At 38.7% G+C, this 72,089-nt stretch overlaps 1 protein-coding gene and 1 non-coding gene across 2 annotated transcripts; both read left to right on the top strand.

The window, feature by feature from the left end:
* The first annotated feature begins 26,451 nt into the window (after nucleotides 1-26,451).
* LOC130949618 (uncharacterized) lies at nucleotides 26,452-47,990 on the top strand. Its single transcript, XM_057878287.1, has 5 exons — nucleotides 26,452-26,494; nucleotides 26,574-26,761; nucleotides 26,809-27,141; nucleotides 27,238-27,416; nucleotides 47,849-47,990. The coding sequence occupies exons 1-5, from the start codon at nucleotides 26,452-26,454 to the stop codon at nucleotides 47,988-47,990; spliced, it is 885 nt and encodes a 294-aa protein (XP_057734270.1).
* On the top strand, nucleotides 44,078-44,185 carry LOC130953520 (small nucleolar RNA R71). Its single transcript, XR_009075689.1, has one exon. It is a non-coding gene; the product is annotated as a small nucleolar RNA R71 (small nucleolar RNA).
* Nucleotides 47,991-72,089: the final 24,099 nt, after the last annotated feature.

Here is a 72,089-nt window from a genome sequence, read left to right on the forward strand (position 1 = left end):
AGGTTCTCAACTTGATTTTGGAGTTAGATTAATTTTTGGAGACCCTTGAGTTAGAAGACTCAAGAGTTAAATAATAATTGGAAATTGTTGGCTAGCTCTCTAGTTGCTAACGCTAATTCTTCCCAAGGGAGAGGATTAGGACTTGTGAATAGAAGTTGGCTCAACTACTTGACTTTCCTTCAATCGTTGGAGGTTAACTAAGTAGAAACAACAACCTATTATCATTAATCTTTGGAAATCCAACAAGGATAGAACTTCCGATTAATTTTCTCCTGTTCAAGGCTTTTTAATTTAATTACATATAACCTCTCGTTTATTTTCATTTCTCTAATTTATAATCATTTATTTGCCCATTCCCCAAACTCCAAATTTCTCAGAAAATCTCATAACCAATAATAAATACAACTCCCTGCAATTCTTTGAGAGATGACCAGAGGTTTGAATACTTCGGTTATTATTTTTAAAGTTTGTTACTTGTGACAACTAAATTTTTGTATGAAAAGATTATTGTTGGTGTAGAAGTTATGCTTGCAACGAGAACTTATTTGTGAATTCTAAACCACACAAAAATCCGTTCATCAACCTAGTTCAGTCTCTGGTCAGTGTTGACTCTTTGACTGTAAGAGTAAGGGTCATCTCGGGAAGGTGGCAAGTGAAGTATCTCCCTCACCCTCTCTGGACCGAACTCCATAATCGCCCCTCAAACCATGATGCACTAGTTCTTCGGATCCAAATTAACACTAGTGCATGCTTGTTGGTCACCCAAGCATTGGCGTAGAACTCTCTGACCTTTAGCACTCCCACATTTGTCACGCGGTTGGTCAGAACTTTCCAACCCCTCCTCAAAATTTGTTCCTAGATCTCTAGATAGTCCTCCAGCTAAAGATCATAGCAGACCTTGGGAATCACTTTCTTTTTGCTCACTATCTCATGGAAGTGATCTTCATAGGTCTTAGAGAAAAACTGGGTGAAATCATAACGACCAAAAGAAAGAGCTTTCTATTTTCTCTTTCTTGAAGAGGATTCACCAGTTTTGGGTGCCATAGGGGTAGTGAAAAGAGAAAAAAAAGCAGAGCGCCCAACGCCAAACTTAAAATGTTTGCTCGTCCCCGAGAAAATTAAAAGAGAAATTAGAAAAGAGATAGAAAAAGAGAATGTGATAAAAAGGAAGCAAAGAGAATAAATTTTAGGAGAATGGGCTACGGTTTAGTGGGAAAAAAGAAAAGAAGGAGATAGTAAGATGGAAGATGGTAGTTGGAGGTGTGGGGATAAGAGCTGAGGAAGCGGGTAGTTATAGGGGTGGGGGTTTGGCTATAGAGGGTAAAGGTGGGAGGGAAATGAAATTTGAATGTGGTTAATGAGGAAAAGAGGTTGATAGGATTGATGAGTGGTGATTAGGTGGAGTGGCGGGTGATTTGAAAGATTAATGGGATTTGATAGATTGATAGGAGGTGATTTTGGAAAATGAGATAGATGAATGTGGATAAAAGAGTGGCTAAGGGATTGAGAGAATGAGTGGGTTGAATGATCAAAGTGGGGGGGGATAGTAATTTAACTGTTGGTTAAAACACCCTCCTTCATATTCAAAACTGACTTGCCTGGCACTAAATGAGATGAGTCATGTGTGGCACTAAACGCCCAGTAGGCGTTTAGCACCCTTGGAGGGATGAAAAATGTGCTATTCATTGGCGTTAAACGTCCACCTGATGTTTAACGCTAGCTTCTGCTTCCTCTTCTTGGTGTTAGACACCATCCCTACATTTAATGCCAGCTCTCCTTGCCCACTTCCGGGCGCTTATTGCCCAGCCTGGCATTTAGCGCCAGAGTCCTTCGAATGCTCCTTACTCCAGGGTGTTCTGTTCTTCCTTTTGAGTCCTTCTGTCCCTATTCTAAATACTGTGCATGATCACAAACAAAATTAAACAAAGAAAAAACTATGAAAAATAATGAAAAATAAAAGAAACTCAAACTAAAATAAAAACTAAAGGATACTCTTGGTTGTGTTGCTTCCCAACAAGCACTTTTTTACTGTGACTAGCTTGACGGTCAGCTCCACTAGGGAGGAAGGTCATAGGGGCTCATGTCCTCACCCCTTATTGTGAACTTCTTTCCTGTACTATCATGGATCAACTCAATATACTCAAGAGACAAGATCCTATTCACTGTATGAGGTAGGACTAGACTTCTAATGAACACCACTTTCATCCCGGGTGAGAAGTCTTCAATGAAAATCTTCTTGTTCCTCCAGCCCTTGGGTACCTTTTTCTTGGGACTTCCTCCCTCCTTGATGGGTGATGTATTCCCTACACTAAACTTAGGTTTGATGTTAGGAGAAATTGTATTGATTCCCACTAAGGGAGGAGGCTTAAGCAACGAACTCTGCATGCAAGTACCTCCTTTTCCAGAGAGTGATGAAGGTTTAAAAACCTTAAATACCAAGTAGTCCTCACGCAGTATCAAAACCAATTCACCTCTCTCGACATCAATCAGAACTCTCCCAGTTGCCAAGAATGGTCTTCCGGGTATTATAGAGTCATTTGCGTCCTCTCCCATATCAAGTACTACAAAATCTGCAGGGAGGAAAAACTCTCCAACCTTGACAGAGACATTTTCCATTAGCCCATGCGCCTGCCTCAGAGATTTATCTGTCATCTGTAGTGCTATCTTTGTAGACTGTGCCTCTTGAATTTGTAGATTTTTTATCATAGATAAGGGCATCAGATTGATACCTGAGCCAAGATCACAAAGAGCTTTGTCAAAAATGATATTCCCAATAGTACAAGGAATCTGAAAAACCCCTTGATCTGGCATCTTCTTCGGTAGCTTGCTCTGAATGAGTGCACTACATTCCTTAGTCAGGACCACTATTTCATCTCCCTTTAAGGCCTTCTTCTCAGAGAGTAATCCTTTCATGAATGTCACATAGGGAGGCATTTTGTCAAGAGTCTCAGCAAAAGGAATATCAATTTGCAACTTTTTAAAGACATCCAAGAACTGATAGAATTGCTCATCCTTGATCTCCTCTTGGAGCTCTTGAGGGTGTGATACTTCAGGCTCTTGTATAGGTGCCCTAGGTAGGGTGTCTGACAGTGTAACTTCATCCTTTTCTAGAGCTTATTTCTTTTCTCACCCGCTAGCAACTTACGTCTCCTTTGGCATGAAATCATGAGCCATTGTGAGGGCCTTACACTCTTCTCTTGGGTTAGCCACTGTGTCACTGGGGAGAGTGTTAGGAGGCCTCTTGGGTATCCCCTTACTCAACTGTCCTACTTGTTTCTCCAAGTTTTTGAGTGAAGCTCTAGACTCCTGCATAAAACTATGAGTACTCTTGGAGAGCTCAACAACTACTGAAGCCAAGTCAGAGTTATTCTGAGGTTGAGTGAATACCTGCTGTGGTTGAGAAGGTTGAAATTTACGGTTGTTGAAATTATTGAACTTATTCTGATTGAAACCGCCCTGATAGTTGTTGCTAAAATTCGGCTAGGGCTTCTGGGGTTGCTCCCTCCATCTAATGTTAGGGTGATTCCTCCATCCCTGATTGAATGTATTCGAATAAGGATCATTATAAGGATTTCTGGAGGAATTTTCAATATAATTAACTTGCTCAGGAGTGGGTTGAGCATAACCATAAATCTCTTCTTGGTTGAAGCCTTCACTCATGTCATTAGATGCATCTTAAGTATTAATAGTTGAGACTTGCATCCTACCTAAGTGCTGAGTGATCATACTGATTTATTGTGGCATGATCTTGTTCTGAGCTAAAATGGCATCCAGAGTGTGCACCTCCATAACTCCTTTCTTCATAGGATTCACAGGGTTCTTCTCAGAAAAGTATAGATATTGGTTGTTAGTAACCATCTCAATAAGTCCATTAGCCTCTTCAGACGTCTTCTTTATGTGTAAGGAACCTCCTGTGGAATTGTCCAGAGACATTTTTGCCATCTTAAAGAGGTCATCATAGAAAATCTAAAATTTGGTCTAGTCTAAAAACATATCTGGGGAACACTTCCTGATCATCTGCTTGTATCTTTTTCAGGCTTTATAGAGGGATTCACCATCTCTCTGCCTGAAAATCTGAACATTCACCCTCAACTTAGTCAGCTTTTGAGGTGGGAAAATTTGGTAAAAAATTTATTGACCACATTGTCCCAAGAGTCTAAGCTCTCCTTGGGCTGAGTATCCAGCCACTGCTTTGCTTTGTCCCTCACTGCAAATTGGAAAGAGCATGAGCTTATAGACATCAGGATTCACTATATTAGTCTTTGCAGTGTCACGGATCTACATAAAGCTGGAGAAGAATAGATTTGGATCTTCCTGTGGGAGCCCATAAAACTGGCAATTTTACTGTATTAGAGTGATTAATTATGGCTTCAGCTCAAAATTGTTTGCACTAATAGGAGGTACTACAATACTACTCCCATAAAAATCAGGACTAGGAGTAGTGTAGGAACTCAGCGTCCTCCTAGCTTGTTCATTACCATTCGGATTCCCACCATTAATATTAACTGGAATATTGGGATTGTTGGGATCTATGGTTTCCTTCTCAAATGTATCTATGAGATTTTCACTGTCTCTGTAAGCTCTAGCTTATTGCAAACACTGCCTCAAGGTCCTCTCAGGTTTAAGATCAAAATCAAGAAGGTGTTCTTTATCCCTGTTCGTGCTCATAAACAACCAGAAAATGAAGAAATGGTGGGAATATATATGTCAAACTATAGAGAATACCAGTGAGATATCTTATGTAAAAAGAAATAAAATAAAACAAGTCAAGCAATTAAACAATAAATTTTTGAATACCAATAAGAAAGAAATAAACCAAAAATCTTGAAAAATCAAACAAGGAAGAATACTAATATTTTCGGAAATATTAGAAAAGAAAAATTACTAACGGGACACCAAACTTAAAATCAGAAATTAAGGGAAACAATAAAAACCTAATTTGAAAAATTAAAGAAAATTAAACAAACAAAACTAAGAAAAATACCTAATCTAAGCAATCAGATAACTAGTAGCTGTCAATCACCATCAGACCTCGACAATGGCATCAAAAACTTGGTGTGGAATTGTGGAATGTCCACAACTGAACCGGCAAGTGCACTGGGTCGTCCAAGTAAACCTCGGGTAAGTGAGGGTCGATTCCACGAGGACTGATGGACTAAACAACAATGGCTGACTGATTGGTTTAGTTTGGCAGATAGAAAAGTTGGTGTGGTGGTTTTCAAAAGTATTACATAGTAAATCAGAAAGTGAAGGAAGCAAATAGAGAAATTGGTGTGAATTCAATGAGAGAAAACAGTTAAGGTATCGGAGATGTTTACTTTTTTGGATTAAGGTTTCTTACCAACTACTTTAATGATGCAAGATTCATTTCATGGCAAACTATAATTGACTAAACCCTAATGTCTTAGTGATTTAGTCTCCTTTAACCTTCATCAATCGCCAATGTCTAGGTCACTTGATTGCAATTAGAAGGTTAGGTTCAAATCTAGTTTATGGCCACAAAAACCTTAATTACCCAAAGCTAAATGGATTATACGTCATGTATCCAGATTACTTCAAGTAATTAGCAATTTAGGAGGAATTTACTTTCAAGCTGTGTTCAAGTGAGGGACCTCTTCCAAGGGTCACAAGAATGCATCTAGAATAAGGGTTATAATTTCGTTCTACCTATATTCATAAAAATAGGTACAAAAGTAATCCTTGAAACTGAATCAATACGTTAATTAAAATAAAAAAGCAATAGTCTTAATCCATAAAAATAAATAGAACTCCTAACCTTAACCGAGGAGGTTTAGTGGTTCATGACTTACAGAGGAAACAAGGGTTCTGAAAAGTAAAATGTGTAGAAGTGAGAAGATCCACCTAAAGGGTGAATCTTTTCGCTTTTATATCTAACCTAATTTGATTTCAAAATAAAATAATAAATATTAAAACTAAAAGATATTATCTGTAAATAAAAATTACAAAAATAACATAAAAGATAGCTAATAAAAGCTAAATCCACTCGAACATGCTTCTTTGATGAGGTTTCAATTCGGATAGCTTGGCGCTAAACACCAGTTGGGCGTTTAGCACCCAAAGAGATAGGAATCTCCCTTTTGCTTGCTGGTTGCTGGTGCTAAACGCCAGCTTGGTGTTTAGACGCCAGCTTGGCATTTAGCATCCAAGAGGGTTGCCTCAAGTATTCTCCTTTTTGCTCAAAACTCTGCCAAATTGCTCTGAATTTCACCAGAAATAAATAAAAACACTAAAACACTCAAAGTGGCATCTAAAGAGGATTTTTGTACTAGAATAATATAAAACTTAATAAATTCTAACTTAAAAAGACTATAAAATAAAGGAGAAAGGTATAAGATGCTCACACATTAGTACTATATGGATGAATCAAAACCTTACTCTGGTGAGCTTCTGTTAACACATTTTGCCTTAAATCTCCCATGCTCGGCATACAGATCCTTACCTTGTCCCTCAAAACTCCTTCTCTATCTTGAGTAACATCTCATTGTTACATCTGTTTAATTACTTGTAGCATTTTTTGCAGCTCCTGATCATTCTACTGAGCCTTTTAAATCTCGGCCTTGAAATTATTAGAGATATGTAACTAATTCAAGCACATATTCCCATTTACCTCTCTAACGCCTAGGTTCAAGTTCTCGAACTCTTTCAACAACCTCTCTTCTTTAAGCATCATCCAAGAAATGTATAATGATTTCTGGCTCAAAGCATCTGCCACCGCATTAGCTTTTCCAGGACGGTAATTTAGGTCGAAATCATAGTCTTTTAGTAGCTCCATCCACCTTTTCTGGTGAATATTAAGCTCTTTCTTATCAAAGAAATATCTAAAGATCTTGCAGTTAGAAAAAACTTAAAACTTAACCCCATACAGAAAATGGCTCCATACTTTCGATGCAAACACAACTGCAGCGAGTTCCAGGTCGTGAGTCAGATAGTGTACTTCGTGCGAAAGATGCATGAGCATCTTTCTTTATTTTATTATTATTTTAGATATGAAATTATTGAGTTTGATTGGTATTTTAATGCTTGAAGCCTATTTGGATACTACTTTGAGTCGTTCTATTATTTTGATTATTTCAGGCGAAGTATGGATCAGTTTGACAGAATCTGTATAGAAGAAAAGAGAAGAATTTTGATTTTGTTGATCCGGCGCTAGACGTCGAAGCTAGACTTTAGCACCAGGTGCTTCGTAACGTGTGCAAGCTCTCTGCTTCATAGGATGCTAAACGCCAAACCTGGGATTTAGCACCAGGAAGACAGCAATATTTGCGAGCTATCTGCCACCTAGGACACTAAACGGCAATTCTGGCATTTAACGCCAATGATGCAGATCCAACTTCAACCAAAGGGGCTTCATTAGTTAGATATGGGTTTTAATTATTATATTTTATTTTGTTTTGGTTATTTTTATTTACAAACACAATCTTTTAGGCCTACAATTTATTATTCTACTTTATTTTCAAATCAAAACTAGGTTAGATATAAAAGGAAAACGATTTAGCCCTTCGTACTTCTCTCCCTTCTAGAATTGAAATCATTCCAGTTTTCAGATACTCTTGAACCTTAGTCTTTTCTCGGAGTCATGAGCAACTAAACCTCCTTCGTTAAAGTTAGGAGCTCTGTTTATTCTATGGATTGATACTATTGCCACTCTATTTTAATTAATGTATTGATTTAATTTCAAGGATTACTTTCTTTCTTCATCTTATGAGTTTGAGTCTATTGGAAAATAACTCTTATTCAACATAAATTCTTGTTGATTCTTGAAAAGATTATCTCACTTGAATACTAAATTGAATGCAAACTCCTCCTAAACCACTAATTGCTTGAACATAATGGGATACGTGACATATAATCCTCTTATATTTGGGTAATTAGAGTTTTTGTGGCTAATAAACTAGAATTGAACCTAACCCTTTAATCTATATTAAATGACTAAGGAATTGACGGTTGATTAGGTTAGAGGAGACTAAATCACTAAGAAATTAGGGTTTAGTCAATTACAGTTTGCCATGAATAAATCTTGCACGATTAAAATAGTTGTTAGGAAAGATAAGTCTAGAAAAATATACATCTCTAAAACTTTAACTATTCTCTCATACATTTTTCACACAAATTTTACTATTCGAATTTCTGAATTCCTGTTTTACTGTTTAATGCAATTTAAGCCTAAAAACACTTTTTTCGGTTTATCTGACTAAGTGAATTATTCGACTGTTGTTGCTTGGTCCATCAATTCTCGTGGGATCGACCCTCACCCAGCTGAGATATTACTTGGTATGACCCGATACACTTACCGGTTCAGCTGTAGTATTCTAATTTCGCACCAAGTTATTGGCGCCATTGCCAGAGATTGACTGTGATTGACAACTACCCATTGTTTGATCGCCTAAATTAGACGTTCTTGCTTTATTTTTTTAATTTTCTTCATTAACTGTTTGAAAAATTTAACTTTATTACATTTAAAATTTTTCTTATATTTCGAAAATTAAGTTTGCTGTCCCCGTAATTTCTTTATTTTATTTTTTCTATTTATTTTTCCTCATTACGTTTGCAATTTTTTGTTTATTTTTCTTATTTGTTTTCAAAAATTTTTTATGTTATTTATTTAGTTTATTTTTTATTTCATTCACACAAGTCACCTCACTGGTAATTTTCTGCACTCTGACGTAGAGATTCCCACTTTTTATTGTCTTCTATTTATTTATGAGCAGGAACAAAAATAGAGAACCTCTTCTTGACTTTGATCCTGAAATTGAGAGGACCTTGAGAAGGCATTTACAGCAGGCTAGAGGTTATAAAGATGCTGAGAATCTCATGGACAACTTTGAGAAGGAAATTGAAGAATCTGTTATGGAGGTTAACAACAATGAAGTTAATCCCAATGTTAATCCTCCCAATATGCCTGAGCAACCTAGGAGAACACTTGGCTCATACACTACTCCTAGCCCTGATTTCTATGGGAATAACATTGTTGTCCCCCCTGTGGCCGCTACCAACTTTGACATAAAACCTCAGTTGATTTATCTAGTGCAACAAAATTTTCAGTTTTACAGACTTCAACAAATAGACCCAAACATATTTATCTCAAATTTTCTTTAGATTTATGACACTGTAAAGACTAATAGAGTTCATTCTGATGTCTATAAATAGCTTATCTTCCCATTTGCTGTACGAAACAAAACTAAGCAGTGGCTTGACACATAGCCCAAGGAGAGCTTGGATACTCAGGATAAGATGGTCAATAGATTCATGACCAAGTTCTTTCCACCTCAAAAGCTAACTAAGCTGAGGATGGACGTTCAGACTTTTAGACAGAGAGAAGGTAAATCTCTCTATAAAGCTTGGGAGAGGTACACGTTGATGCTCAAAAAGTGTCCTCCTGATATATTTTCAGATTGGATTCAACTACAAATCTTCTATGATTGAGTCTCTGAGATTGCCAAAATATCTATAGATAATTTTACAGGCGGATCCCTTCACAAGAAGAAGACTCCAGAAGAGGCTAATAAGTTGATTGAGATGGTTGCGAACAACCAATATTTATATTCTTCTAAGAGGACCTATGTGAAGAAAGGAGTCATGGAACTGGATTCTTTGGACATAATTCTTGCTTAGAACAAGGCTATGTCTCAACAAGTAAGTGCCATTACACAAGATATGGGTGGACTAAAAGTTTCAGCTATTAATACCCAAGATACTTCATATGACATGAGTGGTGGACTCCTTCAAGGTGAGCCTTATGATTACGTTCAATTCTCCTCAAAATAGGTTAATTATCTGAGTAACTCCTCCAGACTCCCCCCAGTAATGATCCTTTCTCCAAGACATACAGTTCTAGTTTTCCCTCGCCTTTATTATTATATTTTTAAGAGGGATAGGAGTTGTATTGATATATATGTATGTATATTTATAAGTCATTTGTATAAGAATTTTTCTATATATATGTATATGCATATTAGTTTTCAAGTAAAAAGAACTTTCGGGTTCTCAAAGAAATAGCAATCCGGTATTCGAGTTAAAGGCTCCTATTTTATTAATAAGTATAGAAGTAGTCGTAATATCCTAGCTATCAGAGTGGCGCAGCCGAAAGCGTGACATTCTGGTAGTAAGGGTATTACATTATGGTATCAGAGCACTATATCCCAAGAATGTGGTGGACACTATATCCCAAGAATATGACGGGCACTATATCCCAGGAGTGTGAATGCATGTCAGAGAGACGATATTCGAGTTAGCTACTAGGTGTATCGATTTCTGGCAAAGTAACTGACACGTGAGCTCATGGCCAGTAGGATAGACATGCATCATACTGCATTTGTTTTCTATTGTTTGGGTGTGCTTAAGTGTTTTGGCTTGCCTATTTGATGAACCTTGTTTAACTATTAATTGTGTTACTTGCTATAACTGTTCTCTGATTGTGTTTGCCTTGTATTGTTTGTTCCTGTGACTGATTCTATTTTGAGACTAAATCGAGAAATGTTAATGTGATTGGGCCAGAGGCCGAGATATGTTTATGGTTGGACCGGAGACCATCATTGGAGGAATCAATGATAAGTTTTGGCTAAAATATTTTCTTAGTAAGCAGTGAAGTGTATGGAATGTTATTTTGCGTGAAAGTTTTATAAGAAAAGATATGAAGTTAGTTTTTTTGTACTATTAATTGATGTGGTTTAAAAAGGATTCATAAGACGAACGAAGATCTTTCTGTTTTCAAAATCCATTCTTCTTTTTATATGTATCCTCTTATGATAATTCTTAAAAACCATCTACTGAGAACCAGCAAGGATGATGTTCTCACCCTCTACAGTTTTCCTTTTTTAGGACGGACGAAGAGTTTAAGGGGTTTTTGAGCATCTGATTGCATTCTAGATTATTGTATATACAATTATAGTTTTTTCTTGCCTTTTATTATATTTGTGAGAGGGATTAGAATTGTAATGATATGTAATATGTATGTATATTTATAAGTTATTTTTAAAAGAATATATATATATATATATATATATATATATATATATATATTTGTTTTCAAGTAAAAAGAACATTCGGTTTCTCAAAGATATAGTAATCTGGTATTTGAGTTAAAGACTCCTATTTTATTAAGTATAGAAGTCTTGGTAATATCTTAGTTATTAGAGTGGCACAGCTAAAAACGTGACATTCAGGTAATAAAGATGTTGCACATAACTTTTGGTTAAATAACTTTCAAGACTGAATCACAAATGGTAAAAACTTTTCGTTTCACTCTTCGATTGTAAATACGAGCTATATCATCCTTTTTAACTGGTGTGATTTTTTTTAACGTTCTGTACATTATTTTTTTAAACCCTTTGAAATATTTTTTGTTTGGTTTCTTTGTTCTTATTTATTTTTTTTACTTTTGTAGTTTTGTTAGTTTCTTAATTAATCTTATAGTTGTTGAAATTTATTTATTTTCTCATGAATTGAAATTGTTTTTGTTTATTATTTTCTCTCCTTTATCTTAATTAAAAACTGTTGTACTAAATTCTATATTTTGTATCTTATAATTTATTTGTAAAATCATAAATATTTGCCAAATGATTATTTACTAATATTTGGTCAATATGTGATTTTTTTTAATGCTTAATGATATCCATTTGTTTAGGGCTTGATGTATTATTTTTTAGCTAAATACTTTTGTTTTACGATTAACTTTTTATAATTTATTCACTTTTATGGTAGCCTGTTTTTTACAATGTTATACCAAACTTACGTATCTTTAATCTACAAATATATAATTAATATTAGATTTATTTTTTAGATGAAGTTATAATTAATAGCTTTTTAATTTTTTCTCTGTATTAATATTCGCTGTCAAAATTTTTAGGGCAATTTAGCATAAAAAATAAACAGGCCTCCAAATTTACTAGAATACACATTTTACAAAATGAATACTGAAATGCATTTTTTTTATAAACTATGTAAACTGCGACAAGAGTCCCACGGTTTACGAATGCACATAATCCGCTACAGGGGTGTTGTAGTTTACGTTTGAAGCAAAGCATCACATAATCCGCGGTAGGAGTGTCGCAGTTTTTGTGTGATTTGCAAACGTGCATAAATTGCTACAGGAGTCTAGCGGTTTATGCTTTGTCAAATTTGTCTATGTATACCACTCAAGATAGAGAGTGGGGCATTTGAGGAGAGTCATTTTCACACTTTCACAAATGGATAGTGAGGAGAGCTTGTTAGTTCTAGTCTATTGCTTTGGTAAAATAAAAAAAAAAGTAATAGGCATGGTGTTAAGTTCACTGATAAAGAACCGCTGAGCATTTTTATCCGTTCGATAGATACTTTGTTAGATCTAAAGAGGAACATATTGTAGAAGGCAGGGTTGTATGTGGCCGAGCTGATGAAGAAGGTGTTCATATTCAAAACTGACTTGCCTGGCACTAAATGCTAGCCTCAGCATTTAGTGCGAAAAATGGATTTTTTTTATATCCCTGAGACGAGTCATGTGTGGCACTAAACGCCCAGCAGGCATTTAGCACCCTTGGAGGGATGAAAAATGTGCTCTTCATTGGCATTAAACGCCCACCTGACGTTTAACGCTAGCTTCTGCTTCCTCTTCTTGGTGTTAAACACCATCCCTACATTTAATGCCAGCTCTCCTTGCCCCCTTCTGGGCGCTTAATGCCCAGCCTGGCATTTAGCGCCAGAGTCCTTCGAATGCTCCTTACTCCAGGGTGTTCTGTTCTTCCTTTTGAGTCCTTCTGTCCCTATTCTAAATACTGTGCATGATCACAAACAAAATTAAACAAAGAAAAAACTATGAAAAACAATGAAAAATAAAAGAAACTCAAACTAAAATAAAAACAAAAGGATACTCTTGGTTGTGTTGCCTCCCAACAAGCACTTTTTTACCGTGACTTGCTTGACGGTCAGCTCCACTAGGGAGGAACGTCATAGGGGCTCAGGTCCTCACCCCTTATTGTGAACTTCTTTCCTGTACTATCATGGATCAACTCAATATGCTCAAGAGACAAGATCCTATTCACTGTATGAGGTAGGACTAGACTTCTAGTGAACACCACTTTCATCCCGGGTGAGAAGTCTTCAATGAAAATCTTCTTGTTCCTCCAGCCCTTGGGTACCTTTTTCTTGGGACCTCCTCCCTCCTTGATGGGTGATGTATTCCCTCCACCAAACTTAGGTTTGATGTCAGGAGAAATTGTATTGATTTCTACCAAGGGAGGAGGCTTAAGCAACGAACTCTGCATGCAAGTACCTCATTTTTCAGAGAGTGATGAAGGTTTAAAAACCATAAATACCAAGTAGTCCTCACGCAGTATCAAAACCAATTCACCTCTCTCAACATCAATCAGAACTCTCCCAGTTGCCAAGAATTGTCTTCCGGGTATTATGGAGTCATTTGCATCCTCTCCCATATCAAGTACTACAAAATCTGCAGGGAGGAAAAACTCTCTAACCTCGACAGAGACATTTTCTACTAGCCCATGCGCCTGCCTCAGAGATTTGTCTGTCATCTGTAGTGCTATCCTTGTAGGTTGTGCCTTTTGAATTTGTAGATTTTTCATCATAGATAAGGACATCAGATTGATACCTGAGCCAAGATCACAAAGAGCTTTGTCAAAAATGATATTCCTAATAGTACAAGGAATCTGAAAACCCCCTTGATCTGGCATCTTTTTCGGCAACTTGCTCTGAATGAGTGCACTACAATCCTTAGTCAGGACCACTATTTCATCTCCTTTTAAGGCCTTCTTCTCAAAGAGTAAGCCTTTCATGAATGCAACATAGGGAGGCATTTTGTCAAGAGTCTCAGCAAAAGGAATATTCACTTGCAACTTTTTAAAGACATCCAAGAATTGATAGAATTTCTCATCTTTGGTCTCCTCTTGGAGCTCCTGAGGGTGTGATACTTCAGGCTCTTGTATAGGTGCCCTAGGTGGGGTGACTGACAGTGTAACTTCATCCTTTTCTGGAGCTTATTTCTCTTCTAACCCGCTAGCAACTTGTGTCTCCTTTGGCATGAAATCATGAGCCATTGTGAGGGCCTTATACTCTTCTCTTGGGTTAGCCACTGTGTCACTGGGGAGAGTGTTAGGAGGCCTCTCGGGTATCCTCTTACTCAACTGCCCTACTTGTATCTCCAAGTTTTTGAGTGAAGCTCTAGTCTCCTGCATAAAACTATGAGTACTCTTGGAGAGCTCAACAACTACTGAAGCCAAGTCAGAGTTGTTCTGATGTTGAGTGGATGCCTGCTGTGGTTGAGAAGGTTGAAATTTATGGTTGTTAAAATTATTGAACTTATTCTGATTGAAACCGCCCAGATAGTTGTTGCTAAAATTTGGCTAGGGCTTCTGGGGTTGCTCCCTCCATCCAATGTTAGGGTGATTCCTCCATCCCTGATTGAATGTATTCGAATAAGGATCATTATAAGGATTTCTGGAGGAATTTTCAATATAATTAACTTGCTCAGGAGTGGGTTGAGCATAACCATAAATCTCTTCTTGGTTGAAGCCTTCACTCATGTCATTAGATGCGTCTTAAGTATTAATAGTTGAGACTTGCATCCCACCCAAGTGCTGAGTAATCATACTGATTTATTGTGGCATGATCTTGTTCTGAGCTAAAATGGCATCCAGAGTGTGCACCTCCATAACTCCTTTCTTCATAGGATTCACAGGGTTCTTCTCAGAAAAGTATAGATATTGGTTGTTAGTAACCATCTCAATAAGTCTATTAGCCTCTTCAGACGTCTTCTTTATGTGTAAAGAACCTCCTGTGGAATTGACCAGAGACATTTTTGCCATCTCAAAGAAGTCATCATAGAAAATCTACAATTCGGTCTAGTCTAAAAACATATCTGGGGAACACTTCCTGATCATCTGCTTGTATCTTTTTCATGCTTCATAGAGGGATTCACCATCTCTCTACCAGAAAATCTGAACATTCACCCTCAACTTAGTCAGCTTTTGAGGTGGGAAAATTTGGTAAAAAATCCATTGACCACCTTGTCCCAAGAGTCTAAGCTCTCCTTGGGCTGAGTATCCAGCCACTGCTTTACTTTGTCCCTCACTCCAAATTGGAAAGAACATGAGCTTATAGACATCAGGATTCACTCTATTAGTCTTCACAGTGTCACAGATCTACATAAAGCTGGAGAAGAATAGATTTGGATCTTCCTGTGGGAGCCCATGAAACTGGCAATTTTACTGTACTAGAGTGATTAATTATGGCTTCAACTCAAAATTGTTTGCACTAATAGGAGGTACTGCAATACTACTCCCATAAAAATCAGGACTGGGAGTAGTGTAGGAACTCAGCATCCTCCTAGCTTGTTCATTACCATTCGGATTCCCACCATTAATATTAACAGGACTATTGGGATTGTTGGGATCTATGGTTTCCTTCTCAAATGTATCTATGAGATTTTCACCGGCTCTGTAAGCTCTAGCTTATTGCAAACACTACCTCAAGATCCTCTCAGGTTTAAGATCAAAATCAAGGTGTTCTTTGTCCTTGTTTGTGCTCATAAACAACCAGAAAATGAAGAAAGGGTGGGAATCTCTATGTCAAACTATAGAGAATACCCAGTGAGATATCTTATGTAAAAAGAAATAAAATAAAACAAGTCAAGCAATTAAACAATAAATTTTTGAATACCAATAAGAAAGAAATAAATCAAAAATCTTGAAAAATCAAACAAGGAAGAATACTAATATTTTCGGAAATATTAGAAAAGAAAAATTACTAACGAGACACCAAACATAAAATCAGAAATGAAGGGAAACAATCAAAACCTAATTTGAAAAATTAAAGAAAATTAAACAAACAAAACTAAGAAAAATACCTAATCTAAGCAATCAGACAACTGGTAGCTGTCAATCACCATCAGACCTTGACAATTGCGTCAAGAACTTGGTGCGGAATTGTGGAATGTCCACAGCTGAACCGGCAAGTGCACTGGGTCGTCCAAGTAAATACCTCGGGTAAGTGAGGGTCGATCCCATGAGGACTGATGGACTAAACAACAATGGCTGACTGATTGGTTTAGTTTGGCAAACAGAAAAATTGGTTTGGTGGTTTTCAAAAGTATTACATAGTAAATCAGAGAGTGAAGGAAGCAAATAGAGAAATTGGTGTGAATTCAGTGAGAGAAAACAGTTAAGGTATCGGAGATGTTTACTTTTTTGGATTAAGGTTTCTTACCAACTACTTTAATGATGCAAGATTCATTTCATGGCAAACTATAATTGACTAAACCCTAATGTCTTAGTGATTTAGTCTCCTCTAACCTTCATCAATCGTCAATGTCTAGGTCACTTGATTGCAATTAGAAGGTTAGGTTCAAATCTAGTTTATGGCCACAAAAACCTTAATTACCCAAAGCTAAATGGATTATATGTCACGTATCCAGATTACTTCAAGTAATTAGCAATTTAGGAGGAATTTACTTTCAAGCCGTGTTCAAGTGAGGGACCTCTTCCAAGGGTCACAAGAATGCATCTAGAATAAGGGTTATACTTTCATTCTACCTAGATTCATAAAAATAGGTACAAAAGTAATCCTTGAAACTGAATCAATACGTTAATTAAAACAAAAAATAAATAGTCTTAATCCATAAAAATAAACAGAATTCCTAACCTTAACCGAGGAGGTTTAGTGGTTCATGACTTACAGAAAAAACAAGGGTTCTGAAAAGTAAAATGTGTGGAAGTGAGAAGATCCACCTAAAGGGTGAATCTTTTCTCTTTTATATATAACCTAATTTGATTTCAAAATAAAATAATAAATCTTAAAACTAAAAGATATTATTTGTAAATAAAAATTACAAAAATAACATAAAAGATAGCTAATAAAAGCTAAATCCACTCGAACATGCTTCTTTGATGAGGTTTCAATTCGGATAGCCTGGCGCTAAACACCAGTTGGGCGTTTAGCGCCCAAAGAGATAGGAATCTCCCTTTTGATTGCTGGTTGCTGGTGCTAAACGCCAGCTTGGTGTTTAGACGCCAGCTTGGCATTTAGCATCCAAGAGGGTTGCCTCAAGTATTCTCCTTTTTGCTCAAAACTCTGCCAAATTGCTCTGAATTTCACCAGAAATAAATAAAAGCACTAAAACACTCAAAGTAGCATCTAAAGAGGATTTTTGTACTAGAATAATATAAAACTTAATAAATTCTAACTTAAAAAGACTAGAAAATAAAGGGGAAAGGTATAAGATGCTCACACATTAGTACTATATGGATGAATCAAAACCTTACTGCGGTGAGCTTCTGTTAACACATTTTGCCTTAAATCTCCCATGCTTGGCATACAGATCCTTACCTTGTCCCTTAAAACTCATTCTCTTTCTTGAGTAACATCTCATTGTTTCATCTGTTTTATTACTTGCAGCATTTTCTGCAGCTCCTGATCATTCTACTGAGCCTTTTAAATCCCGGCCTTGAAATTATTAGAGATATGTAACTAATTCAAGCACATATTCCCATTTACCTCTCTAACGCCTAGGTTCAAGTTCTCGAACTCTTTCAACAACCTCTCTTCTTTAAGCATCATCCAAGAAATGTATAATGATTTCTAGCTCAAAGCATCTGCCACCACATTAGCTTTTCCAAGACGGTAATTTAGGTCGAAATCATAGTCTTTTAGTTGCTCCATCCACCTTTTCTGGTGAATATTAAGCTCTTTCTTATCAAAGAAATATCTTAAGCTCCTGTGGTTAGAAAAAACTTAAAACTTAACCCCATACAGAAAATGGCACCACACTTTCGATGCAAACACAACTGCAGCGAGTTCTAGGTCGTGAGTCAGATAGTGTACTTCGTGCGAAAGATGCATGAGCATCTTTCTTTATTTTATTATTATTTTAGATATGAAATTATTGACTTTGATTGGTATTTTAATGCTTGAATCCTGTTTGGATACTACTTTGAGTCGTTCTATTATTTTGATTATTTCAGGCGAAGTATGGATCAGTTTGACAGAATCTGTGCAGAAGAAAAGAGAAGAATTTTGATTCTGTTGATCCGGCGCTAGACGTCAAAGCTAGACTTTAGCACCAGGTGCTTCGTAACGTGTGCGAGCTCTCTGCTTCATAGGACGCTAAACGCCGAGCCTGGGATTTAGCACCAGGAAGACAACAACATTTGCGAGCTTTTTGCCACCTGGGACGCCAAACGGCAATTCTGGCATTTAGCGCCAATGATGCAGATCCAACTTCAACCAAAAGGGCTTCATTAGTTAGATATGGGTTTTAATTATTATATTTTATTTTGTTTTGGTTATTTTTATTTACAAACACAATCTTTTAGGCCTACAATTTATTATTCTACTTTATTTTCAAATCAAAACTAGTTTAGATATAAAAGGAAAACGATTTAGCCCTTCATACTTCTCTCCTTTCTAGAATTGAAATCATTCCAGTTTTCAGATACTCTTGAACCTTAGTCTTTTCTCGGAGTCATGAGCAACTAAACCTCCTTCGTTAAAGTTAGGAGCTCTGTTTATTCTATAGATTGATACTATTGCCACTCTATTTTAATTAATGTATTGATTTAATTTCAAGGATTACTTTCTTTCTTCATCTTATGAGTTTGAGTCTATTGGAAAATAGCTCTTATTCAACGTAAATTCTTGTTGATTCTTGAAAAGATTATCTCACTTGAATACTAAATTGAATGCAAATTCCTCCTAAACCACTATTGCTTGAACCTAATGGGATACGTGACATATAATCCTCTTATATTTGGGTAATTAGAGTTTTTGTGGCTAATAAACTGTAATTGAACCTAACCCTTTAATCTATATTAAGTGACTAAGGAATTGACGGTTGATTAGGTTAGAGGAGACTAAATCACTAAGAAATTAGGGTTTAGTCAATTACAGTTTGCCATGAATAAATCTTGCACGATTAAAATAGTTGTTAGGAAAGATAAGTCTAGAAAAATATACATCTCTAAAACCTTAACTATTCTCTCATACATTTTTCACACAAATTTTACTGTTCGAATTTCTGAATTCCTGTTTTACTGTTTAATGCAATTTAAGCCTAAAAATGCTCTTTTTGGTTTGTCTGACTAAGTGAATTATTCGACTGTTGTTGCTTGGTCCATCAATCCTCGTGGGATCGACCCTCACCCAGCTGAGATATTACTTGGTATGACCTGATACACTTACCGGTTCAGCTGTAGTATTCTAATTTCGCACCAAGTTATTGGCGCCGTTGCTGGAGATTGACTGTGATTGACAACTACCTAATGTTTGATCACCTAAATTAGACGTTCTTGCTTTATTTTTTTAATTTTCTTCATTAAGTGTTTGAAAAATTTAACTTTATTTCATTTAAAATTTTTCTTATATTTCGAAAATTAAGTTTGGTGTCCCCGTAATTTCTTTATTTTATTTTTTCTATTTATTTTTCCTCATTATGTTCACAATTTTTTGTTTATTTTTCTTATTTGTTTTCAAAATTTTTTTTATGTTATTTATTTAGTTTATTTTTTATTTCATTCACACAAGTCACCTCACTGGTAATTTTCTGCACTCTAACGTAGAGATTCCCACTTTTTATTGTCTTCTGTTTGTTTATGAGCAGGAACAGAGATAAAGAACCTCTTTTTGACTTTGATCCTGAAATTGAGAGGACCATGAGAAGGCATTTACAGCAGGCTAGAGATTATAAAGATGCTGAGAATCTCATGGACAACTTTGAGAAGGAAATTGAAGAATCCGCTATGGAGGTTAACAACAATGTAGTTAATCCCAATGTTAATCCTCCCAATATGCCTGAGCAACCTAGGAGAACACTTGGCTCATACACTACTCCTAGCCCTGATTTCTATGGGAATAGCATTGTTGTACCCCTGTAGCCGCTACCAACTTTGACATAAAACCTCAATTGATTTCTCTAGTGCAACAAAATTTCCAATTTTACGGACTTCTGCAAATAGACCTGGTGCACGAAATCACAATCACACTTTTGTAATTCCGCACAACTAATCAGCAAGTGCACTAGGTCGTCCAAGTAATACCTTACGTGAGTAAGGGTCGATCCCACGGAGATTGTCGGCTTGAAGCAAGCTATGGTTATCTTGTAACTCTTAGTCAGGATATCAATAATTCTCAGATTTTATTATAAAAAGTAAAAGAAAATGAAATAAATACTTGTTTTGCAGTAATGGAGAAAAAGTTGAGGTTTTGGAGATGCTCTATCTTCTGAATCTCTGCTTTCCTACTGTCTTCTTCTTCATGCACGCAGGGCTCCTTCCATGGCAAGCTGTATGTTGGGTTTCACCATTGTCAATGGCTACCTCCCGTCCTCTTAGTGAAAATGTTCAACGCACGCTGTCACCGCACGGCTAATCATTTGTCGGTTCTTGATCATGCTGGAATAGGATCCATTGATCCTTTTGCGTCTGTCACTATGCCCAACACTCGCGAGTTTGAAGCTTGTCACAGCCATTCAATCCCTGAATCCAACTCGGAATACCATAGATAAGGTTTAGACTTTCCGGATTCTCAAGAATGGCCGCCAATGGATTCTAGCTTATACCACGAAGATTCTGATTAAGGAATCCAAGAGATACACACTCAATAGAAGGTAGAACGCAGGTGGTTGTCAGGCACACGTTCATAGGTGAGAATGGTGATGAGTGTCACGGATCATCACATTCATCAGGTTGAAGAACAAGTGGTATCTTAGAATAGAAGCAAGCGTGATTGAATGAAAAACAGTAGTAATTGCATTAATTCATCAAGACACAGCAGAGCTCCTCACCCCCAACCATGGGGTTTAGAGACTCATGCCGTAGAAGATACAGTATGAAACGTGTAAAGTGTTATGAGATGAAGATACAATAGCAAAAAGTCCTATTTATAGTGAACTAGTGACCTAGGGTTTACAAGAATGAGTAAATGACGTAAAAATCCACTTCCGGAGTCTACTTGGTGTGTGCTTGGGTTGAGCATTGAAGCTTTCATGTGTAGAGATTTTTTCTGGAGTTAAAACGTCAGCTTTTGTGCCAGTTTGGGCAATTAACTCCAACTTTTGTGCCAGTTCCGGTGTTAAACGCCGGGAATTCTGAAGCTGATTTGAAACGCCGGTTTGGGCCATCAATTCTTGGGCAAAGTATAGACTATTATATATTGTTGGAAAGCCCAAAATGTCTACTTTCCAACGCAATTGAGAGCGCACCAATTGGGCTTCTGTAGTTCCATAAAATATACTTCGAGTGCAGGAAGGTCAAAATACAACAGCATCTGCAGTCCTTTTTCAGCCTCTGAATCAGATTTTTCCTCAGGTTCCTCAATTTCAGCCAGAAAATACCTGAAATCACAGAAAAACACACAAACTCATAGTAAAGTCCAGAAATGTGATTTTTAATTAAAAACTAATAAAACCATAATAAAAACTAACTAAAACATACTAAAAATATACTAAAAACAATGCCAAAAAGCGTATAAATTATCCGCTCATTAAGACCCAAACATATTTATCTCAAATTTTTTTTAGATTTATGACACTGTAAAGACTAATAGAGTTTATTCTGATGTCTATAAGTTGCTTCTCTTCCCATTTGCTGTACGAAACAAAGCTAAGCAGTGGCTTGACACACAGCCCAAAGAGAGCTTGGATACTCAGGAAAAGATGGTCAATAGATTCATGACCAAGTTCTTTCCACCTCAAAAGCTGACTAAGCTGAGGATGGACGTTCAAACTTTTAGGCAGAGAGAGGATAAATCTCTCTATGAAGCTTGGGAGAGGTATACGTTGATGCTCAAGAAGTGTCCTCCTGATATATTTTCAGATTGGATTCAACTACAAATCTTCTATGATGGAGTCTCTGAGATCACCAAAATATCTATAGATAATTTTACAGGCGGATCCCTTCACATGAAGAAGACTCCAGAAGAGGCTAATAAGTTGATTGAGATGGTTGCAAACAACCAATATTTATATTCTTCTAAGAGGACCTATGTGAAGAAAGGAGTCATGGAATTGGATTCTTTGGACATAATTCTTGCTTAGAATAAGGCTATGTCTCAACAAGTAAGTGCCATTACACAAGATATGGGTGGACTACAAGTTTTAGCTATTAATACCCAAGATACTTCATATGACATGAGTGGTGGACTCCTTCAAGGTGAGCCTTATGATTATGGTCAATTCTCCTCTAAATAGGTTAATTATCTGAGTAACTCCTCGAGACCCACCCCCCCAGTAATGATCCTTTCTCCAAGACATACAATCTGAGGTGGAGGAATCACTTGAATTTCGGATGGAGAAATCAACCACAGAAGAACCAGAATTTCACTAACAATTAGGGCCATCTGAATAGTTTCAATCAGAGTGGTTCCAACAACAATAATCCACCATCTAATTCTCAGAAGTCCACTGACTTGGAATCTATAGTTGTAGAGCTCTCCAAGTGTACTCTTAGTTTAATCCAAGAAACCAGAGTTTTTCTTGGGAACTTGGAGGTTCAGATGGTCCAAATAGCCACAAAAGTTGCTAAAATTAATAAGAGGACTATCAATACCCTTCCTAGTAACACAATTCCAAATCCAAGTGAGAAATGCAAGGTTATCATATTGGTAAGTAGACTAGTGACACGTGAGAAGGCACAAGTTACTGAGGGACCGGTTGAAAAAGAAGCTCCAAAGAAGATTGAGGATGATGTAGCACACACCCTTCCAAGGAATCTAGATAATCCTTTTTCGGTTGATCTTGAGAAACCAGCGCTGCCTAAGGTGCTTAAGTACAAGCCAAAGATGCCATATCCTAAGAGACTTCAAAAGGAAACCCAGGACAAGCAATTTTCTTAAAGTTCTTGGAAGTCTTCAAAAAGTTGTAAATCAATATTCCTTTTGCTGAGGTTTTGGAGCAAATGCCTCTCTATGTCAAGTTCATGAATGATTTACTTTCCAGGAAGAAAACTTTAAAAGGAGATAAAATAGTGGTCCTGATCAAGTAATGTAGTGCCATAATTTAGAGCAATTTGCAAAGGAAGATTCCAGATCCAGGGAGCTTTCAGATTCCATGTACTATTGGGAGCACGACCTTTGACAAAGCCTTATGTGATCTAGGTGCAAGTATCAACTTAATACCCTTGTTTGTGATGAAAAAGCTGCAAATCAAAGAGGTACAACCAACAAGGATAGCATCTTTTCCCATATCAAGGATGACAAAATCAGTTGGGAGGAAGAACTTTTCTACTTTTACCAAGACATTCTCCACTACTCTTTGTGCATGCTTGATGGATTTATTAGCTAATTGTAGAACTATTTTCATGGCTCTCATCCCATGAATTTGTAGCTTGTTCATCACAGAGAGCGGCATTAGATTGATGCTTAACCCTAGATCACATAATTCTCTTTCAAAGGTTGTGTGTCCGATGGTGCAGGAAATTTGGAAGCTCCATGGGTCCTTCTTCTTTCTTGGCAAATCCCTTTGAATTATGGAACTACATTCTTTAGTCATGACCACAGTTTGACCTCCTTTCAAGGACCTTTTCTTGGACAATAATTCCTTCATAAACTTAGCATACATTATTTGTTCAAGTGCGTCTATGAATGGAATGTTGATGTGGAGTGTCTTAAATACTTCCGAGAATTGGAGTATTACTTCTCCTTAATCTCTCCCTTGAGTCTTTGAAGGTATGGGATTCTTGGTTTGTATGCCTTCACTGCTTCCTTCTTTATTGGAATTTCACTTGGTATAGAGGCCTTTTGTTCTTGCTCTTGTGTAACACCCTTACTACTAAAATGTCATGCTTTCGGCTGCGCCACTCTAATAGCTAGAATATTATGGCGATTTCTATACTTAATAATAAAATAAAAAGATACGAAGCTAGTTTTTTTATGTACTATAAATCATTGTGGTTTAAAAAGGATTCATAAGAGGAATGAAGATCTCTTTTTTCAAAATTCATTCTACTTTTTATACGCATGCTCTTATGACAATTATTAAAAACCTTCTATTGAGAATTAGTGAGGACAATGTTCTCAGCCCCTATAGATTTCCTTTTCCAGAACAAACGAAGAGTTTAAGGAGTTTTTGAGAATCTGATTGCATTCTAGATTATTGTATATACAGTTATAGTTTTCCCTCGCCTTTATTATTATATTTTTAAGAGGGATAGGAGTTGTATTGATATATATGTATGTATATTTATAAGTCATTTGTATAAGAATTTTTATATATATGTATATACATATTAGTTTTCAAGTAAAAAGAACTTTCGGGTTCTCAAAGAAATAGCAATCCGGTATTCGAGTTAAAGGCTCCTATTTTATTATTAAGTATAGAAGTAGTCGTAATATCCTAGCTATCAGAGTGGCGCAGCCGAAAGCGTGACATTCTGGTAGTAAGGGTATTACATTATGGTATCAGAGCACTATATCCCAAGAATGTGGTGGACACTATATCCCAAGAATATGACGGGCACTATATCCCAGGAGTGTGAATGCATGTCAGAGAGACGATATTCGAGTTAGCTACTAGGTGTATCGATTTCTGGCAAAGTAACTAACACGTGAGCTCATGGCCAGTAGGATAGACATGCATCATACTGCATTTGTTTTCTATTGTTTGGGTGTGCTTAAGTGTTTTGGCTTGCCTATTTGATGAACCTTGTTTAACTATTAATTGTGTTACTTGCTATAACTGTTCTGTGATTGTGTTTGCCTTGTATTGTTTGTTCCTGTGACTGATTCTGTTTTGAGACTAAATCGAGAATTGTTAATGTGATTGGGCTAGAGGCCGAGATATGTTTATGGTTGGACCGGAGACTGTCATTGGTGGAATCAGTGATAAGTTTTGGCTAAAATATTTTCTTAGTAAGCAGTGAAGTGTATGGAATATTATTTTGCGTGAAAGTTTTATAAGAAAAGATATGAAGTTAGTTTTTTTGTACTATTAATTGATGTGGTTTAAAAAGGATTCATAAGACGAACGAAGATCTTTCTGTTTTCAAAATCCATTCTTCTTTTTATATGTATCCTCTTATGATAATTCTTAAAAACCATCTACTGAGAACCAGCAAGGACAATGTTCTCACCCCCTACAGTTTTCCTTTTTCAGGACGGACGAAGAGTTTAAGGGTTTTTGAGCATCTGATTGCATTCTAGATTATTGTATATACAATTATAGTTTTTTCACGCCTTTATTATTATATTTGTGAGAGGGATTAGAATTGTAATGATATGTAATATGTATGTATATTTATAAGTTATTTGTAAAAGAATATATATATATATATATATATATATATATGTTTGTTTTCAAGTAAAAAGAACATTCGGTTTTTCAAAGATATAGTGATCCAGTATTCGAGTTAAAGACTCCTATTTTATTAAGTATAGAAGTCGTGGTAATATCTTAGTTATCAGAGTGGCACAGCCAAAAACGTGACATTCAGGTAATAAAGATGTTATACTTATCTTTTGGTTAAATAACTTTCATGACTGAATCACAAATGGTAAAAACTTTTCGTTTCACTCTTCGATTGTAAATACGAGCTATATCATCTTTTTTCACTGTTGTGATTTTTTTTTTAACGTTCTGTACATTATTTTTTTAAACCCTTTGAAATATTTTTTGTTTGGTTTCTTTGTTCTTATTTATTTTTTTTACTTTTGTAGTTTTGTTAGTTTCTTAATTAATCTTATAGTTGTTGAAATTTATTTATTTTCTTATGAATTGAAATTGTTTTTGTTTATTGTTTTCTCTCATTTATCTTAATTAAAAACTGTTGTACTAAATTCTATATTTTGTATCTTATAATTTATTTGTAAAATCATAAATATTTGCCAAATGCTTATTTACTAATATTTGGTCATTATGTGATTTTTTTTAATGCTTAATGATATCCATTTGTTTAGGGCTTGATGTATTATTTTTTAGCTAAATACTTTTGTTTTACGATTAACTTTTTATAATTTATTCACTTTTATGGTAGCCTGTTTTTTACAATGTTATACCAAACTTACGTATCTTTAATCTACAAATATATAATTAATATTAGATTTATTTTTTAGATGAAGTTATAATTAATAGCTTTTTAATTTTTTCTTTGTATTAATATTCGCTGTCAAAATTTTTAGGGCAATTTAGCATAAAAAATAAACAGGCATCCAAATTTACCAGAATACATATTTTGTAAAATGAATACTGAAATGCATTTTTTTCATAAACTATGTAAACTGCGACAAGAGTCCCACGGTTTACGAATGCACGTAATCCGCTACAGGGGTGTCGCAGTTTACGTTCAAAGCAAAGCATCACATAATCCGTGGTAGGAGTGTCGCGGTTTTGTGTGATTTGCAAACGTGCATAAACTGCTACAGGGGTCTAGCGGTTTATGCTTTGTCAAATTCGCCTATACATACCACTCAAGATAGAGAGTGGGGCATTTGAGGAGAGTCATTTTCACACTTTCACAAATGGATAGTGAGGAGAGCTTGTTAGTTCTAGTCTATTGCTCTGGTAAAATAAAAAAAAAGTAATAGGCATGGTGTTAAGTTCACTGATAAAGAACCGCTGAGCGTTTTTATCCATTCGATAGATACTTTGTCAGATCTAAAGAGGAACATATTGCAGAAGGCAGGGTTGTATGTGGTCGAGCTGATGAAGAAGGTGTTCTACAAGATTCTGATGGCAGCTGTGTCAAGTGATGTACAGTATGAAACATTTGTGATAGGGTCGGATGAAGACATGAAGATCTTGTTTCATTGTCGGCGGAGTTTTTCGGAGGTGAGAATACACGAGTTGTTTGCCAAGTTGGAAGACTGTTTCGATAGTTCTGGGGCTTCTGCGCTAAATACTCAGTCGACGACGGTGGGGGTGCTTCTACTTCAATGCCTGTCGTTGCATCAGGTTGTCTCTTAGCGGCACTTTCACTTGTTCTAGCATCGGCAGCTAGGTCACCTGGTTTGATTACTGGTTTTGTTAGTGGTGGTCATCCGGATCACGTTGAAGACGCGATGCGGGAAGATGATTCGGACGACGAGCTCGATCACATATCGGGGGATAGTGAGAAGGAGACGCCAGTGGCCCCACCAGCAGCTCAAGGGCCATCTAGTTCTGGGTCCTACCAACAACTGCCGCATTTCTTAACGCTGAACTTCGAAGCAGTGAGTCAACAACAAGATGAGGCACACACCTTCGGAGGCCAAGGATTACACGAGGGCAATACTTCTGGGAAATTTTAGATTGGCCAATCTTTCTAGACTAAGGAGAAAGCTATGATGAGTGTTAAGGATTATAGAATTCGTCGTGGAGTTCAGTATCGAGTTATGGAATCAGATCATCTGAAGTATGTTGGGAGATGCAAGGAGTTTGGAAACGGCTGCACGTGGAAGATTCGCGTGGCACTTCGGCAGTGTAAGGGTAACTGGGAGGTTAGAAGGTACAACGGAGCCCACACTTGCCTAGTGGTGCACGAAATTGTGATCACTATTTTCACAACTTAAATAATCCCTAGTAATGGCTCCAAAGACTTGGTGCTCAATACCATGGCATAAACACAACTTCGCACAACTAACCAGCAAGTGTACTGGGTCGTCCAAGTAATAAACCTTACGCGAGTAAGGGTCGATCCCACAGAGTTTGTTGGTATGAAGCAAGCTATGGTCACCTTGTAAATCTCAGTCAGGCAGACTCAAATGGGTATAGATGATGAATAAAACATAAAGATAAAGATAGAGATACTTATGCAATTCATTGGTGAGAACTTCAGATAAGCGAATGGAGATGCTTTGTCCCTTCCGTCTCTCTGCTTTCCTACTGTCTTCATCCAATCCTTCTTACTCCTTTCCATGGCAAGCTTATGCAAGGGTTTCACCGTTGTCAGTGGCTACCTCCCATCCTCTCAGTGGAAATGTTCAACGCACCCTGTCACGGCACGGCTATCCAGCTGTCGGTTCTCGATCATGTCGGAATAGAATTCAGTGATTCTTTTGCGTCTGTCACTAACGCCCCACAATCGCGAGTTTGAAGCACGTCACAGTCATTCAATCATTGAATCCTACTCAGAATACCACAGACAAGGTTAGACCTTCCGGATTCTCTTGAATGCCGCCATCATATCTGGCCTATACCACGAAGACTCTGATCTCACGGAATGGCTGGCTCGGTTGTCAGGCGAGCGCTCGGTTGTCAGGCGATCAACCATGCGTCGTGTATCAGGAATCCAAGAGATATTCACCCAATCTAAAGTAGAACGGAGGTGGTTGTCAGTCACATGTTCATAGGTGAGAATGATGATGAGTGTCACAGATCATCACATTCATCAAGTTGAAGAACGAGTGATATCTTGGAACAAGAACAAGCGGAATTGAATAGAAGAACAATAGTAATTGCATTAGTACTCGAGGTACAGCAGAGCTCCACACCTTAATCTATGGTGTGTAGAAACTCCACCGTTGAAAATACATAAGAACAAGGTCTAGGCATGGCCGTGAGGCCAGCCTCCCAATGATCTAAGAACTAGATGTCCAAAGATGATCTAGAGATCTAAGGTGATCAAAAGATGAAAAATACAATAGCAAAAGGTCCTATTTATAGGGAACTAGTAGCTTAAGAATTACAAAGGTGAGTAAATGACATAAAAATCCACTTCCGGGCCCACTTGGTGTGTGCTTGGGCTGAGCAATGAAGCATTTTTGTGTAGAGACTCTTCTTGGAGTTAAACGCCAGCTTTTGTGCCAGTTTGGGCGTTTAACTCCCACTTAGGTGCCAGTTCCGGCGTTTAACGCTGGGAATTCTGAAGGTGACTTTGAACGCCGGTTTGGGCCAACAAATCTTGGGCAAAGTATGGACTATCATATATTGCTGGAAAGCCCAGGATGTTTACTTTTCAACGCCGTTGAGAGCGTGCCAATTGGGCTTCTGTAGCTCCAGAAAATCCACTTTGAGTGAAGGGAGGTCAGAATCCAACAGCATCTGCAGTCCTTTTCAGTCTCTGAATCAGATTTTTGCTCAGGTCCCTCAATTTCAGCCAGAAAATACCTGAAATCATAGAAAAACACACAAACTCATAGTAAAGTCTAGAAAAGTGAATTTTAACTAAAAACTAATAAAAATATACTAAAAACTAACTAAATCATACTAAAAACATACTAAAAATAATGCCAAAAAGCGTACAAATTATCTGCTCATCACAACACCAAACTTAAATTGTTGCTTGTCCCCAAGCAACTGAAAATCAAATAAGATAAAAAGAAGAGAATATACTATAGACTCCAAATTATCAATGAAACTTAGCTCCAAATTAGATGAGCGGGACTAGTAGCTTTTTGCCTCCGAACAGTTTTGGCATCTCACTTTATCCTTTGAAATTCAGAATGATTGGCTTCTTTAGGAACTCAGAATCCAGATAGTGTTATTGATTCTCCTAGTTAAGTATGATGATTCTTGAACACAGCTACTTATTGAGTCTTGGCCGTGGCCCAAAGCACTCTATTTTCCAATATTACCACCGGATACATACATGCCACAGACACATAATTGGGTGAACCTTTTCAGATTGTGACTCAGCTTTGCTAGAGTCCCCAATTAGAGGTGTCCAGGGTTCTTAAGCACACTCTTTTTACCTTGGATCACGACTTTAACCACTCAGTCTCAAGATTTCACTTGACACCTTCACGCCACAAGCATATGGTTAGGGACAGCTTGGTTTAGCCGCTTAGGCCAGGATGTTATTCCTGTAGGCCCTCCTATCCACTGATGCTCAAAGCCTTGGATCCTTTTTATTACCCTTGCTTTTTGGTTTAAAGGGCTATTGGCTTCTTCTGCTTGCTCTTTCTTTTTTTTTCCGTTTTTCTCCCTTTTTTTTTGTATTCACTGCTTTTTCTTGCTTCAAGAATCATTTTTATGATTTTACAGATCCTCAGTAACATGTCTCCTTTTTCATCATTCTTTCAAGAGCCAACAATTTTAACATTCATGAATAACAAATTCAAAAGACATATGCACTGTTCAAGCATACATTCAAAAAACAAAAAGTATTGTCACCACATCAAACTAATTAAGCTAGTTTTAAAGATGAATTCGAAATCCTATACTTCTTGTTCTTTTGTAATAAAAACAGTTTTCATTTAAGAAAGGTGATGGATTCATTGGACATTCATAACTTTAAGGCATAGACACTAAGACACTAATGATCATAAGACACAAACATAGATAAACATAAGCTTAGAAATTCGAAAAACAGAAAAATAAAGAACAAGGAGATTAAAGAACGGGTCCACCTTAGTGATGGCGGCTTGTTCTTCCTCTTGAAGGTCTTATGGAGTGCTTGAGCTCCTCAATATCTCTTCCTTGCCTTTGTTGCTCCTCTCTCATGATTCTTTGATCTTCTCTAATTTCATGGAGGAGGATGGAATGTTCTTGGTGCTCCACCCTTAGTTGTCCCATATTGGAACTCAATTCTCCTAGGGAGGTGTTGATTTGCTCCCAATAGTTTTGTGAAGGAAAGTGCATCCCTTGAGGCATCTCAGGGATTTCATGATGAGTGGGGTCTCTTGTTTGCTCCATCCTTTTCTTAGTGATGGGCTTGTCCTCATCAATGAGGATGTCTCCTTCTATGTCCACTCCAACTGAATAACAGAGGTGACAAATGAGATGAGGAAAGGCTAACCTTGCCAAGGTAGAGGACTTGTCCGCCACCTTATAGAGTTCTTGGGCTATAACCTCATGAACTTCTACTTCTTCTCCAATCATGATGCTATGAATCATGATGGCCCGGTCTAGAGTAACTTCAGACCGGTTGCTAGTGGGAATGATTGAGCGTTGGATAAACTCCAACCATCCCCTAGCCACGGGCTTGAGGTCGTGCCTTCTTAATTGAACCGGCTTCCCTCTTGAATCTCTCTTCCATTGGGCGCCCTCTTCACAAATGTCAGTGAGGACTTGGTCTAACCTTTGATCAAAGTTGACCCTTCTTGTGTAGGGATGTTCATCTCCTTGCATCATGGGCAAGTTGAATGCCAACCTCACATTTTCCGGACTAAAATCTAAGTATTTCCCCCGAACGATTGTAAGCCAATTCTTGTCCGGGTTCACACTTTGATCATGGTTCTTGGTGATCCATGCATTGGCATAGAACTCTTGAACCATTAAGATTCTGACTTGTTGAATGGGGTTGGTGAGAACTTCCCAACCTCTTCTTCGAATCTCGTGTCAGATCTCCGGATATTCACTCTTTTTGAGTTTGAAAGGGACCTCGGGGATCACCTTCTTTAAGGCCACAACTTCATAGAAGTGGTCTTGATGCACCCTTGAGATGAATCTCTCCATCTCCCATGACTCGGAGGTGGAAGCTTTTGCCTTCCCTTTCCTCTTTCTAGAGGTTTCTCCGGCCTTGGATGCCATAAATGGTTATGGAAAAACAAAAAGTAATGCTTTTACCACACCAAACTTAAAAGGTTTGCTCGTCCTCGAGGAAAAGAAGAAAGAGTAGAAGAAGAAGAAAATGGAGGAGATGGAGGAGGCTATGTGGTTCGGCCAAAGGGGGAAGAAGTAGTGTTTAGGGTGTGTGAAAATGAAGGAGTGAAGATGGATTTATATAGGGGTGAGGGGAGGGGGTAGGGTTTGGCCATTATGGGTGGGTTTGGGGGGGAAAGTGGTTTGAATTTGAATGGTGAGGTAGGTGGGGTTTTATGAAGGATGGATGTGAGTGGTGAAGAGAAAGATGTGATTTGATAGGTGAAGGGTTTTTGGGAAAGAGGTATTGAGGTGATTGGTGAATGGGTGAAGAAGAATGAGGGTGGTGGGGTTGGTGGGGATCCTGTGGGGTCCATATATCCTGAGGTGTCAAGGAAAAGTCATCCCTGCACCAAATGGCATGCAAAAATGCGTTTTGAGCCAATTCTGGCGTTAAACGCCGGGATGGTGCCCATTTTTGGCGTTTAATGCCAAGTGCTTGCCCTTTTCTGGCATTTAACGCCAGTCTGGTGCCCCTTTCTGGCGTTAAACGCCCAGAATGGTGCCAGACTGGGCGTTAAATGCCCATCTGCTAGCCTTACTGGCGTTTAAACGCCAGTAGGTTCTTCCTCCAGGGTGTGCTGTTTTTCTTCCTATTTTTCATTTTGTTTTTGCTTTTTCAATTGATTTTTGTGACTGATGCATTCGCATATTTGCCATTTTAACTAGTTAGTTTAGTTAGTTTTAGCTTAGGTTCATTCACTTTCTTTGAAATAAATAGACAAATTTGTGAACTTTTCCTCCATGCATTCATGAACCAAGAATTTAGTGAAAATGGACATAATCCATGCAAATGATTCAAGAAGCTTACATGCAAATTAAGGTGAATGATTTCCTTGAAATTTAATGCATGAGATGGCAAAACTTTGAGAAAAGCTCTTTGGTTTATGATAGGTGATGAAGCAAGAAGACAATGATGCAAGGAAATCTTGGAGCAAGAAGGAGATATATGTTGCCAACTTGATCCTCAAGTTGGCAACGCCCAATTGATGCAACCAAGATGAGAGAGCACGTTGGCAACTTGGTTTCCAAGTTGCCAACGCCCAAAGTGGTGCTGCCAGGAGGTGTAGCACGTTGGCAACTTGGAAACCAAGTTGGCAACGTGCTAGTGCACAATCAGCGGAAATTGCAACCTGACCTTCCCTTCTTCAAGGATGAATATCTTGAACCACAAGGATCCAATTGGCATGATTCCAATTGCGTTGAGAAGCTGACATCAAGAGCTTTCCAACGATATACAATAGTCCATAATGTGGCAAGGAATGGAAGCTCAAATCAGAGGGAAACTTAAGCCCCAAGAGCAAGGAAATGAAGCATTGCAAGTTGCCAACTTGAGCAGCAAGTTGGCAACGCCAGGAGCCATCAGGGGAAGCCACCAGGGGAAGAGTAGCACGTTGCCAACGCCAACACCAAGTTGGCAACGCCCAAGCCAAGTTGAAGAAGAGCCTGGCGTTGTTGCTGGCGTGTTTGCCAACAACTTGGGCAACAACGCCCAGGCAGCTTGAGGATGCTCTCTTCAAGAACGTGTATCTTGAGCTAGAAAACTCCAATTGAGGTGAAATCAGTGGCATTGGAAAGTAGACATCAAGAGCTTTTCAACCATATATCACAATATGAAATTGGAGTTCATTTGAAGGTTCAAATGTTGGCTTCATTTAGAGCCTCAAACATGGAAAGTATTGTTTCTGGCTAGGCACCAAGTCTTGGTGCCAACCAAGTTGCCAACGCCCACAAGTGCACCAACCAACGTTGCCAACGCCCACAAGTGCACCAACCAGCGTTCCAAACGCCCAAATGCTGCACCACTCACGTTGCCAACGCTAGATGGGCGTTGCCAACGCCAACTTACCAAAACAAGGCAGCCTGAACATGTCCACTTCAATGGAAGATATCTTGAGCTACAGAGATCCAAATTGAGTGCTTCCAGTTGCGTTGGAAAGCTGACATTTAGAGCTTTCCAACCATATATAATAGTCCATGGTGGAGCACAAAATTGAAGTCAAACCAGAGTCATCTTTAGACCCTAAAAACAAGAACATGAAGTGAAATTCAAGGGAGCTAGAGATGAGCCTTGGATGTGGGATCGAGCACGTTGCCAACGTGCATTAAGGGGGCGTGTTTTGCAACAACGCCAGCCTCAAGCCCCTGCCTTGGGAGGCTAGGCACGAGCACGTTGCCAACTTGGGGTTGAGGGTGCGTTATTCACAACAACTTGGCAACAACTTGGCAGATTGACCTTACCTTCTTTGAGGAACCATAACTTGAGCTAGGAAAGTCCAATTGAGGTGATTCCAGTGGCATTAGAAAATAGACATCAAGAGCTTTCCAATGATGTATAATAGCTCATATTGAAGCTGAAGGTTGACACTCAAATTCTGGGCTACATTTAGCATGAAAGTAAGGCCAAGAAGAGAAGAGCAAGTTGTTTGCAACAACTTGGGCTAGCAACGCCCAAGTCTCAAACTCACTTCCAGGAAATTGGCATGCACGTTGCCAACGTGCACTAAGGCCTGAGTTATTGCCAACAACGCCCATCAATGGGCCAGAATTGGTGCCAACTTGCTCTACTTCCCCTATTCATCACAAAGGCCAAAACACCTCCAATGGAGCCAAGAATTCAACAAAGAGGAAGCCCATATTGCTAACCCAAGTGAAGATCTTTGGAAGAGCTTTAGGACTAGTATAAATAGAGATTGAGTTTGTACTTGTAGGGGACTTTTACACTTTTAGATACTTTTTGACACTTAGAACTTTTTCACACTTTTTAGCACTTGTATTAGAGACTCTTGTGGTACTTCCGAGAGAAGACCCAGAGAACCAATTTTGGTTCATCTTGGAACTTCTCTTCTTCATTTTCTTAATCTTCAAGCATTTCATTCTTCTTCTTCTTCTTCTTTTTCTTCTTCCTTTACATTTAGTTTAATTTTGATTTATGGCAATTGTTGTTGAATTTGGAGCAATGACTCACTAAACCCCACATTCATTAGGGGGAAGAGCTCTGCTAGTTACAATGGATTGATGAACTCCTCTTTCTCCTCAATTCATGAGGTTGATCCAAAGAGGAAACTCTTGTTCTTCAAAGATTCAACCACCATCGAGAGAGGGGTTAATCTATGAGAATTGTGTGGTGAATTTGAGAAATGAGCCACATAATTCAGTTTAGAGTTCATCCTTTCATGATTCTCTCAATCAATATACCTTGGTTAGTATGTGAGATGTAACTCTCCATGGTTGAGATTCTGGGAATTGTGTGGCTGGATTAGACTTAAGCTTCATCTCTTCTCATGAACAATTAGATCACGAGAGTGGCAATTGGCTATGTTGAGAGAGATTGAATCACCAAGAGATTGGGGTTCAATCAACCACTTGCCATGGATCTATACCCATGATTGAGGAAGATTTGACTAACATCAATTCATGAAAATTAGCATCTCTGATCCCTAATGATCTTCTCTGTCATTAATTCTCATTTCTCTTGCTCTAGTTATTTGATTACCCATTTCCCAATCCCCTTCTACACTCTTGCAATTTATTATTCTTGTCATTTACATTCTGTTTCTTTATTTCTTGCTATTTACTCTTATGCTCTTTAGAATTCAGCACTTTATTTTATTGCAATTTACTTTTGATGTCATTTAAGTTTCTTGCAATTTAAGTTTCCGTCATTTACCTTCATTATATTTCTATTGTCTTGTTCTTAAATTCCTTGCAATTTAAATTCCTGCACTTATGTTCAAAAGTTACATTAATCACAAAATCAAAATCTTATTCGCTTAACTAAATCTACCATTTAACTAAAGTTGCTTACTCTACCAATCTCCGTGGGATCGACCTCACTCTAAGTGAGTTTTACTACTTGATACGACCCGGTATACTTGCCGGTTGTACGTGAAATCTAATTTTTACGTATCAAGTTTTTGGCGCCGTTGCCGGGGATTGGAAAAGATTGACAATGATTAAGTGAATGGTAGTTTAGATTAAGCAATTTTTTTCTTTGTACAGTTCTTTTAATTTTTTGTTTTCTTTTTGACACTAAGGTGTTTGAGTTATTGCCTCACTAAGAAATTCTTCTCTCTGACATGAGTTTCAATTTTATTTGGTGTGGTGTGTTACAAAATTCAAATGGAGTTCAACTTATCTTGTGATCAAACAAATTTTCTGGGATATCACCCACCATCACCAATTGACTATTCTAATGGTGGTTGGGAATATCACCAAGAAAATACAAATTCTGAGCACTCCAATCCATGGAGATTTGCCTCAGAGACACAAGATGAGCAAGAGAATCATATGGGATACCAACCACCACCACAAAATGATTCATATCATTATCCTTATGGTGGATGGGAATATCAACAAGAAATGATGGATCATGAGCAATCAACCCAAATGGGATATGCCCCAAGGTCACATAATGATCAAGAAAGTTACATGGGGTATTTTCCACCACCACAAAATGATTCAAGTTACCATACTAATTGTGGTTGGGAAAATCAAGACCAAGGAATGATGGGGTTTGAGCAATCAAACCAAATGGGATGCTTCACAAGAACACAGAATGATTCATACTCCTATGAATGGGACAACTATCCAAATTGTGATTGGGAAGGACCAAACCAAGGAGAATTCAATGTTTCTTATCCCATTCATCATGAGCCAGCACCTCTTAATTATCCAACCTCACCTCCAAATTTTTCATATCAAAATTCTTCACCACTTGAGTATGCCTCAACACAAAGTTTCCTCCAAAATCCATACCATTCATCCCATCAATCACACAACTTATTCCACACCCCTCAACACAACTTCACCACAACACATTCACGTCACCAAAATTACTCTCAACCTTCATCTCTTGAATTAACAGATGAGGAATACCTTGAAGGCATTGAAATACAGAGAAAATTAGTGGAATTTTACACAAAATCCCCATCTTGGGAAGAAACCATCCTCGAGCAGATAAATGGGTCCTTAGAGCAAACAAAGAGGAACTTAGAACCATCAAACAGTACAGAGGAAGACAAATTTGTGGGTGAGGAAGTGGAAAAGCAAGATGAGGAAGCCTCTGTGACAAGAGAAATTTCAATGAAAATGAGGTAGAGGTGGTTGAACCTGAAATTGCACTTGAGATGACAAGAGAACATGAAGACTCACAACTCTCACAAACTTCCCTGGACCAAAACGCCTCAACACTTGAAACCATGATTGAAAGGTATGAAGAGGAGATGAAGAAATGTTGGGAAGATCAACAAACCTCCTCCATGATAGAGCTATTAAAGCAAATGTTGGGTGCAAAGAAAGGAGTGGAAGAGCATGAACGTGAGGAAGTCATTCCAGAGAATTCACACTCAAGTGAAGCAGAAAATCACATGAAGGAAGGGCTCATGGAACCACCAATACAAAAGGCTTTTGATGAAAAGAAGACTCCAACAATCACACAACCACCAAGACTTGGATTCAAGGAAGTGAAGGCAATTAACAAAAGCACCAAGAAGAGGATTGTGACCAAGCTACCAAGGACAACATTCATGAAGAAAAAAGGGTCAACCACAAGCAATCCTCCCCATGATCCAGCAAGCAAGCTCAATCAAGCCATTAACAAAAGAAAGTTTGCTGAGGAGAGGCCAAGACAGGGGACACTAGCTGAATCTTCTCCCCCCTTAAGGTCATTCCTATTAACAAACTGGAAGAAGAGGAAGAAAGTGAACAACATGTCAACCACAGGTATAATTTCTCTTCTCTGCTTTGTTTTCGTTCTTTGTTTTATTTAAATTCAATAAATTGGCATATGGTTACATTTTAAGTTTGGTGTTGCCTTGCAACAAATTGTTTTCAATCTTTTTGGATGATTGCATCAAATCAAAAATGAAAGTGACACACCAAGATTCTAAGTTTGGTGTGCCATTTATGTTCTATGCAATTTATTCAAGCAACACTACTTGTCTGCATAATCATGATGCCTCTGCAGTTTTAGTTTTCTCTTTTGATTTGACACTTTTGCATTCTACTTGCTTTAGTTATTTTTCTATCTTTAAATGCTTTCATTTAGTTTGCTTATTAACTGTTTTTGTTAATACATTACCAAGAGATCCTTATTCATGACAGATTCTTAGCTTGGTGATTGTATTTAACAATACAACAGTTTCATTTGCTTAGTTTTAATTCAAATAAATTGACATATGATTGCATTCTAAGTTTGGTGTTGCTATGCAACAAAATTTGTTTCCAATCTTTACTGGATACTTGCATTAATTCCAAGTGAAAGTGTCACACTAAGTTTGGTGTGCCACTTATCTTTTATGCAATGTATTGTGCTCACCTTCTTAAGTTTGCAATCAAAATGTCTCTGTCTCTTGTGCCTTAATTGTTATCTTTAATTTTGTTTGCTTGAAACACATGTGCTACTAATGTTTCATTGTGTAAGACATTCATGATCTATCTTAGCCCCATAGCCACGGTTCTAATTGTTGCTTGAGGACAAGCAATCATTCTAAGTTTGGTGTGGGAAGGGAAAGAAAAGGAGGAAAAGGACAACAATAGAGAAGATAAATTACAAGGTTGTAAAGTTCTTTTTTTTCTCTCATTTGTTTCCAGCACTTTAAATTGCATGATTGTCTTATTACCTTCTCTGTATACATGTGAGATATGAATGGGCATAGTTTGATTTCTAAATTGCAATATGCTGCTGTGGCATTATGACTACCAACTTGAGTTTTGTGAATTCAAAAGTAATAAAGCATCATGATCATAAACAAACAAGGAATTAAAGAAGAACTAAGCATGTGCATACAAGTATTGGAAGGCTAGTATGTTTGATTATTGCTCAAGTACATTAGATTTTATTTAATTGAAGTTTTCATCTAGGACATTTTGTGAAATCTTTTGAAATCATGAAAACCTTGAAAAAAAAGAAGAGGCAAAGAAAAGAAAAAGGGAAAGAATGAGAAAGTTGAAGGCTCTGAGTACCAATGACAATTTCATTGTTATGTACTTGTGGTGTTTATGTATCAAGTAAAATGCTTGAAAACAAAACACTTAGAAGTCAAGGCTAGGCTCAAGTGCAAAAGCACTCCCTCAAAGCTCAAGGTTCTGAGCATCAATGATTAGAGAGTCAAGAAAAGAAAAGAAAAAATGAGCCTAATGAAGTCCTCTAATTAAATGCTTGTGGTGCTTATGTATCAAGTGGTAATACTTGAAAACAAAGCATTTAGAATCGTAGCTTTGTTATTAACTCATGGGGCAAAGCACCCAAAAGGAGAAGCTAATAAGAAAAATCAAAAGCTTATTTCAAGGAAGAATTATAAGAAAAAGATTTCATAAAGTGAGCTAGATAGAAGCATCAATCATTTACATTTCTTTTGTGATTGTAGCATGCATAGAAAACTAGCTTGCCATGAACATTAACTTGCTGTTCTTCTAACCTTGGATTGTCAATCTCTATTGCATGATTCTTTTCTTGCTTGAGGACAAGCAAGGTTTAAGTTTGGTGTTGTGATGCATTCGCATATTTGCCATTTTAACTAGTTAGTTTAGTTAGTTTTAGCTTAGGTTCATTCACTTTCTTTGAAATAAATAGACAAATTTGTGAACTTTTCCTCCATGCATTCATGAACCAAGAATTTAGTGAAAATGGACATAATCCATGCAAATGATTCAAGAAGCTTACATGCAAATTAAGGTGAATGATTTCCTTGAAATTTAATGCATGAGATGGCAAAACTTTGAGAAAAGCTCTTTGGTTTATGATAGGTGATGAAGCAAGAAGACAATGATGCAAGGAAATCTTGGAGCAAGAAGGAGATATATGTTGCCAACTTGATCCTCAAGTTGGCAACGCCCAATTGATGCAACCAAGATGAGAGAGCACGTTGGCAACTTGGTTTCCAAGTTGCCAACGCCCAAAGTGGTGCTGCCAGGAGGTGTAGCACGTTGGCAACTTGGAAACCAAGTTGGCAACGTGCTAGTGCACAATCAGCGGAAATTGCAACCTGACCTTCCCTTCTTCAAGGATGAATATCTTGAACCACAAGGATCCAATTGGCATGATTCCAATTGCGTTGAGAAGCTGACATCAAGAGCTTTCCAACGATATACAATAGTCCATAATGTGGCAAGGAATGGAAGCTCAAATCAGAGGGAAACTTAAGCCCCAAGAGCAAGGAAATGAAGCATTGCAAGTTGCCAACTTGAGCAGCAAGTTGGCAACGCCAGGAGCCATCAGGGGAAGCCACCAGGGGAAGAGTAGCACGTTGCCAACGCCAACACCAAGTTGGCAACGCCCAAGCCAAGTTGAAGAAGAGCCTGGCGTTGTTGCTGGCGTGTTTGCCAACAACTTGGGCAACAACGCCCAGGCAGCTTGAGGATGCTCTCTTCAAGAACGTGTATCTTGAGCTAGAAAACTCCAATTGAGGTGAAATCAGTGGCATTGGAAAGTAGACATCAAGAGCTTTTCAACCATATATCACAATATGAAATTGGAGTTCATTTGAAGGTTCAAATGTTGGCTTCATTTAGAGCCTCAAACATGGAAAGTATTGTTTCTGGCTAGGCACCAAGTCTTGGTGCCAACCAAGTTGCCAACGCCCACAAGTGCACCAACCAACGTTGCCAACGCCCACAAGTGCACCAACCAGCGTTCCAAACGCCCAAATGCTGCACCACTCACGTTGCCAACGCTAGATGGGCGTTGCCAACGCCAACTTACCAAAACAAGGCAGCCTGAACATGTCCACTTCAATGGAAGATATCTTGAGCTACAGAGATCCAAATTGAGTGCTTCCAGTTGCGTTGGAAAGCTGACATTTAGAGCTTTCCAACCATATATAATAGTCCATGGTGGAGCACAAAATTGAAGCCAAACCAGAGTCATCTTTAGACCCTAAAAACAAGAACATGAAGTGAAATTCAAGGGAGCTAGAGATGAGCCTTGGATGTGGGATCGAGCACGTTGCCAACGTGCATTAAGGGGCGTGTTTTGCAACAACGCCAGCCTCAAGCCCCTGCCTTGGGAGGCTAGGCACGAGCACGTTGCCAACTTGGGGTTGAGGGTGCGTTATTCACAACAACTTGGCAACAACTTGGCAGATTGACCTTACCTTCTTTGAGGAACCATAACTTGAGCTAGGAAAGTCCAATTGAGGTGATTCCAGTGGCATTAGAAAATAGACATCAAGAGCTTTCCAATGATGTATAATAGTCCATATTGAAGCTGAAGGTTGACACTCAAATTCTGGGCTACATTTAGCATGAAAGTAAGGCCAAGAAGAGAAGAGCAAGTTGTTTGCAACAACTTGGGCTAGCAACGCCCAAGTCTCAAACTCACTTCCAGGAAATTGGCATGCACGTTGCCAACGTGCACTAAGGCCTGAGTTATTGCCAACAACGCCCTCAATGGGCCAGAATTGGTGCCAACTTGCTCTACTTCCCCTATTCATCACAAAGGCCAAAACACCTCCAATGGAGCCAAGAATTCAACAAAGAGGAAGCCCATATTGCTAACCCAAGTGAAGATCTTTGGAAGAGCTTTAGGACTAGTATAAATAGAGATTGAGTTTGTACTTGTAGGGGACTTTTACACTTTTAGATACTTTTTGACACTTAGAACTTTTTCACACTTTTTAGCACTTGTATTAGAGACTCTTGTGGTACTTCCGAGAGAAGACCCAGAGAACCAATTTTGGTTCATCTTGGAACTTCTCTTCTTCATTTTCTTAATCTTCAAGCATTTCATTCTTCTTCTTCTTCTTCTTTTTCTTCTTCCTTTACATTTAGTTTAATTTTGATTTATGGCAATTGTTGTTGAATTTGGAGCAATGACTCACTAAACCCCACATTCATTAGGGGGAAGAGCTCTGCTAGTTACAATGGATTGATGAACTCCTCTTTTCTCCTCAATTCATGAGGTTGATCCAAAGAGGAAACTCTTGTTCTTCAAAGATTCAACCACCATCGAGAGAGGGGTTAATCTATGAGAATTGTGTGGTGAATTTGAGAAATGAGCCACATAATTCAGTTTAGAGTTCATCCTTTCATGATTCTCTCAATCAATATACCTTGGTTAGTATGTGAGATGTAACTCTCCATGGTTGAGATTCTGGGAATTGTGTGGCTGGATTAGACTTAAGCTTCATCTCTTCTCATGAACAATTAGATCACGAGAGTGGCAATTGGCTATGTTGAGAGAGATTGAATCACCAAGAGATTGGGGTTCAATCAACCACTTGCCATGGATCTATACCCATGATTGAGGAAGATTTGACTAACATCAATTCATGAAAATTAGCATCTCTGATCCCTAATGATCTTCTCTGTCATTAATTCTCATTTCTCTTGCTCTAGTTATTTGATTACCCATTCCCAATCCCCTTCTACACTCTTGCAATTTATTATTCTTGTCATTTACATTCTGTTTCTTTATTTCTTGCTATTTACTCTTATGCTCTTTAGAATTCAGCACTTTATTTTATTGCAATTTACTTTTGATGTCATTTAAGTTTCTTGCAATTTAAGTTTTCGTCATTTACCTTCATTATATTTCTATTGTCTTGTTCTTAAATTCCTTGCAATTTAAATTCCTGCACTTATGTTCAAAAGTTACATTAATCACAAAATCAAAATCTTATTCGCTTAACTAAATCTACCATTTAACTAAAGTTGCTTACTCTACCAATCTCCGTGGGATCGACCTCACTCTAAGTGAGTTTTACTACTTGATACGACCCGGTATACTTGCCAGTTGTACGTGAAATCTAATTTTTACGTATCAGTGACTTCTCATGATCATCAACCTACAGAAAACATAAAATAACAAAGGAAAATAGATAAAATATAACATTGGGTTGCCTCCCAACAAGCGCTTCTTTAATGTCAGTAGCTTGACAGAGGGCTCTCATGGAGCCTCACAGATACCCAGAGCAATGTTGGAACCTTCCAACACCAAACTTAGAGTTTGAATGTGGGGGTTCAACACCAAACTTAGAGTTTGGTTGTGGCCTCCCAACACCAAACTTAGAGTTTGACTGTGGGGGCTCTGTTTGACTCTGCTTTGAGAGAAGCTCTTCATGCTTCCTCTCTATGGTGACAGATGGATATCCTTGAGCCTTAAACACAAAGGGTTCTTCATTCACTTGAATGATCAATTCACCTCTATCAACATCAATCACAGCCTTAGCTGTGGCTAGGAAGGGTCTGCCAAGGATGATGGATTCATCCATGCACTTCCCAGTCTCTAGGACTATGAAATCAGCAGGGATGTAATGGTCTTCAACCTTTACCAGAACATCCTCTACAAGTCCATAAGCTTGTTTCTTTGAATTGTCTGCCATCTCTAGTGAGATTCTTGCAGCTTGTACCTCAAAGATCCCTAGCTTCTCCATTACAGAGAGAGGCATGAGGTTTACACTTGACCCTAAGTCACACAGAGCCTTCTTGAAGGTCATGGTGCCTATGGTACAAGGTATTGAAAACTTCCCAGGATCTTGTCTCTTTTGAGGTAATCTCTGCCTGGACAAGTCTTCCAGTTCTTTGGTGAGCAAAGGAGGTTTGTTCTCCCAAGTCTCATTTCCAAATAACTTGTCATTTAGCTTCATGATTGCTCCAAGGTATTTAGCAACTTGCTCTTCAGTGACATACTCATCCTCTTCAGAGGAAAAATACTCATCAGAGCTCATGAATGGCAGAAATAAATCCAATGGAATCTCTATGGTCTCATTTTGAGCCTCAGATTCCCATGGTTCCTCATTGAGCAACTCATTGGGGGCCAGTGGACGTCCACTGAGGTCTTCCTCAGTGGCGTTCACTTCCTCTTCCTCCTCTCCAAATTCGGCCATATTGATGGCCTTGCACTCTCCTTTTGGATTTTCTTTTGTATTGCTTGGGAGAGTACTAGGAGGGAGTTCAGTAATTTTCTTGCTCAGCTGTCCCACTTGTGCCTCCAAATTCCTGATGGAGGACCTTGTTTCAGTCATGAAACTTTGAGTGGTTTTGATTAGATCAGAGACCATAGTTGCTAAGTCAGAGGGGTTCTGCTTAGACTTCTCTGTCTGTTGCTGAGAAGATGATGGAAAAGGCTTGCCATTGCTAAACCTGTTTCTTCCACCATTATTATTGTTGAAACCTTGTTGAGGTCTCTGTTGATCCTTCCATGAGAGATTTGGATGATTTCTCCATGAAGAATTATAGGTGTTTCCATAGGGTTCTCCCATGTAATTCACCTCTTCCATTGAAGGGTTCTCAGGATCATAAGCTTCTTCTTCAGATGAAGCATCCTTAGTACTGCCAGGTGCATTTTGCATTCCAGACAGACTTTGAGAAATCAAATTGACTTGCTGAGTCAATATTTTGTTCTGAGCCAATATGGCATTCAGAGTATCAATCTCAAGAACTCCTTTCTTCTGACTTGTCCCATTGTTCACAAGATTCCTTTCAGAAGTGTACATGAATTGGTTATTTGCAACCATTTCAATTAGCTCTTGAGCTTCTGCAGGCGTCTTCTTCAAATGAAGAGATCCTCCAGCAGAGCTATCCAATGACATCTTGATAGTTCAGAGAGACCATCATAGAAATACCTATGATGCTCCATTCAGAAAGCATGTCAGAGGGACACTTTCTGATTAATTGTTTGTATCTTTCCCAAGCTTCATAGAGGGATTCACCTTCCTTCTGTCTGAAGGTTTGGACTTCCACTCTAAGCTTACTCAATTTTTGAGGTGGAAAGAACTTTGCCAAGAAGGCATTGACTAGCTTTTCCCAAGAGTTCAGGCTTTCTTTAGGTTGTGAGTCCAACCATGTCCTAGCTCTGTCTCTTACAGCAAAAGGGAATAGCATAAGTCTGTAGACCTCAGGGTCAACCCCATTAGTCTTGACAGTGTCACAGATTTGCAAGAATTCAGCTAAGAACTAATGAGGATCTTCCAATGGAAGTCCATGGAAATTACAATTCTGTTGCATTAGAGAAACTAATTGAGGCTTAAGCTCAAAGTTGTTTGCTCCAATGGCAGGGATAGAGATGCTTCTCCCATAGAAGTCGGGAGTAGGTGCAGTAAAGTCACCCAGCACCTTCCTTGCATTGTTGGCATTGTTGTTGTTTTCGGCTGCCATGGGTTCTTCTTCTTTGAAGATTTCTGTTAGGTCGTCTACAGAGAGTTGTGCCTTAGCTTCTCTTAGCTTTCGCTTCAAGGTCCTTTCAGGTTCAGGGTCAGCCTCAACAAGAATGCTTTTGTCTTTGCTCCTGCTCATATGAAAGAGAAGAGAACAAGAAACTATGGAATCCTCTATGTCACAGTATAGAGATTCCTTGAGGTGTCAGAGAAAAAGAAAATTAGAAGAAAGAGGTAGAAGAATTCGAACTTAGTCAGATAGAGTTCGAATTGTGCATTGAGGAGGAGTGGTACTCCATAAATAGAAAGATGCGAGAAGAGGGGAAGAAATTTCGAAAATTAAATAAAAAAGATTTTAAAAACATTTTGAAAAACTTTAATTGATTTTTGAAAACCAAGAGTGGGAAAGAAATCAAGTAATTTTTGAAAAAGATTTTGAAATTAGAATTTAAAAAGATATGATTGAAAACTTCTTTGAAAAAGATGTGATTAAAAAGATATGATTGAAAAGTTATGGTTTTAAAAAGATATGATTGAAATGATATGATTTGAAAACAATTTTAAAAAGATTTAATTTTAAAAATTAATGACTTGCCTAACAAGAAAAGATATGATTCAAACATTAAACCTTCCTCAACAGAAAAGGTAACATACTTGAAATGTTGAATCAAATCATTAATTGTTAGCAAGTATCTTTGAAAAAGGAAAGAAATTGATTTTGAAAAAGATTTTATTGAAAAGATATGATTTGAAAAAGATTTGATTTTGAAAAACTTTGAAAACTTGAAAAAAATTTGAATTAAAAACAGAATCTTCCCTCTTGTGCCATCCTGGCGTTAAACGCCCAGAATGGTGCACATTATGGCGTTTAACGCCCAATGCGCTACCTTTTTGGGCGTTAAACGCCCAACCAGGTACCCTGGCTGGCGTTTAAACGCCAGTCTGCCTTCTTCACTGGGCGTTTTGAACGCCCAGCTTTTTCTGTATAATTCCTCTGCTGCATGTACTGAATCTTCAGTTCTCTGTATTATTGACTTGAAAATAGAACCAAGATCAAATAAACAATGCATGCAAGACACCAAACTTAAAATAAGACACTAGACTCAAACAAGAAACATAAAATATTTTTGGTTTTTATTGATTTTGTAATTTTTTTTGGATTTTTTTTTCGAAAATTAAGTGGAAAAAGAAAATAAAGGTATCAAAATTCTTAATGAGAATTCCAGGAATCATGCAATGTTAGTCTAAAGCTTTAGTCTAAAGGAATTAGACATGGATAGCCAAGCTTCAGCATGACATTGCATTCAAGAGCTAAATTGATGAGAATCAATCAGCTTTGGTGATGATAAGATCATCACTTTGAAACACTAGAATTCATTCTTAAGAACTCTGAAAAATACCTAATCTAAGCAACAAGATGAACCGTCAGTTGTCCATACTCGAAACAATCCCCGGTAACGGTGCCAAAAACTTGGTGCACGAAATTGTGATCACTACTTTTCACAACTCAAATAATCCCTAGTAATGGCTCCAAAGACTTGGTGCTCAATACCATGGCATAAACACAACTTCGCACAACTAACCAACAAGTGTACTGGGTCGTCCAAGTAATAAACCTTACGCGAGTAAGGGTCGATCCCACAGAGATTGTTGGTATGAAGCAAGCTATGGTCACCTTGTAAATCTCAGTCAGGCAGACTCAAATGGGTATAGATGATGAATAAAACATAAAGATAAAGATAGAGATACTTATGCAATTCATTGGTGAGAACTTCAGATAAGCGAATGGAGATGCTTTGTCACTTCCGTCTCTCTGCTTTCCTACTGTCTTCATCCAATCCTTCTTACTCCTTTCCATGGCAAGCTTATGCAAGGGTTTCACCGTTGTCAGTGGCTACCTCCCATCCTCTCAGTGGAAATGTTCAACGCACCCTGTCACAGCACGGCTATCCAGCTGTCGGTTCTCGATCATGTCAGAATAGAATCCAGTGATTCTTTTGCGTCTGTCACTAACGCCCCACAATCACGAGTTTGAAGCACGTCACAGTCATTCAATCATTGAATCCTACTCAGAATACCACAGACAAGGTTAGACCTTCCGGATTCTCTTGAATGCCACCATCAGTTCTGGCCTATACCACGAAGACTCTGATCCCACGGAATGGCTGGCTCGGTTGTCAGGCGATCAACCATGCGTCGTGTATCAGGAATCCAAGAGATATTCACCCAATCTAAAGTAGAACGGAGGTGGTTGTCAGTCACACGTTCATAGGTGAGAATGATGATGAGTGTCACGGATTATCACATTCATCAAGTTGAAGAACAAGTGATATCTTGGAATAAGAACAAGCGGAATTGAATAGAAGAACAATAGTAATTGCATTAGTACTCGAGGTACAGCAGAGCTCCACACCTTAATCTATGGTGTGTAGAAACTCCACCGTTGAAAATACATAAGAACAAGGTCTAGGCATGGCCGTGAGGCCAGCCTCCCAATGATCTAAGAACTAGATGTCCAAAGATGATCTAGAGATCTAAAGTGATCAAAAGATGAAAAATACAATAGCAAAAGGTCCTATTTATAGGGAACTAGTAGCTTAAGAATTACAAAGGTGAGTAAATGACATAAAAATCCACTTCCGGGCCCACTTGGTGTGTGCTTAGACTGAGCAATGAAGCATTTTCGTGTAGAGACTCTTCTTGGAGTTAAACGCCAGCTTTTGTGCCAGTTTGGGCGTTTAACTCCCACTTAGGTGCCAGTTCCAGCGTTTAACGCTGGGAATTCTCAAGGTGACTTTGAACGCCGGTTTGGGCCATCAAATCTTAGGCAAAGTATGAACTATCATATATTGATGGAAATCTCAGGATGTCTACTTTCCAACGCCGTTGAGAGCGCACCAATTGGGCTTCTGTAGCTCCAGAAAATCCACTTTGAGTGCAAGGAGGTCAGAATCCAACAGCATCTGCAGTCCTTTTCAGTCTCTGAATCAGATTTTTGCTCAGGTCCCTCAATTTCAGCCAGAAAATACCTGAAATCACAGAAAAACACACAAACTCATAGTAAAGTCCAGAAAAGTGAATTTTAACTAAAAACTAATAAAAATATACTAAAAACTAACTAAATCATACTAAAAACATACTAAAAACAATGCCAAAAAGCGTACAAATTATCCGCTCATCACCTAGCCACTTCGATTTTAAGCGACCATCAATAGCTCGATTAGCACATAATTAGTGCAAGGATCTATCTGTTGGTTAGGGCCGATGCAGTGGTTATGATAAAGGTGTTGCAAGAAGCTACTGAGTCATCCTACGGTAACCTTTCGAGGTGCTTCATAGTTACTTTGTTTGACAAACATCAGTCTGAGTATACCGTGGCTGAGACGACTCCTACGAGTTAAGTCTCAAAGCGGTCCCTGAACTTGCACTCGAGCCTCAAAGTGATCCCTGATGTTAATAATTACTCAAATTCATCCCTAAAATTATTCTCCGGGACTCATAGTAGTCCTTAAAATAATTTTTTCGTCCCCAAAATTGTTCTCCGGTACTCATAGTAGTCTATAAAATAATTTTCGTCCATCCTTGCCACTAGAAAGGACTAAAACGACGTCGTTTTATATTTAAAAAAAAATTCACCCCTCCCCCCTTCCCCGGTTTCCTTTTTCCTTTCCTCTTCCCAACCCTTTTTCACTTCTCCTTTCCCTTCCTCTTCTGCGCTCCCCTTCTCTCTTTCCCTTTCACACTTCCTTTCCCCTTCCCCACCCTTTTCTCAATTCTCCTTCCCGTTCCCCTACCCCTTCCATGCTCCCCTTTCCATTCTCCTTTCCCTTCCCCATTCCCAGTTCCCCTTTTCCATTTCTTTCCACGGTCCCTTTTTTCTTTCCCAATTTTTCTCTTTCTTTTCCTTCCATGTTCTCCTTCTCCTTTCCTAATTCATCCCCGGTTCTCCTTTTCCTTTTCCTTTCTCTTTCCGTAATCACTGTCAACAAAAAATAGTATTTTGTAACTGTTTAAGCACCTCAGAAGAAACAAAATAATAATTTGTTAATTCACAGAGAGAGATAATGGAAGATCGAAAGAATTACAAAAGGCAAACCTTCTGCGGGCATTACCTCTTTTGCCGCCGTCGCCCCCTTTCGTTAAATTGCTTTTGGGCCACCGTGGCACCTCCTCTCGTGTATGTGCTTCTACTTTCCTCTGCTTCGGCGGCCTGCTTCGTCCTTCTGCTCCGCCAGTCTGCTCTGCCTCTTCTCCCCCCATTTATTCTTTTATTGGCTGCTTATGTTTTAATTTTTGTTGTTAATCGATGTGATGTTGTTGCATATTTATTGTTGTTATTATTTATAAAAAAATTTGTTATTTAAATCAAATTATTGGCTTAAGCACGATTATCGGATGTCTACATAAACTAATATGAATTTGATAGTTTAATTATCACTTGCAATGATGATGTTGTTGTTCTTCTTACTGTAAATTTGAAGAAGAAGAAGAAGAAGAAGAGGGTGAAGAAGAGAATTGGTGTAGATAATTGGGGATTGTGTGTTTTTTTATAAATACAAAACGACGTTGGTTGTAGATTAGGATTTTTATTTTTTGGTATAAATATAAAATGACGTCATTTCAGTCCTTCCGATGGTAAGAATGGACGGAAATTATTTTAGGGACTACTATGAGTCCCGGAGTATAAGTTCGGGGACAAATTTGAGTAATTATTAACTTCAGGGATCACTTTGAGACTCGAGTGTAAGTTCAATGACCACTTTGAGACTTAAATCCGACTCCTACCAGTAACTTTTCGCTTGGGACGTATCAGGTTTTTCTCAGAAATCACACTTGTAACTGCGGGTACTTTCAAGCTCTCCATTACCTATGCTGCCATGCAATTACATGCTGTGCTCAGTCCCAGTTAGACTGGGCTACCTACGCCCATGAGGTTTATACCATCAGTAAGGTGTTCAGAGTATACTGGATGGGATTTTCGCTCCCTATTCCAGAGAGTCTGTGGCCACCATACGTCGGTCCTACTGTCGTTCCTGATCCTAACATGAGACGTGCCAGAGAATGGCGACCGAGGTTAACAAGAATCCGTAACACCATGGATGAGGCCGATACTAGTCGGCCGAAGCGATGTGGGCTATGCAGAAAGACAGGACACACTCGCAGGATTTGTCCTCAGGCAGGATCCGCCCCCAAAGTCGAGGCATAGGTGTCATTAGGTTGTCATGATTAGCTTTCATTTTTCTTTTCTTATTTGTGTTCTTGTCCTATTTTAGTTGTACTTACTTTTAAGTAAAGTTTTACTTACTGTTCATTTTACGGTGATGTGGTTATTGTTAGCGATTCTCTATGTAGTTATGATTCTCTTGAGTAAAGGTGTTCTAAAATTGTTGGTAATTATATGAGTTCAAGAGACTAATTTCAATTAAATCAAAGCACCAACCTATGTTGCGCCATACATAAAAAAGGAAAACCAAAGTTTCATCCAATAACTCATACTCCATGAAAAATGAACTAAGTCCACACTAAAGCATAAACCTCTAGACCCCTGTAGCGGTTTATGCACGTTTGCAAATCACACATAAATCGCGACACTCCTACCGTGGATTATGTGATGCTTTGCTTCGAATGTAAACCGCGACACCGCTGTAGCGGATTACGTGCATTCGTAAACCGCGGGGCCCCTATCGCAGTTTACATAGTTTATGGAAAAAAATACAGTTTGGTATCTATTTTGCAAATTGTGTATTCTGGTAAACTTGGAGGCCAGTTTATTTATTATAGTAAATTGTCCAAATTTTTATTTAGCTATCCCGTGCATTGCATGGATCATTAAACTAGTATTTTCTAATTTCTAAAATTGAATTCCAAAGCACTTACTTAGATTGTATTTTTCATGTTGACCATCCTCATTTATTATTATTATTACATACGAGAAATTCAATGAAAAGTGCTAGTATCTATTTATCTACTTAGGGTTAAGTACTATCTTAGTTTCTAAGATAGGGGTTGAAATTTTTTTTCGTTTCTGGCATTTTTTTGCCTACAAAATGGACCCTAAAATTTAACTTAGTTTCAAAATCGTCTTTCGGACAAAAATACCCTCCCCTTCTTTCCCAAAATCAACAGAAGCAGAACCAGAAGCTGAAGTGAAACCAGAAGTTGAAGCAGAAGCAGAAACAAAAGAAACACCAATGAAACAACAACAACCAGAACCACAACCATAACAACAATAATGGGTAATGGAATCAAAAGAATAGCAACAACAAAAGCAACTAGAAACAGAACAACAACAACAAAAACAATCGATAATGGAAATATTAAGAAGAAACATCATAAAATAATCATTATCATTGTCAAGAACCCAGAAAAACAAGAGCCCAGATGTAGAACTCAGAACTCAGAAAAACAAGAAAATCATCATCATCATTAAACTCAGAACCATTAACAAAACTCAAAACTAAAATTCTTCCTTTTTCATTAACAAAACTTAGATGCAATTACAATAATCAGAAATCCTTAAATTCATCTTCAATTACAAAAACCAAAAATCCATAAATATAATTACCAAAAATCCCTGTCGAAATCCTTGTTGTAGATTTCGCACACGACCACCACCACCAACACTTCTTTGATGACGACAAACACGAGGGCGTGCGCCAGTCGAGGGCGAGGACCAGACAAGGGCGCGGTGCTGCAAGGTCGAGGTTCGGCCAGAAGAAGGCGGCAGTGAGGCGACGACGACGGCGAAGGCGAGGAGGAGGAGCAGAAACGGCGAATGATGAAGAAACCGAGGAGCAGCGGCGGCGAGGAGTAGCGGCAGTGGCTCTTCCCCTTCTCTCTTCCCTCTTCCCTCTTCCCCCTTCCCCTTCCCTTCCCTTCCCTTTCCCATTTTCTTCCCCAAACCAAACGCCCAGAAGGTGCTTCTTTCTGGCATTCAATGCCCAGAAGATGCTCCTTTCTGGCGTTTAACGCCCAGATGGCTACCCTTACTGGCGTTGAACGCCCAGTGGGTGCTTCTTTTGGGCGTTCAACGCCCAAAACATTTCTTACTGGCTTTTTTCATGCCAGTGAGCTTCCAAATTTTCCTGTAACTCTGTGAATTCAATCAATTGCTATTTTACCTTTTGAAGATACTCTGACATATATCTGTAAAAATCAATTAATTAGCAGAAACAAATAAAATTAAATTTTGTAAATGGCTGGGTTGCCTCCCAGTAAGCGCTTCTTTAATGTCGTTAGCTGGACTATTACTGACCTTTTAATCAAGTCTCAGTTTTGAGCATTCTTGCTCAAAATTGCTTTCAAGATAATGTTTAACTCTCTGTCCATTAACAATGAACTTTTTGTTAGATTCATTATCTTGAAGCTTTACGTATCCATATGGAGATACACTTGTAATCACATACGGACCTCTCCACCGGGATTTTAATTTCCCAGGGAATAATTTGAGCCTAGAATTAAATAGCAGAACTTTCTGCCTCGGCTCAAAGACTCTGGATGACAATTTCTTATCATGCCATCTTTTCGCTTTCTCTTTGTAAATTTTTGCATTTTTGAAAGCATTGAGTCTAAATTCCTCTAGCTCATTTAGCTGGAGCAATCTTTTTTCTCCAGCTAACTTGGCATCAAGGTTTAGGAATCTGGTTGCCCAATAGGCCTTGTGTTCCAGTTCCACTGGCAAGTGACATGCCTTTCCATACACAAGCTGGTATGGAGAGGTCCCTATAGGGGTCTTGAATGCTGTTCTGTATGCCCACAGAGCATCATCCAAGCTTCTTGCCCAATCCCTTCTACAGTTAATTACAGTCCGTTCCAGGATTCTTTTGAGTTCTCTATTTGAGACTTCAGCTTGCCCATTAGTCTGTGGGTGATATGGAGTAGCTACCCTGTGGCTAACTCCATAACGAACTAAAGCAGAGTAAAGCTGTTTATTGCAGAAATGAGTGCCCCCATCACTGATTAATACTCTAGGGGTACCAAATCTGCTGAAGATATGTTTCTGGAGGAATTTTAACACTGTTTTAGTGTCATTAGTGGGTGTTGCAATAGCCTCCACCCATTTGGATACATAATCCACTGCCACCAGAATATAAGTGTTTGAGTATGATGGTGGGAAAGGTCCCATGAAGTCAATACCCCATACATCAAACAACTCAATCTCCAAGATCCCTTGTTGAGGCATGGCATAACTGTGAGGTAGATTGCCAGATCTTTGGCAATTGTCACAATTAAGTACAAACACTCGGGAATCTTTATAGAGAGTAGGCCAGTAGAAGCCACATTGGAGGACTCTTGTGGCTGTTCGCTCACTTCCAAAATGTCATCCATACTGTGATCCATGGCAGTGCCATAGGATCTTCTGCGCTTCTTCTTTAGGCACACATCTACGGATTACTCCGTCTGCACATCTCTTGAAGAGATATGGTTCATCCCAAAGATAGTACTTTGCATCTGTGATCAATTTCTTGGATTGCTGCCTACTGTACTCTTTGGGTATGAACCTCACTGCCTTGTAGTTTGCAATATCTGCAAACCATGGCACTTCCTGGATGGCAAAGAGTTGCTCATCCGGAAAGGTTTTAGAGATCTCAGTAAGAGGGAGGGACGCCCCTTCTACTGGTTCTATTCGGGACAGGTGATCTGCTACCTGATTCTCTGTCCCTTTTCTGTCTCTTATTTCTATATCAAACTCTTGCAGAAGCAACACCCATCTTATAAGTCTGGGTTTTGAATCCTGCTTTGTGAGTAGATATTTAAGAGCAGCATGATCGGTGTACACAATCACTTTTGATCCTACTAAATAGGATCTGAATTTGTCAATGGCGTAAACCACAACAAGTAGCTCTTTTTCTGTGGTTGTGTAGTTCTTCTGTGCGTCATTTAGAACACGGCTGGCATAGTAAATGACGTGCAGAAGCTTGTCATGCCTTTGTCCCAAAACTGCACCAATGGCATGGTCACTGGCATCACACATAAGTTCAAATGGCAATGTCCAGTTTGGTGCAGAAATGATTGATGTTGTGACCAATTTAGCTTTTAGAGTCTCAAATGCTTGCAGACACACCTTATCAAAGACGAATGGCGTGTCAGCAGCTAGCAGGTTGCTCAGAGGTTTGGCGATTTTTGAAAAATCCTTTATAAACCTCCTATAGAATCCTACATGCCCCAGAAAGCTTCTGATTGCCTTAACATTGGCAGGTGGTGGTAATTTTTCAATTACCTCTACCTTAGCTTGATCCACCTCTATTCCCTTGTTCGAAATTTTGTGCCCAAGGACAATTCCTTTAGTCACCATAAAGTGACATTTTTCCCAGTTTAAAACCAGGTTAGTCTCTTGGCATCTCTTTAGAACAAGTGCTAGATGGTCAAGACAAGAGCTGAATGAGTCTCCAAATACTGAAAAGTCATCCATGAAGACTTCCAGAAATTTTTCCACCATATCAGAGAAAATTGAGAGCATGCACCTCTGAAAGGTTGCAGGTGCATTGCACAGGCCAAATGGCATCCTTCTGTATGCAAATACTCCAGATGGACATGTGAATGCCGTTTTCTCTTGATCCTGGGGATCTACTGCAATTTGATTATAACCTGAATATCCATCCAGGAAGCAGTAGTATTCATGACCTGCTAGTCTTTCTAGCATCTGGTCTATGAATGGTAAAGGAAAATGATCCTTTCTGGTGGCTGTATTGAGCCTTCTATAATCAATACACATACGCCACCATGTAACTGTTCTTGTAGGAACCAGTTCATTTCTTTCATTGTGAACCACTGTCATGCCACCTTTCTTAGGGACAACTTGGACAGGGCTTACCCAGGGGCTGTCAGAAATAGGATAAATAATCCCAGCCTCTAGTAATTTAGTGACCTCCTTCTGCACCACTTCCTTCATGGCTGGATTCAGCCGCCTTTGTGGTTGAACCACTGGCTTGGCGTCACCCTCCAATAGGATCTTGTGCATGCATCTGGCTGGGCTAATGCCCTTAAGATCACTGATGGACCACCCAAGAGCTGTCTTGTGTGTCCTTAGCACTTGAATTAGTGCTTCCTGTTCTTGTGGCTCGAGGGTAGAGCTTATAATTACAGGAAAGGTATCACCTTCTCCCAGAAATGCATATTTCAGGGATGGTGGTAATGGTTTGAGCTCGGGTTTGGGAGGTTTCTCCTCTTCTTGAGGGATTTTCAGAGGTTCTATTATTCTCTCTGATTCCTCCAAATCAGGCTGATCATCTTTAAAGATGTCCTCTAACTCTGATTCGAGACTCTCAGGGTTACTTCCCCTTTTTGGACGTCAATAAGGGTTCGGCCAGTTGCTAGGAAAGGTCTTCCTAGAATGAGAGTTGCACTCTTGTGCTCCTCCATTTCCAGCACCACAAAGTCAGTAGGAAAGGCAAATGGCCCAACCTTGACAATCATGTCTTCAATCAGGCCTGATGGGTATTTAATGGAGCCATCAGCAAGTTGAAGACATATCCGGGTTGGTTTGACTTCTTCAGTCAAACTGAGCTTTGTGATAATAGATGCAGGTATTAGGTTGATACTTGCCCCAAGGTCACATAGAGCTTGCTTGGTACAATTACCCTCTAATGTGCATGGTATCATAAAGCTCCCGGGGTCTTTAAGCTTCTCAGGTAAACTTTTCAGAATGACTGCACTGCATTCTTCAGTGAGGTAAACTTTTTCAGTTTCTCTCCAATCCTTCTTATGACTTAAGATCTCTTTCATGAACTTAGCATAAGAGGGTATTTGCTCAAGTGCTTCTGCAAACGGAATCTTTATTTCAAGAGTCCTAAGATAGTCTGCAAAGCGGGCAAATTGCTTATCCTGTTCCGCTTGGCGGAGTTTTTGAGGATAAGGCATTTTGGCTTTATATTCCTCAACCATAGTTGCTGCAGGTTTATTACTTACAGAAGTGGGTTGGGAAGCCTTTTTAGAAGGGTTGTTGATGAGCGGATAATTTATACGCTTTTTGGCATTGTTTTTAGGTAGTTTTTAGTAAGTTTAAGCTACTTTTAGGGATGTTTTCATTAGTTTTTATGTTAAATTCACATTTCTGGACTTTACTATGAGTTTGTGTGTTTTTCTGTGATTTCAGGTAATTTCTGGCTGAAATTGAGGGACTTGAGCAAAACTCTGAAAAAGGCTGACAAAAGGACTGCTGATGCTGTTGGAATCTGACCTCCCTGCACTCGAAATGGATTTTCTGGAGCTACAGAACTCCAATTGGCGCGCTCTCAACGGCGTTGGAAAGTAGACATCCAGAGCTTTCCAGCAATATATAATAGTCCATACTTCATTCGGAAATTGACGACGTAACTTGGCGTTGAACGCCAAGTTCATGCTGCTGTCTGGAGTTAAACGCCAGAAAAACGTCATGATCCGGAGTTGAACGCCCAAAACACGTCATAACTCGGAGTTCAACTCCAAGAGAAGCCTCAGCTCGTGGATTGATCAAGCTCAGCCCAAACATACACCAAGTGGGCCCCGGAAGTGGATTTATGCATCAATTACTTACTCATGTAAACCCTAGGAGCTAGTTTATTATAAATAGAACATTTAACTAATGTATTTGATATCTCTGGACGCCTAGTCCTTAGACCTTGGGGGCTGGCCTCTCGGCCATGCCTGAACCTTTCACTTATGTATTTTCAACGGTGGAGTTTCTGCACACCATAGATTAAGGGTGTGGAGCTCTGCTGTACCTCAAGTTTCAATACAATTACTATTACTTTTTATTCAATTCTCTTTTATTCTTATTCCAAGATATACGCTACACTTAACTTTGATGAATGTGATGATTCGTGACACTCATCATCATTCTCACCTATGAACGCGCGTGATTGACAACCACTTCCGTTCTACTCTAGGCCGGGCGCATATCTCTTAGATTCCCCAACAGAATCTTCGTGGTATAAGCTAGAATTGATGGCAGCATTCATGAGGATCCGGAAAGTCTAAACCTTGTCTATGGTATTCCGAGTAGGATTCTGGGATTGAATGACTGTGACGAGATTCAAACTCCTGAAGGCTGGGCGTGATGACAAGCGCAAAAGAATCAAGGGATTCTATTCCAACCTGATTGAGAACCGACAGATGATTAGCCATGCGAGTGACAGCCGCAGAGGACCATTTTCACTGAGAGGATGGGATGTAGCCATTGACAACGGTGATGCCCTACAAACAGCTTGCCATGGAAAGGAGTAAGAAGGATCGGATGAAAGCAATGAGGAAAGTAGAGATTCAAGAGGAGCACAGCATCTCCATACACCTATCTGAAATTCCCACCATTGAATTACATAAGTACTTCTATCCGTTTTATTTATTTTATCCAATTTAATTCCATTTGACCCTATGATTCCACTCACTAACTGAGATCTACAAGATGACCATAGCTTGCTTCATACCAACAATCTCCGTGGGATCGACCCTTACTCACGTAAGGTATTACTTGGACGACCCAGTGCACTTGCTGGTTAGTTGAGCGAGACTGTGAAGTTAATTTTAGACCATGGTATTGTGTACCAAGTTTTTGGAGCCATTACCGAGGAATATTATTCGAGTTGTGTGAAAGTATAAATCACAATTTCGCCCACCAAGTTTTTGGCGCCGTTGCCGGGGATTGTTCGAGTATGGACAACTGACGGTTCATCTTGTTGCTCAGATTAGATAATTTTTATTTTATTAAAAAAAATTTCGAAAATCTTTTCAAAATCTTCTCCTTATTTTCGAAAATTATTCAAAAAATTTTTTAATATGCATTCTAGAGTTTCATGAAGCATGTTGAAGCCTGGCTGGCTGTAAAGCCATGTCTAAATTCTTTTGGACTGAGGCTTCAAAACCATCTTCATAGAGGCAAGTTAATTTGATTATTAGTTGTATGCTAAAGCTTGGCTGGCCATTGGCCATGTCTAGTGTTTTGGACTGGAGCTTTCATTGAAAGCTTGGCTGGCTATTAAGCCATGTCTAATTCCTGGACCGGAGCTTTAGACTAACATTGCATGATTCCTGGAATTCATATTAAAAAAATTTTGAATTTCTTATTTTCCTTTTCTTATATGTTTTACGAAAAAAATCAAATAAAATACAAAAAAAAAATTAGAAAAATCATAAAAATCAAAAATATTTTGTGTTTCTTGTTTGAGTCTTGTGTCAAGTCATAAGTTTGGTGTCAATTGCATGTTCATCTTTTTCTTGCATAAAATTTTCAAAAAATTCATGCATTCATAGTGTTCATCATGATCTTCAAGTTGTTCTTGATGAACTTTCTTGTTTGATCTTCATATTTTCTTGTTTTGTGTTGTATGGTGTTTTTCATATGCATTCTTGCATTCATAGAGTTTAAACATGATAAATTTCTAAGTTTGGTGTCTTGCATGTTTTCTTTTCTTGAAAATTTTTCAAAAATATGTTCTTGATGTTCATCATGATCTTCAAAGTGTTCTTGGTGTTCATCTTGACATTCATAGTGTTCTTGCATGCATCATGTGTTTTGATCCAAAATTTTCATGCATTGAGTATTTTTAGTGTTTTTCTCTCTCATCAAAAAAAAAAATTTTTCAAAAATCAAAAAAATATCTTATCTTTTTAAATCTTATCTTTTTAAAATCTTTTTCAAAAATCATATCTTTTCCATTTTTTCATCATTTTCGAAAATTTCAAAAATCTTTTTCAAAATATTTTCAAAATCTTTTTCTTATCTTTACATCATATTTTCGAAAATTGCATCAAAAATTAATGTTTTGATTCAAAAATTTCAAGTTTGTTACTTTCTTGTTAAGAAAGATTCAAATTTTAAGTTCTAGAATCATATCTTGTGATTTCTTGTGAGTCAAGTCATTAATTGTGATTTTAAAATTCAAATCTTTTTCAAAACTAACTTCAATAATATCTTTTCAAAAATATCTTTTCAATCTTATCTTTTCAAAAATCATATCTTTTTATCATATCTTTTTTTCATATCTTTTATATCATATCTTTTTCAAAATTTTATCTTTTTCAAAAATTTGATTTTAAAATATCTTTTCTAACTTCTTATCCTCTTATCTTTTCAAATTTGATTTTGATATCTTTTTCAACTAACTAATTAATTTTTTGTTTGTTTCTTATCTTTTTCAAAACCACCTAACTACTTTTCCCTCTCTAATTTTCGAAAATACCTCCCTCTTTTTCAAAAATTCTTTTTAATTAATTAATTGTTTTAAATTTTAATTTTAATTATATCTTATCTTTAATTTTCGAAAATCACTAACCCATTTTTCAAAATTATTTTCGAATTTCTCTCCCCCCTCATCTCTTTCTATTTATTTTATTTATTTACTAACACTTCTCTTCACCTCTCTTCATCTCCAATCACTGCCTCTATCCTCACCATTGTGATTGGATTCTCCACTTTTATTCCTTTCTTCTTCTACTAACAATAAGGAACCTCTTTACTGTGACATAGAGGATTCCTCTTTCTTTTCTTGTTCTCTTCTTCCCTATATAAAAAGGAGCAAGGACAAGAACATTCTTATTGGAACAGATCCTGAACCTGAAAGGACTCTGAAGAGGAAGTCAAGAGAAACTAAAAATCAACAATTCAGAGAAACCTCAAAAAAAAAAAAAAGAAGAGAAAAAGAAAGACAAAAAGCTTCCACCTCCAAGTCATGGGAGATGGAAAGACTAATATAAGCCGTCATAGCTCAGTGGTAGAACATGTGGCTGCAAATCAAGAGATTCCTGAGATACCTCCGGGAATAAGTTGTCCTCCACACAAATATTGGAAACAACTAAGGGGAGGAACACCAAAATTACTAGGAATCATTCAAAAGAAGCAAGGAAGAGACATAGAGGAGCTCAAAGAGCACCATTGGTTCTTCAAGAAGGCGCCACCCTCACTCAGGTGGATTCATTCCTTGTTCTTATTTCTTTCTGCTTTTCGGTTTTTAATGCTGTGTTTTTATTTCATGATCATTAGTATGTAACCATGCCTTAAAGCTATGAATAAATTCCATTAATCCTTCACTTCTCTTTAAAAAAATGTTTTAATTCAAAAGAACAAGAAGTACATAAATTTCGAAAATAGCTCTTGAATTTAGTTTAATTATATTGATGTGGTGACAATACTTTTTGTTTTCTAAATGAATGCTTGAACAGTGCATATGTCTTTTGATCTTGTTGTTTATGAATGTTAAAATTGTTGGCTCTTGAAAGAATGATGAACAAAGAGAAATGTTATTGAGGATCTGAAAAATCATGAAATTGATTCTTGAAGCAAGAAAAAGCAGTGAAAAAGAAGAAGCATTCGAAAAAAAAAGAGTATATAGAAAAAGAAGGAGCAGTAGAAAAAGCCAATAGCCCTTAAAACCAAAAGGCAAGGGTAAAAAGTATCCAAGGCTTTGAGCATCAATGGATAGGAGGGCCCAAGAAAATAAAATCCAGGCCTAAGCGGCTAAATCAAGCTGTCCCTAACCATGTGCTTGTGTCATGAAGGTCCAAGTGAAAAGCTTGAGACTGAGTGGTTAAAGTCGTGATCCAAGGCAAAAAGAGTGTGCTTAAGAGCTCTGGACACCTCTAACTGGGGACTTTAGCAAAGCTAAGTCACAATCTGAAAAGGTTCACCCAGTTATGTGTCTGTGGCATTTATGTATCCGGTAGTAATACTGGAAAACAAAGTGCTTAGGGCCACGGCCAAGACTCATAAGTAGCTGTGTTCAAGAATCAACATGCTTAAATAGGAAAGTCAATAACACTATCCGAAATTCTAAGTTCCTAGAGAAGCCAATCATTCTAAACTTCAAAGGAAAAAGTGAGATGCCAAAACTGTTCAGAAGCAAAAAGCTACAAGTCCCGCTCATCTAATTATAATTAATATTCATTGATATTCTGGAATTTATAGTATATTCTCTTCTTTTATCCTATTTGATTTTCAGTTGCTTGGGGACAAGCAACAATTTAAGTTTGGTGTTGTGATGAGCGGATAATTTATACGCTTTTTGGCATTGTTTTTAGGTAGTTTTTAGTAAGTTTAAGCTACTTTTAGGGATGTTTTCATTAGTTTTTATGTTAAATTCACATTTCTGGACTTTACTATGAGTTTGTGTGTTTTTCTATGATTTCAGATAATTTCTGGCTGAAATTGAGGGACTTGAGCAAAACTCTGAGAAAGGCTGAGAAAAGGACTGCTGATGCTGTTGGAATCTGACCTCCCTGCATTCGAAATGGATTTTCTGGAGCTACAGAACTTCAATTGGCGCGCTCTCAACGGCGTTGGAAAGTAGACATCCAGAGCTTTCCAGCAATATATAATAGTCCATACTTCATTCGGAAATTGACGACATAACTTGGCGTTGAACGCCAAGTTCATGCTGCTGTCTGGAGTTAAACGCCAGAAAAACGTCATGATCCGGAGTTGAACGCCCAAAACACGTCATAACTCGGAGTTCAACTTCAAGAGAAGCCTCAGCTCGTGGATTGATCAAGCTCAGCCCAAACATACACCAAGTGGGCCCCGGAAGTGGATTTATGCATCAATTACTTACTCATGTAAACCCTAGGAGCTAGTTTATTATAAATAGAACATTTAACTAATGTATTTGATATCTCTGGACGCCTAGTCCTTAGACCTTGGGGGCTGGCCTCTCGGCCATGCCTGAACCTTTCACTTATGTATTTTCAACGGTGGAGTTTCTGCACACCATAGATTAAGGGTGTGGAGCTCTGCTGTACCTCAAGTTTCAATACAATTACTATTACTTTTATTCAATTCTCTTTTATTCTTATTCCAAGATATACGCTACACTTAACTTTGATGAATGTGATGATTCGTGACACTCATCATCATTCTCACCTATGAACGCGCGTGATTGACAACCACTTCTGTTCTACTCTAGGCCGGGCGCATATCTCTTAGATTCCCCAACAGAATCTTCGTGGTATAAGCTAGAATTGATGGCAGCATTCATGAGGATCCGGAAAGTCTAAACCTTGTCTATGGTATTCCGAGTAGGATTCTGGGATTGAATGACTGTGACGAGCTTCAAACTCCTGAAGGCTGGGCGTGATGACAAGCGCAAAAGAATCAAGGGATTCTATTCCAACCTGATTGAGAACCGACAGATGATTAGCCATGCGAGTGACAGCCGCAGAGGACCATTTTCACTGAGAGGATGGGATGTAGCCATTGACAACGGTGATGCCCTACAAACAGCTTGCCATGGAAAGGAGTAAGAAGGATCGGATGAAAGCAATGAGGAAAGTAGAGATTCAAGAGGAGCACAGCATCTCCATACACCTATCTGAAATTCCCACCATTGAATTACATAAGTACTTCTATCCGTTTTATTTATTTTATTTATCCAATTTAATTCCATTTGACCCTATGATTCCACTCACTAACTGAGATCTACAAGATGACCATAGCTTGCTTCATACCAACAATCTCCGTGGGATCGACCCTTACTCATGTAAGGTATTACTTGGACGACCCAGTGCACTTACTGGTTAGTTGAGCGAGACTGTGAAGTTAATTTTAGACCATGGTATTGTGTACCAAGTTTTTGGAGCCATTACCGAGGAATATTATTCGAGTTGTGTGAAAGTATAAATCACAATTTCGCCCACCAGTTGTTATCAGCACTTGTATGTGACTGATCCCCCACTGGCATTTGAATGCCAGGGGTGGAAGCTGGAGTGGCGTTAGACGCCAACTCTTTATCTGTTACTGGCGTCTGAACACCAGAACTGTGCTCTCTTTGGGCGTTCAACGCCGGATTCATGCTTGTTTCTGGCGTTGAACGCCAGGAATGAACATGGTCTGGGCGTTCAGCGCCAGCCTTATTCCTCTCTGGGCTTTGATTGTCCTCAGAGGGATTTTGAATAGCCATTTGTTCATTTCTTAGCTTCCTGCTGCTTTGAAGTGAGGTATTTAATGTTTTCCCACTTCTTAATTGAACTGCTTGGCATTCTTCTGCTATTTGTTTTGACAGTTGCTTTTCTGTTTGCTTTAACTGTACTTCCATATTCCAGTTGGCCATTCTTGTTTCCTGTAGTATTTCTTTGAATTCAGCTAGCTGCTGAGTTAGAAAGTCTAATTGCTGATTGAATGCATTAGCCTGATCTACAGGACTGAGCTCAGCAGTTACTGTTTTAGCTTCTTCTTTCATAGAAGATTCACTGCTTAGGTACAGATGCTGATTTCTGGCAACTGTATCAATAAGCTCTTGAGCTTCTTCAATTGTTTTTCTCATATGTATAGATCCACCAGCTGAGTGGTCTAGAGAAATCTGAGCTTTTTCTGTAAGCCCATAGTAGAAGATGTCTAATTGCACCCACTCTGAAAACATTTCAGAGGGGCATTTTCTTAGCATCTCTCTGTATCTCTCCCAGGCATCATAAAGGGATTCATTATCTCCTTTTTTGAAGCCTTGGATGCTTAGCCTTAGCTGTGTCATCCGTTTTGGAGGGAAATAGTGACTCAAGAATTTTTCTGACAGCTGTTTCCATGTTTTTATGCTGTTCTTAGGCTGGTTATTTAACCACCTCTTAGCTTGATCTTTTACAGCAAATGGGAACAGTAATAGAAACAATTGCATTAATTCATCGAGACGCTGCAGAGCTCCTCACCCCCAACAATGGAGTTTAGAGACTCATGCCGTCAAAGTGTATAAAATTCAGATCTGAAAATGTCATGAGATGCAAAATAAGTCTCTAAAAGTTGTTTAAATAGTAAACTAGTAACCTAGGATTACAGAAAATGAGTAAACTAAGATAATTGGTGCAGAAATCCACTTCTGGGTCCCACTTGGTGTGTGCTGGGGCTGAGACTAAAGCTATCCACGAGCTGAGGCTTTTCTTGGAGTTGAACTCCAAATTATAACGTGTTTTGGGCGTTCAACTCCGGATCATGACATGTTTCTGGCGTTTAACTCCAGACAGCAGCATGTACTTGACGTTCAACGCCAAGTTACATCGTCTATCTTCACGAAAAGTATGGACTATTATATATTGCTGGAAAGCCCTGGATGTCTACTTTCCAACGCCATTAAGAGCGCGCCAATTGGACTCCTGTAGCTCCAAAAAATTCATTTCGAGTGCAGGGAGGTCAGAATCCAACAGCATCAGTAGTCATTTTTCAGCCTAAATCAGATTTTTGCTCAGCTCCCTCAATTTCAGCCAGAAATTACCTGAAATCATAGAAAAATCACACAACTCATAGTAAAGTCCAGAAATATGATTTTTGCTTAAAAACTAATAAAATTCTATTAAAAACTAATTAAAACATACTAAAATCCACATGAAATTACCCCCAAAAAGCGTATAAAATATCCGCTCATCAATGCACCATAGTAGAACGGCCATGTCTGCTGTGAAGGAGGACTCATGAGTACTCGGGAAGATGTAATGGGACATAATCTGTGCCCATACGTGAGCCTCTAAGGTGAGCGCAGAAGCCGAGATTCCCTTAGGACGGGAATGATGGTATCCAAAGATCCATTTACTGCCAGGTCGAGTGATAACTCTGATAACAGCATCCCAGTCAAAGGTGTATGCCTGGCGCTTGATTGCGGCTTTCTGAAAGGCGTCCAATCCTTCTGGAGCAGGTGGGAGATCTAAGGCTTGCTGTATGGCCTCTTCTGTAATGGGGACTTGCTTCTAGAGTAAATAGACATACTGCAGAGTCGACAGGTGGAAGTTGGAGTAGAACTCAATAACCCAAGAAAGATTAACCTGTCGTAGCTATCTCTGTAAGAATCCCCAATGTCTTTGTGCAATTTGTGGCTCAACAAATTCAGCGATACGAGGCGAAAGGAGAAGAAGGTGTTCATTGTTGTAATTTCGAGCTGCCAGAATAGGAAACATCTACTCACAATAGCGATTTGGGAATCGTACAGTGTCCTTGGCTAGGAAGGCTCTCTCCTTTTCATCAACCTTGATAATCCTTTAAATTCTTTTTGTTGAAGGCTTGACTGCAGTTGAAGAAGGTCCTGCCACTAATGCTCTCTTCGTTCCTTCCCTTGCTATGGGTTTAGGGGTAGCTTTCTCTTTGCCTTTCTTGGTGGCCATTCTGAAAAAGGGAAGAGAAAGTAAGTTAAATCCAAAGAAATAAAGCAAGGAAGGGGATAGAGTGAGTGAAAATCAGTGCACGGTAAAGATGAATGAAATAAACACATGGTCATGACAACATGTGAAAAGATCATTAAAGGAAATAGAACAAGTGCATGATAGGGTAAGTAGATACAAGATGATTATTGGCATGCCGGCAAGGGCATGAGTAGCATAGATCAAGCATCACTTCGTAACAAACTATCACGTTTGTATTGGCAATTAAATTCAATTAATAAAATGGTAAAGGAAATTTGTGAAAAACATGCTTTGAATAGTAGGAAGTATAATAGAGAAGTGCATAATGCCATATGGGCTTCTTCACAAACACATAGCATGCATGGTAAATAAGGTATGGAAAGTATTAAAGCAAACATGCAAGCAACCCTTTAAAGAAAATAATATATAATTGCCAATAATTTGCAACAATCTACAAGCATATAATGAGGAATAATGACTCAAATAAATTTCTAACACCATGTAAAAAGGAAAGAAGAAGAAAGAAAATATGGATAATGAAAAGAAAAGAAAAGAAAAAAAATAACATATAAAATAAGAAGAATGATGAAAAAGGAAGGAGGGAAGAAGAAAATAAAACCTTGTTAATGGAGGTGAGAGATAGAGAGTGAAAGGTGAGATAGAAGGAAGAAGGGAGAAGGAAGAAATAAGGAGGGAAAAGAAAAATTAGGATTTGGAGAAGAGAAAGATAAGATATTTTGGCAATTTAGGTTGAGCTATGCGGCGCAAGCGACGCGGTCGCGTGGGGCACGCGTTCACGTGATTGCGCTTTAGTTCAGTTGACGCGGTCGCGTCGGTCACGTGGTCGCGTGACCATATTGTGCTACTAGCGCGAGTGCAGCCTCGCGCCTGCACAACTCTCTGTTCGAAATTATATATTTGCCAAATTTGGGGGGACGCGATCGCGTGGGGCATGCGATCGCGTGAGTGGGTTTCAGAAAGTAATGACGCGGATGCGTCAGCGACGCGGTCGCGTGATAGGGATTGTGCGTGGCATCAATCCAGCACCACTCTCGCACAATAATTCGTTGTGCACCCTTTTTTACGTCGAAAGTCAAGGCACGCGGCCGCGTGGGGCACGTGATCGCGTGGGAGGCCATTATTCTCAGATGACGCGGACACGTCAGCGACGCGGTCGCGTGGGACGATTTGTGCTAGTGGCACGCCTCCAGCCACGCACCAGCGTGACTCTCTGTTCGTTTTTATTTTCTCCCATCTCCTTGCGACGCGGACGCGTCGCTGATGCGGTCGCGTCGCGTGGCATTTTTTTTTTTTTGAAAAAATATGCAAATGCAGATGCACGAAATATGCTGATAAAGAGAAGAGTTATTAAGTAGAAAAATGAAAAATAAAGAAAAGAACGATCATACCATGGTGGGTTGTCTCCCACCTAGCACTTTGCTTTAACGTCCGTAAGTTGGACGCTCCACTAGCTCAATCTTCTACCATGTGGGGATCTTCCAAGAGAGAGATCTCAAGCTCTTTGTTCTTCTGCATCTTCTCGCCATGGTACAGCTTCAGACGTTGTCCATTAACTTTGATAAGTTCAGAGCTTGAAGGATGGCTTAGGTGATAAACTCCGTATGGTTCGGCATTCTCTACTCTGTATGGACCTTCCCATCTTGATCTCAACTTGCCTGGCATGAGCCTCAGTCGAGATTTGTAAAGGAGGACCAAATCCCCAGGCTGGAACTCTTTTCTCTTGATGTGCTGATCATATACGGCCTTCATCTTCTCCTTGTATATTCGTGAGTTCTCATAAGCTTCTAGGCGAAGGCTCTCCAGTTCTTGCAGTTGCAACTTCCTTTCAGCTCCGGCTTCTTCAAATCCCATGTTGCACTCCTTGACTGCCCAAAAGGCTCGGTGCTCTACTTCAACTGGGAGATGACAAGCTTTTCCATAAACTAAGCGGAAATGACTCATCCAAATGGGTGTTTTATATGCTGTCCTATATGCCCATAGTGCATCTTGTAGCCTGGTGCTCCAGTCTTTTCTATGAGGTTTGACTATCTTCTGCAAGATACGCTTTATCTCTCTGTTTGACACATCGGCTTGCCCATTGGTCTGAGGATGGTATGCTGTTGCAACCTTATGAATTATCCCATGCTTCTTCATTAATCCTGTTAGTCTTCTGTTACAAAAATGGGGTGCCTTGATCGCTCACGATTCCTCGTGGTGATCCAAAGTGGCAAATAATATGGTTTCTCACAAAGGAAACAACAGTGTTAGCATCATCAGTGCGGGTAGGAATTGCTTCCACCCATTTGGAAACGTAATCCACAGCTAACAATATATAAAAATAACCATTAGAATTTGGAAATGGACCCATGAAGTCAATGCCCCAAACATCAAAAATTTCACAGAAAAGTATAATTTGTTGAGGCATCTCATCCCTCCTGGATATATTACCAAATTTTTAGCATGGGAGACAAGATTTACAAAACTCAGCAGCGTCTCTAAAAAGAGTAGGCCACCAGAATCCACAGTCTAAGATCTTTCTAGCTGTTCTTTGAGGGCCAAAATGTCCTCCACTCTCAGATGAGTGACAGGCCTCTAAAATGAACTGGAATTCTGAATGAGGCACACAACGTCTAATTACCTGATCAGCACCACATCTCCATAAATATGGGTCATCCCATATATAATATTTAGACTCGCTTTTCAGCTTGTCTCTTTGATGCTTAGAAAAGTGTGGAGGAAATGTGCGGCTAACTAGATAATTAGCTACAGGTGCGTACCAAGGGACTACCTCAGATACTGCTTGCAGGTTATCAAATGAAAAATTATCATCTATAGGAGTAGAATCATCCTTAATGTGCTCAAGGCGACTCAAGTGGTCTGCCACTAGATTCTGTTTACCACTCCTATCTTTTATTTCTAAATCAAATTCTTGTAATAGCAGTATCCAACGTATGAGCCTTGGTTTGGACTACTTTTTAGCTAATAGATACTTTAAAGCTGCATGGTCCGAATACACTACTACTCTAGTACCAAGTAAATAAGCTCAGAATTTATTCAGAGCAAAAACAATAGCAAGAAGTTCTTTCTCAGTAGTAGTATAATTGGATAGGGCAGTGTCTAAAGTCTTAGATGCATAAGAAATAACAAAAGGATCCTTACCTTCACGCTGAGCTAGCGCTGCTCCTACTGCATGGTTGGAAGCATCGCACATGATTTCAAACGGCTGGCTCCAGTCTGGTCCTCTCACAATTGGAGCTTGAGTCAGGTCGGTCTTCAGCTTATCAAATGCTTGTTTGCAATCCTCACTGAACTCGAACTCAATATCCTTCTGCAGTAATCTGGATAAGGGAAGTGCTACCTTACAAAAGTCCTTAATAAATCTCCTGTAAAAACCTGCATGGCCAAGGAACGAATGGACTTCCCTCACAGAAGAGGGGTAAGACAAACTAGAAATAACATCCACCTTTGCTGGATCTATAGAAATGCCAGTATTAGATACAACATGTCCCAATACAATCCCTTGTTTTACCATAAAGTGACATTTTTCAAAATTTAATACAAGGTTTGTATTGACACATCTATCTAATACTCTAGATAATCCATCTAAGCAAAGGCTAAAAGAATCACCATAAACGCTAAAATTATCCATAAAAACCTCCATACAGTCCTCAATCAGATCAGAGAAAAGACTCATCATGCACCTTTGGAAAGTGGCTGGTGCATTGCACAGGCCAAAGGGCATTCTCTTGTAAGCATAAGTCCCAAAAGGACATGTAAAGGTAGTGTTTTCTTGATCCTCAGGAGCTATATGAATCTGGAAATAGCCTGTGTAACCATCTAAAAAGCAATAATGTGATTTACCTAACAGGTGATCCAGCATTTGATCAATGAATGGAAGAGGGTACTGATCCTTACGAGTAGCTTGGTTGAGACACCTGTAATTAATGCAGATCCTCCAAGCGTTCTGTACTCTGGTTGCCATGAGCTCTCCATGCTCATTCTTCAATGTAGTTACTCCAGACTTCTTGGGCACCACTTGTACTGGACTTACCCATTCACTGTCTGAGATAGGGTAGATAATACCTGCCTCTAATAGTCTGGTTACTTCCTTCTTGACAACCTCTAAAATGGTGGGGTTCAATATTCTTTGGGGTTGGTGAACAGGTCTTGCTCCTTCTTCTAAAAATATCCTGTGCTCACAAACTTGAGGATTGATGCCTACTAGGTCACTACACTTTTCAGGTAAATTTTCCATTAAAGAAGATATAGAACTTCCTAAAGGAATAGTTTCTAATTCATTAATTTTGTCTTTATGTATGCACAAATCTTTTAGAAACTTTGCATATTTAAGTACCTGTTGAATGACATCAAAAAGGGAAACAGTTACCTCAACCTTTTTGAAGATTTCTACCATTTTAGGGTCAGGTTCCAACTGCTTCCTGGGCTTTCTTGCAAGTTGTGGGAATGAAATGGGAGTAGTGTTTTCTGCAGTGTCTGCGCCTTTTGGTGCTTCCTCCTGTGGTTGAGCTTCTTCTTCTTCAGCTATGTCCTGTATGTCCTCCTTCTCTTCAACATCTTCTATTTCTACTACCTCTTCAGCTGAGGCGTGTTTTGGTGGGCCTGGCTCCTCCTGATTCCTCTCCTGTAATGTGGTTCTAGACCTTAGGGTGATGGCATTAATGCTACCCTTTGGGTTGGGTAATGGTTAAGAGGGGAGTCCACCAGAGCTTGAGGACTGGTTGTTGGAGTTGTTCATTGATCCAATCTGTGAGACAAGGGCATGCAAAGTAGAATTCAAACCATTCAGAGTAGAAGTAAGGTTGTTTTCCATGGCCTGTTGTCTCCGATCAATGGCTTATATTAATTCATCAATAGGAGATGAAGAGGGGTAAGTGATCTGAGAGGTCTGCTAAGATGCTTGAGGCTGTCTTAAATGAGGTGCTCTGTAGGACTGATTCTGATTCTGCTGCCTGAAGTTGTTATTGTTATTCCACCTCTGATTTACATTATTATCTCTGCCTCTTTTGTTATAATTGTCCCTCCAACCCTGGTTAGAATTGTCTCGCCAACCTTGGTTAGAGTTATCCTGCCATTCTTGGTTATAGTTGCCACCTTGATTGTACCCTTGATTAGGGCGGTCATGAAAGTTATGAGTGGCTGCTACAGTGTTGTCTTCTGGTTGGAGTTGCGGACACTCATCGGTATAGTGACTGTAATCTACACAGATTTTGCATACTCTTTGTGGAACCAACTGCTGGCTGTGCTGTGGTGGAGAAGGCTGAACTTGCTGAGGTTGTTGTTGATTCAGTTGCATCTGCTTCAGCAAGTTAGTCATTTCACATAAGCTCTGAGCTATAGCAGCAGTCTCTTTACTAGTGGATACCTCTGCAATAGCTCTTGACTGACTTTGTCTCTACCTATGATTCCTAGTAGAGTCAGCTAAGTCGCTGATCAATTGCCATGCTTCTTCCGTAGTCTTGTACTTTTTCATAGAACTATTGCTAGCACCTTCCAGTGTGGTCCTATATTGAGATTTCAAACCCTGTGTAAAGTAACCGAGCAACACTATCTTGTCAATCATATGATGGGGGCATGCGTCTCAAAGATTATTAAAGCGTTCCAAGTATTCATAAATGGTCTCAGATTCATCCTGAACAATCATAGACATGTCCTTCCTCAGCTTATCGGCAACTTCAGCTGGAAAGAATTTATCCAGAAACTCTCTCCTAAGTGTATCCCAGTTGGAAACAGTTGTTACGGGTTGAGTGTAGTACCACTCTCTTGCCTTTCCCTCCAGAGAAAATGGGAAGGCTTTCAACATAATGGAGATTTCATCAGTGCCATCACGCTTGACAATAGAACAAGCAGTCTGGAAATCCCTAAGATGCTTGATAGGCTCTTGAGCAGGTAAGCCATGAAACTTGGGCATCAAGTTGAGTAGTGAAGACTTCATTTCAAAATCTACAGCTACTGCTGAGTGGTGTGCCTGGAATGGTTGGAGCGTAAAATCAGGGGCTCCTTCCTCCTGGATAGTGACTCTTCTAGGCGCTGCCATGTCACCTGCACGTAAATAAACTGGATCAGTAGAGAGGGAGCTTGTTTCTTCCTTAGATGACGGTTCAGGTTCGTCCTCAAAGAGGAGTCACCGACGCCGAGCTTGCCTTATACATGAAAGAGCTCTTTCAATTTCAGGGTCAAATACTGGCAAGCTTGGATCAGGAAGTGAACGCGTCATTTAACGAAAGAAACGTACAGCTCATAGTGACAAAAATAAAATAAAATGCAAATAAATAAATTCTAATTAATAACTTTAGCACTCTATTGCAACTCCCCAGCAACGGCGCCAAAAATTGATGCGGCGGAAATTGGTGAATTAAAAATTATTAAAAAATATACGTTGCAAGTATAGTTCTTAACTCACCAGAAATTCACTTATCAATTTAGAAAGATGTCACAGGGATTTAAAATTAAAATATTGGGAGTGTGAATCCCAGGTCGTCTCCCAACGAGTTGCAGAAAAGTGTGCTATTTTATTAATCAAATGTTTTCAAAAAGGTTTGAGTTGAGTAAATAGGAAATAAAATTGGAGAATTTGAATAATGTAAATAAAAGCCTTGACTGGGAGTTGATTAGTTGGAAGCCCCATTATTGTTGGATTACTCTCTAGATTAATTGATAATTAAAGGTTATCCTGTTTAGTTATCTCTTACTAGGTAAGGGAAAGTCAAACAAGTTGGAATGCTATGTCCGTTCACAAGTTGCAACCCACTTAATTAAAAGGGTTGGTGTTAGTGACTAGAGGGCAATCCAACAATAAACCCAATTACAATCTTTCTTTTAAGCCTTCCAACTCAAGGGTTCCTTTCAATCAACTCCCCATCAAGTCAGGGAACTACTCGCTCATTGTGAATGTAAAACTCATAACATATGAAAGGAAATTGAAGAAAGACATTGTAAATAAAGATCAAAATAATCAATTAAAAATAAAAGTAATCCTTGTATTAAATAATCCTAAAAATATTCCATTGGTAAAATTAACAAAGCAAGGGATATGGAAGAGTAAAGCCAAGTAAAGAAAACAAACTAGAATGACGAAGTCTTGATGAGGCAATAACTCTTCTCAGTCTCCCAATGCAAAAAGTGGTAGAAAAATAAAATCCTAAGAACTATGAATGTGTAGAGAGAAAAACCTAGAGGAGTAGTAAAAACAAGATCTAAAACTAAAACTGTGTAGAATGTATTATTGTTCTGGTTTCTGCATGTTCTCTGGCTCTAGTTTGCTATTCTGGGCCGAAAACTGGATCAAAATAGGGTCTATAATGGCCCCCAGCGAATTCTGTAGATTATGCAGATCGCGCACATCATGCGATCGCGTCATCCATGCAGACGCGTCATTCGCATTTTTCCCTGCCACGTGTTCGCATCGTCCACGCTTCCGC

Source organism: Arachis stenosperma, chromosome 9 (assembly GCF_014773155.1).
Source record: "Arachis stenosperma cultivar V10309 chromosome 9, arast.V10309.gnm1.PFL2, whole genome shotgun sequence".
NCBI classification, from domain to species: Eukaryota; Viridiplantae; Streptophyta; class Magnoliopsida; order Fabales; family Fabaceae; genus Arachis; species Arachis stenosperma.

Bases quoted from the DNA above. Each gene is read 5' to 3' on its own strand.
- LOC130949618 (XM_057878287.1), top strand. From the start codon at position 26,452: ATGGATAGTGAGGAGAGCTTGTTAGTTCTAGTCTATTGCTCTG. The intron at 26,762-26,808 runs GTGAGAATACAC...CTGTTTCGATAG, and splicing joins GTCGGCGGAGTTTTTCGGAG to TTCTGGGGCTTCTGCGCTAA. The intron at 27,417-47,848 runs GTACAACGGAGC...TCTGTTGGTTAG, and splicing joins GGTAACTGGGAGGTTAGAAG to GGCCGATGCAGTGGTTATGA.